At 41.0% G+C, this 60,948-nt stretch overlaps 1 protein-coding gene and 2 long non-coding RNA genes across 3 annotated transcripts; 1 reads left to right on the top strand and 2 right to left on the bottom strand.

The window, feature by feature from the left end:
• Positions 1-522: 522 nt before the first annotated feature.
• On the bottom strand, positions 523-4,217 carry LOC138440906 (uncharacterized). The gene is made up of 2 exons (XR_011257172.1): positions 3,934-4,217; positions 523-1,678 (listed from the first exon to the last, which is right to left on the bottom strand). It is a non-coding gene; the product is annotated as an uncharacterized lncRNA (long non-coding RNA).
• A 3,903-nt stretch (positions 4,218-8,120) lies between these two features.
• LOC138440905 (uncharacterized) lies at positions 8,121-36,844 on the bottom strand. Its single transcript, XR_011257171.1, has 6 exons — positions 36,306-36,844; positions 31,767-32,063; positions 27,499-27,580; positions 25,781-25,863; positions 10,836-10,946; positions 8,121-8,729 (listed from the first exon to the last, which is right to left on the bottom strand). It is a non-coding gene; the product is annotated as an uncharacterized lncRNA (long non-coding RNA).
• On the top strand, positions 36,214-53,652 carry ZNF699 (zinc finger protein 699). Its single transcript, XM_069590984.1, has 5 exons — positions 36,214-36,871; positions 42,088-42,140; positions 43,363-43,489; positions 51,424-51,604; positions 51,960-53,652. Exons 2-5 carry the CDS (start codon positions 42,093-42,095, stop codon positions 53,416-53,418), a joined length of 1,815 nt encoding a protein of 604 aa, XP_069447085.1. The 5' UTR covers positions 36,214-36,871; positions 42,088-42,092; the 3' UTR covers positions 53,419-53,652.
• The last annotated feature ends 7,296 nt before the right edge of the window (positions 53,653-60,948 follow it).

The raw sequence follows: 60,948 nt of genomic DNA, 5'->3' as shown, positions 1-60,948 counted from the left end.
CCAGTTTATTTTTCTTCAGAAAGGACATTTTTTCTCCGTGATTTTGTGGACACCAAATAATCCATGAAACCTCCAAAGATTCATCAAGGGAAGAGCATTATAGAAAGTTGGTTCCTGTAGAAATTAAAGTTTCTCTGGGGGACACCTTGTAATTTTAAGTCAAGACAAAGAAAGAAAAAATTCTCCTTGGAGGAAATAAATCCATCTCCCTCCAAGGCTACATGCAAGGACACCACACTGGCTGAAAAATTTCCATTCTTTTATCTTTGCACCGAAAAACTAGCAAGGGGACATTCTTTTTGCCCCCTTCTGATGTCTATGTCAGAAGCTTTCTCTCTATTTCTCTTATACTTTAATAAAATTCTGTTACACAAAATCTCCAAGTGGTCAAGCCTGTCTCTGGCCCCGGATCAAAATCCTCTCCTCTGGAGGTCAAGAATCCTGGCATAGCACACGGCTCACAGCAGCAACTATTCACTTCTAGTTACTGGTAAATGATTTAGAAGACAATAAAGTCCCGAGTTTCATAGAACATACATTCTATTGGCCAGAAAATAAAATAACATGTAAATACATGTTACTGGTAAATGATTTAGAAAACAACAAAGTCCTGAGTTTCATAGAACATACATTCTATTGGCAGAAAATAAAATAACATGTAAGTACATGGTAAAACTAGACTTTCAGATAAGTGCCAAGAAGAGTATATGTCTAGTTAGGAAAATTATTTTAACATAAGGTTATTATTACATAACCATCTAGAACAATTCCATGTGTGGATCTGTCTAACTTTGTGTTACTCTGACAAAATGTTTGGAGGTAAAAGGAAGAAAAAAATGTCAGTTTAACCTTATTAAGGTGTGGTTTTCTGTGTCTGTGAAATACCCCACTGAGAACTTCGATTTCAGAGTGGCATGGATTGGTCTGGTGTTCTGTTTCGTGGTAGCAGTGGTGGTAAGTAGATTACACCCGGCTGAGTCTTACACATGATGCTTCAGTTCTTGGTTTGGCTCTCACATCCATAGAAAAGTCCTTCCCAACTTCTGACACCCATGCTTCACAGGTAAGCTCTCAGGGGACACAGTCCATGTTGTTGCAAACTGCAATCCAAATAGCCTATGGTATGGACTGTAGCCAATCCTGGGCTGTCTCCCACTTCTCCCTTCAGAAGTGAAGGCTTATTTTTCCAGGTGTAGTCAAACAGCAGCCCTGAGCCTTCTCTTTAAGTGCTGTGCCCAGCTAAGGAAGTCGCCTCACACAAGATCACATCATTTGGATCTCTTGCCGTGGGACCATAACTGACCACCATCTGAATCCACCACTGTGCTTGCCCCGAGGCTGCTACTGCTCCCAGTCACTGACTGAGCACATCAGGGAACCAGTGCTCATTGCCATGGTCACACAATGACACTGATCACCAGGGTCAGTTACCCTTGTCTGGAGGATGATTCCTGTTCTTAGCATGAAGAACCTGAAATGTCATGCAGTGGCATAGACTGAAGTTCAGTGGGACATTTTTCATGTCTCTGGAAGTATTGTCATTTTAGATGTCAAGGCTTTCAAACCTACAGAGGCCAGATATGTGGAGATCTGAAGCACAAATTCCTCATATGGCTCCTGGGAGTGACCTTACAAGGGTTCACTTCTTCTGCCAACCCTTGATTCCTGGATCCATGTCCTATAAACAGGAGATACAGCATATTATGACTGTCATTGGTTTAGAGTGTATAATGCATTCTGTGAATTATGCACCCAGAAATTCCTGTTGAATTCAAATGCATGCACTAAATACCATCATTCACTTGAAATTAGATGTGACCCCATAAATTCACTAAATTGTAGCTTTAACTTTTTCATGTCAGATATATTTAATTCTCTCATCAATTTTACACTTTACAGTTTATTACTCCCATTGTTGAGATGTCTGCAACTAAAGAGATTAAATAATTTTGTCAAGGTCACACAGATAGACCAAAATTCTTCTAGAAAGCCTGGCTCAAGGTCCCATTGTCTAAACCACAACTCTATACTGTTCTTCAGGAGAGTTATGTATCAAAATTATTTTCATAAAAAGAAAAAATAATAAAGCTATCATTAAGATAGTATAAGGCGAGTACAGAGAAAAAGAGAGTGAGCCTGGTAATCAGGCAAGAAGACAAAACTTATTAGAGGGAAACGAGAGGGAGACTGGCTCTTAAGGAGAACCAGTGTCCTCCCTTTCTGATGGAGTCTTTCTTATATCTTGCCAATGAAAAATTCACTGAAGGGATGATTAAGTTTTAGCCTGTAGCTGAGACCTGTGGTCACATAGCCAGAGGTCTGGAATCTGGTGGTCTTATAGCTTTAAGAAGGTAGGGGCCAGTGGGCAAACAGAATGTCATTTGGGTAATTTGTTCAGTCTTAAGGGTCACTGTGGTTTTATTCTTTGTGAGGTCAACATAATGAGCCATTTCAACCATTAGCCCCCATGGAGGCCCTTTCATTCCAGCCTGATTTGGGATAAGGGCCAAAGGTCAATCTTCTGTGGGACAAGGCTGTCATGGGGGTAAGAGAAGAAAAGGCTGGAATGTGAGTCAAGGGGATTTGTGTGGGGTTGAAATTTTTGATAATTTGAGTGAGTTAGAAGTAATTCATGGATAGTTTGGTTGGTGAAGGCTTGTAAGTGGTCCTGAAGAAATTTTGAAAAAGATTTATTAAACATGGTCCAAAAGTTAGAATAAGGCTAAGAAGGAGAGGGCCTAGAAGTTAGGATCCAGGGTATCCAATTCCAATTGCTTAGCCAGTTTTCCCATGAATTACTGAGGTGTTGATATATTCTTGGGGCCCTGTTTATCAGATTCCTTCCTGCTTCCTTTACAACACCTGATTTATTGGCATAGTAGCAGCAAGCTTCCTCCAAAAATAGACATAGGCCTCCTTTTTCTGCCGTGAGGTCTAACCTTCTTCTGTTTTGGAGGACCACTGCTGCCAGGGAATCTGGGTGGTTTGGGACAGTGATAAGGCTAGTAGTTATTTCTTCTAGGTTCTCAGTGAGGTCTTCAGAAAGGATTTGGTAGTAATTTAAAGAGGTTGTGAGTGAAGTCAATTTTCCAGCCCTCTCCTGGGATATACCCTCGTGCATGATGTGTTGGGAATGAGGGAACAGGCCTTAGGGCTCCCTGAGGTGAGACTGAAGAGCAGATAATGCAAGAGTGAGTGAGTGAGTGGTTGTAAGAGTGAGAAGGTTAGGTGATAAGAAGTCTTAAGAGATGATAAAGAGGTTTAGTGCCTATGTGTAGGGACTGATGAATGTTTGTAAGAATCTGCATGGACTGAGATCAGGGAAGGACATAGTGGCCCTGTTTTTGTAACCAATCTCCTTGTGGTTGGGCTCCCTCTTATAATATTCACATTTTTTTTTTCCTTCAGGGAGGTAAAGTAGCTTTATGTTGGGGATTACTATGAATTGTTGAGCCAGTGATAGGAGTGAGGCTAGTCTTGCTTCCCTGTCTGCAGCATTGTTGTCCCGTGAAATGTGGTTTGAGGCCACCTGGTCACCTCGGCAATGTATGATGCCTACTTCAGTTGGCATGTTCAGTTCAGTTCCCTGGTGGCTCAGAGGTTAAAGCGTCTGCCTGCAATGCAGGAGACCTGGGTTCTATCCCTGGGTCGGGAAGATCCCCTGGAGAAGGAAATGACAACCCACTCCAGTATTCTTGCCTGGAGAATCCCATGGATGGAGGAGCCTGGTGGGCTAAAGTCCACAGGGTCGCAAAGAGTCGGACACGACTGAGTGACTTCACTTCACTTTACTTCACTTCTTCAGTTGGCACGATCAGTTCAGTTCAGTTCAGTTCAGTCTCTTAGTCGTGTCCGACTCTTTGTGACCCCAATAATCGCAGCACGCCAGGCCTTTCTGTCCATCACCAATTCCCGGAATTCATTCAAACTCACATCCGTCGAGTCGGTGATGCCATCCAGCAATCTCATCCTCTGTCGTCCCCTTTTCCTCCTGCCCCCAATCCCTCCCAGCATCACAGTCTTTTCCAATGAGTCAACTCTTCGCATGTGATGGCCGAAGTACTGGAGTTTCAGCTTCAGCATCACTCCTTCCAAAGAAATCCCAGGGCTGATCTCCTTCAGAATGAACTGGTTGGATCTCCTTGCAGTCCAAGGGACTCTCAAGAGTCTTCTCCAACACCACAGTTCATTCTTAGGTGCTTAGCTGCCTTTAAAAGCTGGAATATAAGCAGGGTGTTAGTTATAGGAGAGCCTTTAGTATATAGGAGCCCTCATTCTTTTCAGATAGCAGCATGAGTGTATGATGTGGAAAGTATATTGAGTCAGTGTTTGTTTGCTTTCTTGTTAGCTGCTAGGGTAAGTGCTCTAGTTAGTGCAGTAAGTTCTGCCTTTGGGAAGAGGTTCCTGAGGGGAGAGCTTGGAAGTCAATAATTTCAGTGTTAGAGACAATTGCATATCCAGGTACATTTTTCCTTTTGATTTTGTAGATAAGCTGCCATCAATATACCAAGTAAAGTCAGGGTTATTTAAAGGGGTTGAAGAAATGTGGGAGAAATGGGCATTTTTTTTTGCCTCTTTGCAAGTATGGATGGGGGGGGCACAGAAGAATTAGGGATAAGGGTGGCAAGGTTGAGAGTAGGACAGTGTTCAAAGGAGAAGTGGGGAGATTCGAGAAGGATAACATGAATTAATTGGACATGTGAAGCAGACAGAAGGGTCATGGATTTGTGAGAGAGTAAGTCCTTAAAGTCATGTGTTACTGGTGGTTCAAAAGAAATTTTCTTACTTTCCTGAGCAAGGAGTGCTGCTGCTGCCAAAGCACATAGGCAGGCTGGCCATCCTTGAATTGTGGTATCTAATTGCTTTGATAGATAAGCGACAGGGGTGATGGAGGGGCCCTGATTATCCCAAAACTCCTAGTGCAATTTTGTCTCTCTCAGTAGTGTAAAGGAGTGAGAAAGGTCAGGAGGTGTTAGTGCTGGGGCTGAGAATGACTTGCTTAAGGGTGTTAAAGGCTGAACGAATATTTGATTTTAGCTCTAAGGTTTCTGGAAGACCCCCTCAGGTGGCTTGATATATGAGGGCAAAATTAGAAATCCAGAGGCATAGATATCCAGCTAACCCCAAGTAGGACAAAATCTGTTTCTGATAAAGGGAATGGTAGGGTGGATATAAGGGACTTTCTATCAGTAGTTAATATATCTTTTGGTTGATGATAAAAGGACTCCGAGATAGGTGATTCTAGGAAGAGAGAACTGAACCTGGGTGGGAGATACTCAGTAGCCCTAACTGGCTAAAAATTGAGGAGTTGTATAGTAGTTGTTGAGAGTGTGTAAGTGAAGGACTACAAAGGAGATCATCCACATATTGGAGGATAGTACTCACAGAGCAAGATCAAGAGAGGTTTGGGTTGATGCTGGAGCTTGGCCAAAGAAATAAGGACTATCATGAAAGCCTTGTGGGAAGACTGTCCATGTCAGCTGTTGGGAGCAATGATTGTCTGGATTGGTCCAGATAAAGGCAAAGAGGTCTTGAGAGTCTCTGTGTAAATGGATGGTAAAGAAGGCATTCTTGAGATCTAGAACAGTGAAGTGGGTATTGGAGGAGGGAATGAAAGAGAAGAGCATAGGGATTTGGAACTACTGGGTATATGGGGACAACAGCCACAGTGATAAGTCTTGGGCCCTGGACCAGGTGATAGGAGTCATTTGGCTTTTTGACAGGTAAGATAGGGGTGTCATAGGGAGAGTGGGTTGGGCACAAGAGGCCCTGACATAGGAGTTTAGTGACAACAGGCTTAAACCCTTGTTGATATTTTTGGGAGATGGGGTATTGTGGTTGATTGGGGAAATTTAGAGGGGTCTTTGAGATGGATATGAATTGGGAGGATGGTGAGAAGTTGTATCCCAATCTATGGAGTTTATGGACAAAGAGGGCAACTGGGAAGAGGAAGAGGAGGTGGGGTTGAGGAGCAGTAGCCAGTTTAGATCAGAGGGTGGGCTTGGGATAGTAAAAGAGGCTTTGAATTTTGACAGAAGGTCTCTCCCAAGAATAGGAGTGGGGCACTTTGGGAGTATGAGAAAAGAATGGGAAAATGGGGTATCTTAAAGTGTGTAAGGTAGAGGCTCAGTTATTCATGGCATAGATACTGTCAACCCCTGTAAGAGACCTGAGGGTTGGTTTTTCCAGAGTAGGCAGGCATAGTAGAGTAAGTGGCCCCCATGTTGATGAGAAAAAGAAGTCGGCTTACCTGTCACTGTGAAAGCTACCCTGGGCTCCGCAGAGGTGATGAGAACTAAGGTGATAGCTTATTTGCCCCACAGCGTGTGAGATGCTTGTTTCTCGCCCAGGGAACAGACCTACATTCCCCACACTGCAAGGGACCTAGTGCCCCAGGTGTCACCATGGACTGGACTGTGTGTGTGTCTAAATATGTTCTGTGATCAACAACTCTGAGCTTTGCTCTAGAGATAAGACATGATAGATACAGGCAGAAGGCAATCCTTAACTATTCCCCTTACTTTTCCCATTACCTTTGAGATAAGAATGATAAAATTGATTTCCAAATTCCTGAAGCTTATGGGGTTTCTATCCAGTGTAGATACACTTGTGAAAGATAAAAGGTGAAGAATTGGCGAGTCTTATCTGAAATTTATTACACTCAAAAGGATTCTCTTTTATGTTGAGTTCAAAAATGTTTAGTATGGGACTTCCCTGGTTGTTCAGAGGTCAAGACTCTGCATTCCAATGCAGGGGGGATGGGTTTTATCCTTTGTCAGAGAACTAAGGTCTCATTTGCTGCAGATGCAGTCAAATATTAAAAATAAAATGCTAAGTATGATAGGAGGAATCAACAAGGGCTTTACCACATTTGTCACATTTCAGTGACTTCTTTTCCAATGTCATTGTATATAGCAAGTAAGCATTGAGGAGCAAAAAAGGTTTACCTACGTTCCTTACACAAATATGGTTTCTCTCCAGTGTGACTTCGCTTGTGTGCAGTAACAGGCGAAAAGTGAAAGTGAAGTCGCTCAGTCGTGTCCAACTCTTTGCGACCCCATGGACTGTAGCCTATCAGGCTCGTCCGTCCATGGGATTTTCCAGGCAAGAGTGCTGGAGTGGATTGCCATTTCCTTCTCCAGGGGATCTTCCCAACCCAGGAATCGAACCCAGGTCTCCTGCTTTGCAGGCAGATGCTTTACCGTCTGAGCCACCAGGGAAGCCCAACAGGCGAAGAAGTGGTAAATATTTTCCCACGTATATCATTCAGAAGGCTTCTCTCCAGTGTGAGTTCTAAAATGCTCAGTAAGATGTGAGGAAACAGCAAAGGCTTTCCCATATTTGTCACACTTAAAAGGCTTCTCTCCAGTGTGAATTCTAAAATGTTTAGTAAGACTTGAGGAATCAGTATAGGCCTTCCCACATTTGTCACAGTTAAAAGGCTTCTCTCCCATGTGTGTTGTCACATGTCGAGTAAGGGCTGAGCATTCAGTGAAGGCCTTTCCACATGTGTCACACTTACAAAGCTTCTCTCCAGTGTGTCTTTTCATATGTTTAGTAAGGTATGAGCATCGAGTGAAGACCTTCCCACATATGTCACACTTATAAACCTTCTCTCCAGTGTGTGTTTTCATATGTTGAGGTATGAGGTATGAGGTAGGTATGAGGTATGAGGGTAGAGTGAAGGTTTTCCCACATGTGTCATACTTAAAAGGCTTCTCTCCCATGTGTGTTTTCATATATCTAGTAAGAACTGAGACTTGAGTGAAGACTTTCCCACATCTGTCACATTTAGCAGTCTTCTGCCCAGTATGAGATTGTAAATGACTAAGAAGATTACTGGAAAACTGAAAGGCTTTCCCACATGTGTTACACTTACAAGGCTTCTCTCCAGTGTGTGTTCTCATATGTTGAGTAACTTGTGAGGCTCAAGCAAATGCTTTCCCACATCTGGCACATTTAGCAGTCTTCTGCCCTGTATGAGATCGTAAATGTCTAAGAAGATTACGAGAAGATGCAAAGACTTTCCCACATGCGTCACACTTAAAAGGCTTCTCTCCAGTGTGCGTTTTCATATGTTCAATAAGGCAAGAGGGGAAAGTAAAGGTTTTCCCACATTCTTGACATTTATAAGGTTTTATTCCAGCATGAATTCTACTGTGAACATGAAGGTATGACAATGACCCAAAAGCTTCCCCACATTCCTTATATTCATAGGGTTTCTCTCCAGTGTGAGTTTTCAGATGTCCAGTGAGGTCTGAGGATCGATGGAAGTCTTTCCCACATTCTTTACGTTTATAGGGTTGCTTTCTAGTATGAGTTTTCATATGTCCAGTGAGGTTTGAGAATACAGCAAAGTTCTTCCCACATTCCTTACATTTGTAAGGTTTTATTCCAGCATGAAATCAACAGTGAACATGAATCAATGAGAACAACCTAAAGGCTTTTTCACATGTGTCACACTTAAAAGGTTTCTCTCCAGTGTGTGTTTTCATATGTGTAATATCTGGAGTCAGCCTGACAGCTTTTCCACACTGATTAAACATGGGGGATTTTTCCCCAGTAAAGGGTTTGTTGTGTAGAGTATGGAAGCTCTTTCCATACTGATTATCTTCATAAAAATTCCTTCCATTTTCAGGGCTCCTGTGTGTCCTAAGGTAAAAGTGGTCACTGATGTCTTTCTTGCTTCGCTCACAGTCATACAGTTCCTGTCCATTGTGGCTTCGTGTCTGTGGAAAAATGAATGGATGATGATTCAAAGCTTTCTCAGACTCATTAACCGATCCTATCCATCTCCAAACAGAAACGTCATTACAATGATGATGATGATTTTTAACATTTTCATTATATTCATATAGTTCCTATTCTGTTGATTTCTTTCAAGTTAAATGATGAAATCCTTCTGACACAATGAAATGCCATATACTCTAATGGTAAAACAGTTCACTGCAATTTCATTGAACTGTTCTCAAAATTCAAAGTCTAATTACATACGTGAGAATGATTTCTTGAGGAATTCTGATGCATCTACTTTGAACCTCAGGTTAGGATATCCCCAAATTGAACATAATCAAAATTTGTTGACAGACACTGCTATCTTTGGAATAAATGCCACTCAAATATCTACCACTAGTGTTCATCTTGTAATGAAATCCCAACGTTAACTGAAAGGAAAATAAGAAATATTTCTTATGAACTTACTGATCTTACCATTTGTACCCTATTTGGTATTTTTTCCCACAAAGTATCCTGCTGAATTTTCAAGTCATTGGATTTAATTTGCATTTCCTATTCTAAAGTAAAAGAGAATAATAAATTTAAGACTGCAAAAAGAAGTGGATGTTAAAGCAGTTAAAAACAATAAGGCTCATGTGAATAAGTTTCTAAACTAAACATACCTTTTAAAAAGGCAAGACAGAAAAGAGGAGCTTGATTATGACAAAAATTAAGAATATATATATATGTAGTCAAAATTCAGTACTTGATTTAAACGATGAGTCTTATGAAAAAGTGAAAATGAGGAAAAGAGAATACTATTAGGGAAAGTTCTGGATAAAAAGTATACATCAACATGATAAAACTAAGGGACTTTCCTGGTGGTCCAGTAGTTAAGAACTCATCTACAGTGCAGAGGTCACATGTGAGATCCCTGGTCCTGAAACTAAAAATGCATGTGCTCTGGAACAGCCAAGCCTGTGTGCCACGACTAATGAGCCTGCACTGTCGAGCCCGAGTGATGCAACTAGTGAGTCTGAGGCCCTGGAGCTCATTCTCTGCAACAAGAGAAACTACCCAATGGAAGCCTGCACACCAAAAGTAGAGGAACCCCTGACCGCTGCAACTACGGAAAGCCTGCACACAGCAACTAAGAGCCTATATACAACGATGAAGACCAACATAGCCCAAAGGAAAAAAAAAGACATAACAAATAAAGAAACAGAAGGCTATTTTTTGAGATCATAGGAAACTCTGATAAAATGAAAAGTAAGTATGTATGAGATGTTGAGGAAGTTACAGAGCATTAGAAACCAATGTCCTCAGCCTTCTGAAGGAAAACATCTCACTAAGTTTCCTTCTTATAAACCCAAAACACACTGAAATTTAACTGACGTGGGAAGTTCTTTATAATCTCTCACCTTGGAGGATTCGTCTCTCCAGTCTTCAACTTTTCTTTTTTTTAACCAAGATATCAGATTGGGTTTGAATGCCTGATATCTTGTTCATAAGGAAAGATACATTAATGAAAAAGTACCTGCCAAACACGACAAAACTTCCCATGGATCAGGTCCTATATCTAATCAAGTCTCTAGAATGAATGTGGTCCTATTTTTTAAATAGATAAAAAGGCAAACAACCCCTCTTTCTGTGTCTAAAAAGAGATAGCATCTCTGGCCCATGAAAACATGTTCAGACGTATACAAACATTTACAAAGTACTGAGAATGTTATTAAAATAGGAAATGAAGTAAACGTAAAAGAGATGTTTGGTCTCATGGAGAAGCCGCTAAACTAGTGGTTGCCAAATGACAGTGTCCAAGAGAATAATGTCCATTGCTTGTTAAAACAGAAATAACTAGGCCCAAATTTCAAAGTTTCATTCACTGTGCCACAGGTGAACTCTTGAGAATGCGTATTTCAAACAAGAGTCATGATAATGTTGTTAGTTCTCAAAGCACATTGTTACAGAAAGTATACTGGAGTAAAACTCATTCCTTAGATACGAGTGTCTACTAGTTTCCATTGTGTTCAGATTGGCATCACCCATCTTGGAACACAGAAGGTATAGCACATATATGTCCGTTCCCTAAGAGTGTACTGGAATGATGGCAGCCTTACCTGTTGTGGTCAGGTTCTTGTAGTTTTCCAGCATCACATTTCTATGGGGTTCAGTAAAGTCCACCCTTCCTGGGTGAAGTACACAGCCACATCAGCGAAGATCACTGAGTCCTAAACCATCACACACAAAGTAGTTTCAGTAAAGTAAGATCTCCAACAATGTACAGTGGAGAATGAGGAAGGCAGTGTCAATTTCAACAGAGGGATTCAAGGTCTGTCATCATCTGTCAGAGGACACAATAATCTTAGGTCCTCTTCTTTCTAGCCACACTCACTCGTGATGGATATGGAACCAATAACACAATCCTAAGCAAATTACACACACTTGTGCAAGCTGATAGATAAATAAGTTCACTGAGAAATATTCACTCTCACTCCTTACCATGTCAGAACAGTCAAAATAAAAAACCATGTAGTGGCAATCAACAGACAATATCAGAAGGTAATTACTGAAATACTAAGATCATTTAGAGTAATTCCTCATCAATAGGAGAGCTTCCATATAGGGTGGAAATTTAAGAGGGACTCAGACTGGCTTTATTCCTTTAAGAAGCTTTGGACACAGGTCTGCCCAGAAGGAAATTTTCCATATGGCGCTTGCAGTAGGTCACTTTGTATAAGGATACCTTATCTTCTAACCTGAGAACAATCACTCAAACACTCAGACACCATCCAGTATGCCTCTCTCTTTTCCTCAGGATGGCATAAAGGGTCCTTAGAAAGAAGATCTAGGAGAAAAGAAAGAAGGCATGGGGATCCAGAGATGATCATAATTCCCACAATCACTGCCTGAGAGTCATTCGAAATTCCAAAACATCCCTGCATACTCATGAAATCTCACACTGAGAAGAAAGTTGGTGAAGTAGGACCCTGAGTGCACCTCCCACTCAGGAACATATCAAAAATACATCTATATGGACCCCTTCTCACTGAAAATAAACTGGAGATGGTCAGAGTGATGTTCAAAACCAAGGCTATAAAAAGATCCACAGAGTAAGGTACAAAAGGAGGGGGACTGTTCTGGTTTTTGTGTTGCTGCCAAGCAAGAGTGCACACTTGAGGGTATGCGGCAGATGTCAACCCAGCACTGCATCTGAATAAGGTGAGTTAGGCCAGTGCTGGCACTTGTGGAGGTGGTGGATCAGGAGCCGTCTATAACCTGACTGGTTTCCTGGACAGTCTCAGCGTGTGTCTGGCCCACAGAAACTCTCCTGTTCCAGTGTTGCTCCCTCTAAGTCAAAGATACCATTGTTGAGAGGAGAGTGAGAACATACATGGAGGGAACAGATCCAACTCAGACTCAACACTCAGGGCTTTTTCTTCCAGCATCTTGGAACTAGATCTGGCTCCTGCTGCCACTGACAGGGCAGCAATAGCCACAGTGCACAGGAGAAAAAGCAGCTCACACAGGGTTCTGGCTCTTGTCCCTCTATCACCAGTACATCTTCCCAACAAGGACACCCCGAGAAAAAGACATAATGGATACTGATTTCATTATAGTCTTTGTTTTAGAGATATGGATAACAGTATGGAGATTTCTTAAAAAATTAGGACTAAACCTACTATATGACCCAGCAATCACTATTAAATTACACATGTACCCTCATGTTCATTGCAGCAATATTTACAATAGCCAGGATATGGAAAAAATCTAGATATTCACTGACAGGTGAATGGATAAAGCAATCATGGTGTGTTTATACAGTGAATTTTATCTGGCCACAAATAGGGATGAATTTGAGTCAATTGTAGTAGATGAATCTAGATGGTCTTATATAGTGAAGTAAGTCAGAAAAACAAGTATCACATGTTAACGCATATATATGGAATCTAGAAAAATGGTACCAATGAACCTGGCATAGGAGAAACCTGTGGACATAGCAGGGGAAGGTGAGGGTGGGATGTACTCAGAAAGCAGCACTGACACCATCAGGTAGAAAATAGTGGGAAGTTGCTAAAAAACACAGGGAGGCCAGCCTGGTGCTCTCTGATGACCTACAGGGTGGGGCAGGGGGAGAGGAGGGAGATTCAGGAGGGAAGTGATACACACACACACATACACACACACACACACACGGAGGTATAAAGTCATGAGCCTTTCATGCAATTATATGACCAAAACCAACACAAAATTGTAAAGCAAAAGAATTCTAGGGCTTTCAAGATTGCTCAGTGGTAAAAAATCCACCTACCAATGCAGGAGACATTGGTTCAATCCCTGGATCAAGAATATCCCCTGGATAAGGAAATGGCAACACACTACATTATTTTTGCTTGGGAAATCTCATGGACAGAAGAGCCTCAAGGGTCTCAACGGTCACTGTGATTTTATTCTTTGTTTGTGAGGTAAACATAATAAGCCATTTTAACAATGAGCCCCTATGTAGGCCCTATCAGCCAGGACATGGAAACAATCAAAATGTCCACTGACAGGTGAATGGATAAAGAAACTGTGCTATTAAGACATTTATACAATGAAATATTACTCAGCCATAAACAGGAATGAATCTGAGTCAGTTGTGTAGTGAGGTAAATGAACCTAGAGCATCTTATACACAGTGGAGTAAGTCAGAAAGGGAAAGCAAGTATCGTATATGGAATCTATAAGAATGGTACTTATGAACTTTAGTAGAGAATGAACTTGTGGACACAGTAGGGGAACATGAGGGTAGGACAAATTGAGAAAGTAGCACTCACATATATACAGTATCATGCGTAAAACAGTGAAAGTCATTCAGTCATGTCTGACTCTTTGTGACCCCATGGACTATATAGTCCATGGAATTCTCTAGGCCAGAATACTGGAGTGAGTAGCATTTCCCTTCTCTAGGGGATCTTCCTAACCCAGGGATCAACCCAGGTCTCCCGCATCGTAGGCTGATTCTTTACCAGCTGAGCCACAAGGGAAGCCCAAAACAGTTAGTGGGAAGGTGCTAAATAATACAGGGAGACCTGCCTACTGTTCTGTGATGACCTAGAGGGGCAGGATGGGGGGAGGGCAGAGAGACTCAGGAGGGAAGAGATATGCATACACACACACACACAACTAGGACTGTTTGCAGTGTTGTATGGCAGCAACCAACACAAAACTGTAAAGCAATAAAACTAAAATAAATAAATAAATGGCAACCCACTCCAGTACTCTTACCTGGGAAACCCCACAGAAAAAGAAGCCTGGCAGGAGGCAGTCCATGGGGTTGAAAAAGACTTGGATATGACTTAGTGACTAAACAACTAATACTGCTAACGGAACTTGGGAAAAGAATGAAAGAACATAGTAAGAATGTAACAAGCAACATAAACATAAAAAGGAACCAGTCAAAAGTAAGAATATAGTAACTGAAGTGAAAAAAAAGACTAGAAATTATTAACAGCGCACTAGGTGACATAGGTAGAGAAGGAAATGGCAACCCACTCCAGTATTCTTGCCTGGAGAATCCCAGGGACAGAGGAGCATGGTGTGCTGCCATCTATGGGGTTGCACAGAGTTGGACACGACTGAAGCAACTTAGCAGCAGCAGCAGCAGCAGGTGACATAGGAGAAAGCACAACTGATCTGGAAGATAGAATAAAAGAAATTACTCAATCGGAAAGAGAGAAAGAAAAAACAAATAAAAAAATAAGGACAGTTTAAGAATCATTGCTTTCACTGCTGTGGTCCTGGGTTGGCTTTCTTGTTGAGGAACAAAGATCCTGCAGGTTATGCTATTTGGCGGAAAGAACAATAACAGCAACAGTTTAAGGAACCTCTGGGATAATAAGAAGCATCTAACATTCTCATTATAGGGTTACCAGAAGGAGAAGAGAGAAAGGGATCAAAAAATGTATTTGATGAAAATATGGAGTTGACTGTGGCTCAGATTATGAGCTCTTTTTTTTTTTTTTAAAATTTCAGGGTTACATTGAAAAAAGTAGGAAAAACCACTAGGCCATTCAGGTATGAAAAAGTGGAAACAGTGGCAGATTTTATTTTGGGGGGCTCTAAAATCACGGCAGACGGTGACTGGAAGCCACAAAACAAGACATTTGCTCATCAGAAGAAAAGCTTCCAAACCTAGACAGCGTATTAAAAATCAGAGACATCACTTTGCCAACAAAGGTTCATATAGTCAAAAATGTGGTTTTTCCAGTAGTCATGTGCGGATATAAGACTTGGAGCATAAAGAAGGCTGCTGCTGCTGCTAAGTCCCTTCAGTCGTGTCCGACTCTGTGCAACACCATAGATGGCAGCTCACCAGGCTCCCCCATACCTGGGATTCTCCAGGCAAGAACACTGGAGTGGGTTGCCATTTCCTTCTCCAGTGCATGAAAGTGAAAAGTGAAAGTGAAGTCGCTCAGTCGTGTCTGACTTTTAGCGACCCCATGGACTGTAGCCCACCAGCCTCCTCCGTCCATGGGATTTTCCAGTCAAGAGTACTGGAGTGGGGTACCATTGCCTTCTCTGAAAGAAGGCTGAGTGTGGAAGAATTGATGCCTTTGACCTGTGGCATTGGAGAAGACTTTTGAGAGTCCCTTGGACAGCAAGGAGACTGAGCCAGTCAAGCCTAAAGGAAATCAACCCTGAATATGCACTGGAAGGACTTATGCTGAAGCTGAAGCTCAGATACTCTGGCCAGCTGATGCAAAGAGCTAACTCACTAGAAAAGACCCTGATGCTGGAAAAGATTGAGTGCAAGAGGAGAAGGGGGTGATAGAGGATGAGATTGTTGGATGGCACCTTTGACTCAATGGACATAAGTTTGAGCAAACTCTGGGAGATAGTGAAGGACAGGGAAACCTGGCATTCTACGGTCCAGGGGGTCACAAAGAGTCAGCTACAACTAAGCAACAAATAGCAACAACAAATAGCAAAATAAACTATCGACAAAATCTAAAGACAATCTACTGAATGAGGGAAAATATCTGCAAATGATATGACCAATAATAGGTTCAGTTCAGTTCAGTTCAGTTCACTCAGTCGTGTCTGTCTCTGTGACCCTATGAACTGCAGCATGCCAGGCCTCCCTGTTCATCACCAACTCCCAGAGTTTACCCAAACTCATGCCCACTGAGTTGGTGATGCTATCCAACCATCTTATCCTCTGTTGCCCCCTTCTCCTCCTGCCCTCAATCTTTCCCAGCATCAGGGTCTTTTAAAATGAGTAAGCTCTTAAAAAAAAAAAAAAAAAAAAGAGTAAGCTCTTTGCATCAGGTGGCCAAAGTATTGGAGTTTCAGCTTCAACATCAGTCCTTCCAATGAACACCCAGGACCGATCTCCTTTAGGATGGACTGGTTGGATCTCCTTGCAGTCCAAGGGACTCTCAAGAGTCTTCTCCAACACCACAGTTGTAAAGCATCAATTCTTCGGCACTCAGCTTTCTTCACAGTCCAATTCTCACATCCATACATGACCACTGAAAAACCATAGCCTTGACTAGATGGACCTTTGTTGGCAAAGTAATGTCTCTGCTTTTTAATATGCTATCTAAGTTGGTCTTTATTTAACTTATATGCAGAGTACATCATGAGGAACGCTGGGCTGGAAGAAGCACAAGCTGGAATCAAGATTGCCAGGAGAAATACCAGTAACCTCAGACAGGCAGATGATACCACCCTTATGGCAGAAAGTAAAGAGGAACTAAAAAACCTCTTGATGAAAGTGAAAGAGGAGAGTGAAAAAGTTGGCTTAAAGCTCAACATTCAGAAAACGAAGATCATGGCATCTGGTCCCATCACTTTATAGCAAATAGATAGGGAAACAGTGGAAGCAGTGTCAAACTTTATTTTTTGGGGCTCCCAAATCACTGCAGATGGTGACTGCAGTCATGAAATTAAAAAATGCTTACTCCTTGGAAGGAAAGTTATGACCAAGTGAGCCACCAGGGAAGCTCTCGATTGTTTTTTTATAGATTAGAGAAATATGTTGACATTTTTTTAATGTTAAGGCTTTGTAATGGCATTTACAAAGTTCCTAGTTTCAGCTGGCACCGTAAAGATACATTCCTTTTAAGTTATATGATTTTAGGTTCTCAATTAACAAAGGTCAACAGACATGGACAAAGTCTAGAAAATGCTCAACATTGACAAATTAGTTCAAAAACTAGAGAATTTGTCTTCAAAAATAGCTATTTCTACCAAAATGGGAAGAAAGGTATTGTTGTTGGATTAAACTACAATTTTAAATATCATCATCCCTTGGAAAATATCACTATAGCTTGAAAAAGCACATTGACTTACAACTCACACTTTTGATCCTTGGAACGACATTTTTAATTCCAATACACAGTACACAGTGTGCTTTTTTTCCCCCCAAAGTGATTTATTATAAAAACGCTTGCTCCCTCTCAATGCTGACTTAGTTCAGCAATGCAGCTCCATTCTTTTAAGCATTCTAGTCAAGTGTTAGTCACTCAGTCGTGTCTAACTCTTTGCGGCCCCATGGACTGTAACCCACCAGGCTCCTCTGTCCATGGAATTCTCCAGGCAAGAATACTGGAGTGGGCTGCAATTCCCTTCTCCATGCAGTGTGCTTCTGAGTCAGTAGTTTTATACTGGATGCCCTTTAAAGCAACCTTCCTGAATGTTAAAATAATCTATGATTTTTTCATTAAACTTCTGAGCAAATTTGCTAATATGTTTATCAAGAGTAATGTTTCCCTTTCTTTCTTTAAAAAATATTTATTTATTTATTTATTGCCTGCACCAGGTCTTTGTTGGGGCACGTGAGATCTAGTTCCCTGACCAGGGATTGAACCTGGATCCCCTGCATTGGAAGCTGGGAGTCTTAGCTATGGGACTACCAGGGAAGTCCCTTCCTTTCCTTTTTAAAAGTAATTTAAAAGTTTATTTTTATTGAGGTAATAATGATTTACAAAATTATGTAACCTTCATGTGTACAAAACCAAATGCCTTAATAAGTCTTTTCTGCTGCTGCTAAGCTGCTTCAGTTGTGTCTGACTCTGTGCAACCCCATAAACGGCAGCCCACCAGGCTCCCCTGTCCCTGGGATTCTCCAGGCAAGAACACTATGAAAATGAAAAGTGAAAGTGAAGTCGCTTAGTCGTGTAGGACTCTTTGTGACCCCTAGACTGCAGCCCACCAGGCTCCTCTGTCCATGGGATTTTCCAGGCAAGAGTACTGGAGTGGGGTGCCATCGCCTTCTCCGAAGTCTTTTCTAACACTCTTTTATTAAGACATCCCACAGTTCACTATAGTGTGCATTCTGCCTTGCTGCAGTAAGTAATAAATCCAACTTGCTTAACTCTGTGTGTTCCTGGTAACCTTTGGCTAAAGACCACTGATAATATCAAGAAAAACTTAACTTGGGGGTGTGTGGTAATGGTGCTGTGATAATGCTAAAAACTTCTGTTAAAAGTTTGTTTAAAAATTTTTAACTGAAGCATATTAATATATATGTCATGTTAGTTTCAGGTGTACAGCAAAGTGATTTACTTATATCTATTGTATACATATATGTATGTATACATGTGCATATATATATATACACAGACACACACATTTATAACTATATATTATACATATACATACATGGGCTTCCCTGGTGGCTCCATGGTAAAGAATCCACATGCCAGCGCAGGAGACGAAGGTTCGATCCCTAGGCTGGGAAGATCCTCTGGAGAAGGAAATGGTGGCCCACTCCAGTATTTTGGCCTGCAAAATTCCATGAACAGAGGAGCCTGGCAGGCTATCGTCCGTAGGGTCACAAAGAGTTGGACATGACTGAGTGACTGAACACAGCCCAATAGATCAAAGTAGAAAATAGTATGATCAACTCAATAACACACTAAAAATGTCTGACAGTACCCAACACTGCCTAATGATTTAAAAATACTTTTAGCCAACCCTATTAAAAAAAACCCCTCAACTTTTAAAATGGGCAAAATATGTTTTTCTAAAGAAAAATACAATGGCCATTAAGCATATGAAAATATGCTTATTATTAATCACCAGGGACATGCAAATTAAAACCACAAGATACTACTTGACACTCATTTTGATAATTATTATCAAAAAGACTAACAACTGGTGAGGATGTGGAGAAATCAGAACTCTTATTTGCTGATGGGAAAGAATAATGGTGCAGCTGCTTTAGAAATATTTGCATTTTATCAAAAGGTTACATATACGATTATCATAAGAATCAGCATTCCACTCCTAGGTATAAACCCAAGAGAGATAAAAAGAAGTCCACACAAAAACTTTAGCAGGAGAGCTCACAGCAGCATTATTTACAATAGCCAAAATGTGGAAAATAACCCAAATGCCCATTAAATTGTGAGTGGATAAATGTGATATATCCATACAAAAGAATATTACTTGGCCATTAACAGGAATTAAGTACTGATACTTCCTACAATGTGGATGAACCTTGAAAACATTATACTAAGTGAAAGAAGCCATTCACAAAAGACAAAATATTATATGATTACATGTATACGAAATGTCCAGGAACAAGACAAGAAACAGATTAGTGGTAGCATGGGCCTGGTGGGTAGTGAGGCATGGGGAGTGAGTGCTAATGTGTACGGGATTTCTTTCTGGGAGGATGAAAAACTTCTAAAATTAGACTGCGGTGAGGGTGGCACATCTCTGGGAATACAGTAAATTACACTGGATGATACACTTTAGTTCAGTTCAGTCGCTCAGTCATGTCCGACTCTTTGTGACCCCATGAATCGCAGCATGCCAGGCGTCCCTGTCCATCACCAACTCTTGGAGTTCACTCAGACTCACATCCATCGAGTCAGTGATGCCATCCAGCCATCTCATCCTCGGTTGCCCCCTTCTCCTCCTGCCCCCAACCCCTCCCAGCATCAGAGTCTCTTCCAATGAGTCAAATCCTCGCATGAGGTGGCCAAAGTATTGGAGTTTCAGCTTTAGCACCATTCCTTCCAAAGAAATCCCAGGGCTGATCTCCTTCAGAATGGACTGGTTGGATCTCCTTGCAGTCCAAGGGACTCTCAAGAGTCTTCTATAACACCACATTTCAAAAGCATCAATTCTTTGGCACTCAGCCTTCTTCACAGTCCAACTCTCACATCCATACATGACCACAGGAAAAACCATAGCCTTGACTAGATGGACCTTAGTCGGCAAAGTAATGTCTCTGCTTTTGAATATACTATCTAGGTTGGTCATAACTTTTCTTCCAAGGAGTAAACGTCTTTTAATTTCATGGCTGCAGTCACCATCTGCAGTGATTTTGGAGCCCAAGAAAATAAAGTCTGACACTGTTTCCACTGTTTCCCCATGAAGTGATGGGACCGGATGCCATGATCTTCGTTTTCTGAATGCTGAGCTTTAAGCCAACTTTTTCACTCTCCTCTTTCACTTTCATCAAGAGGCTTTTTAGTTCCTCATCACTTTCTGCCATAAGGGTGGTGTCATCTGCATATCTGAGGTTATTGATATTTCTCCTGGCAATCTTGATTCCAGCTTGTGTTTCTTCCAGCCCAGAGTTTCTTATGATGTACTCTGCATAGAAGTTAAATAAGCAGGGTGACAATATAAAGCCTTGACGTACTCCTTTTCCTATTTGGAACCAGTCTGTTGTTCCATGTCCAGTTCTAACTGTTGCTTCCTGACCTGCATATAGGTTTCTTAAGAGGCAGGTCAGGTGGTCTGGTATTCCCATCTCTTTCAGAATTTTCCACAGTTTATTGTGATCCACACAGTCAAAGGCTTTGGCAGAGTCATATAAAGCAGAAATGGATGTTTTTCTGGAACTCTCTTGCTTTTTCCATGATCCAGCAGATGCTGGCAATTTGATCTCTGGTTCCTCTGCCTTTTCTAAAACCAGCTTTAAATTAACATCAGGAAGTTCACGGTTCACGTATTGCTGAAGGCTGGCTTGGAGAATTTTGAGCATGACTTTACTAGCATGTGAGATGAGTGCAATTGTGTGGTACTTTGAGCATTGTTTGGCATTGCCTTTCTTTGGGATTGGAATGAAAACTGACCTTTTCCAGTCCTGTGGCCACTGCTGAGTTTTCCAAATTTGCTGGCATATTGAGTGCAGCACTTTCACAGCATCATCTTTCAGGATTTGAAATAGCTCAACTGGAATGCCATTACCTCCACCAGCTTTGTTCGTAGTGATGCTTTCTAAGGCCCGCTTGACTTCACATTCCAGGATGTCTGGCTCTAGGTGAGTGATCACACCATTGTGATTATCTGGTCGTGAAGATCATTTTTGTTGGTAAAGACTGAAGGCAAAAGGAGAAGAGGGCAGTAGAGGATGAAATGGTTAGATAGCATCACTGACTCAATGGACATGAATCTGAGCAAACTCTGGGAGGTAATGGAGGACAGAGAAGGCTGGAGAGCTATAGTTCATGGGGTCACAAAGAGTCAGGCATGACTTAGCAACTGAACAATAACAACAATAAAAACTATTACAAAAAATAATGTTAATAAACAACAAAAAAAAGCAGCATAAAAGGAAATGTCTTTAAACCTGAAAACATGTCAAAAATATACAGCAAGTGTTTCAATTTACTAGGTAAAAGCTGAAGGCCTTTGAAACACAGAAAAACAGTGGCTCCTTCTACGAAGCATGTCACAGACAGCACAGTAAACTGGGGAGAGTGGACAAGGATGGGGAGACATGATAGGCTAGAAGATAATAAAGGAAGAATATCATCCTGCCATTCCTGGATGATATGACAGTGTGTAAACATCCAAAAGCATCCACAGGTTAAGATTAATTGAAAACTAAGAGATATGCAGCTTGCTGGATACAGAATATAGCTCTGAGGACTCAAAACAGAACAAGGGGGCAGTTTGCAGTCTATAGGAACAGCACCTATGACCCCAAAACTCAAGTTCTAAAAATCGACCTTAAAATTTAAAATACTAAGTCCATAAATATGAAGAAACATGGACAAACCCATTCAGATGGGAACAACTCAATCGTCCACCAACAGGATGATTCCACACAACAGAGCTGTAGAAGGTTTTTTTTTTTTTTAAAAAGGCAGATCTCCGTGAACTAATGAGAACTTCAAGACACGTCATTAACGTAAGAAAATGAGAGACAAGAATGGACATCTTACGGAAATGCAGTCTGACTTCGGCGAGGCTTTTTAAAGAGGGTGGATAGGAAATGGAGAAAAGACCCCGCACACGTACCCTGTCCGCATCTCCTCCTCGGTACAGACCGATCGACTGAGCAGTCTTTCTGGAGATGGGAAAAGCGCGGGCCCCAACAGGTGGGGATGGAGTCGGTCGCTGCTGGGAGTAAAAGCGGCGGCTCTTGCAGCCCCATGCACGCAGCTAAGGCTAGCAGTCGTGCGAGAAGCTTGGCAATAGACGCTGCAGTCCACGACAGCTCGCACCTTCTATCATACCCATGATCCTTCCCCGTTCTCCAAAGGCCACCCCAGACTCGAGTCAGAACCTGGGCTTGGGTCTGGCCGGATCGGATGCCAACGGATCACGCCGTTCCCGTTCCCGGAGGCGCACTTCTGCTTCTGGTCTCGACCTTAACTCCGAAGAGTGGGCAGGGCTGCTGCTGCTGTCGTGTCACTTCAGTCGTGTCCGACTCTCTGCGACCCCACAGACAGCAGCCCACCAAGCTCCCCCGTCCCTGGGATTCTCCAGGCAAGAACACTGGAGTGGGTTGCCGTTTCCTTCTCCAATGCATGAAAGTGAAAAGTGAAAGTGAAGTGGCTCCGTCGTTTCCGACTGTTCGCGATCCCATGGACTGCAGCCCACCAGGCTCCTCTGTCCATGGGATTTTCGAGGCAATAGTACTGGAGAGGGGTGCCATTGCCTTCTCCGGTGGGCGGGGCTAGGATGCGGCAAAGCAGAGAGTGGCTAAGGCCCAGTGAGGGTGCTGGGCCACAAGCTGAGGACAAGCCCAGTAAAGTTTGGGGGCTTGCCAGGTGTGTCGTGTTAAAGAATCCACCTGGCAATGCAGGAGATGGCAGGTTTTATCCCTAGATCGAGAAGATCCCCTGGAGTAGGAAATGGCAACCCACTCTAGTATTCTTGCCTGGAAAATGCCATGGGCAGAGCAGCCTGGCGGCCTGAAGTCCATGGGGTCACAGAAGTTGGACAGCCCGAGAACCCATGCAGGACATTTTATTTCAAGCAAAAGAGGCTTATCAAGTAAAGTAACTTACTCTTGATGTCACATTAAAATATAAAATGATCCCCAGGTACATGAGCCCAGGTCTTTGACTCCATCTGCTCTCCCCAAGGGAAAACGTAGAGGTCCCCAAGAGTTTGAAAAGGAGACAGAGCAGTCAAAAGGAGTCCAAACTTCACTTCCTCAGCCATTATGGATTCTCTTGTGTAGTCAATGCCTCTCCCTTCTTCCTAACCAAAATAAGCCCCCCAGAAGTCAGAGACCTTTCTGTCCCAATTCTGATTTAAACAATGATCATCCTGGTATTAAAAACAAATAACCAGAGAGTCTAGATCAGACTTTAAGCTACCTGCTGAGACAGACAGACAGAGACAGGCAGGCCACTACAAATCTGAGAATGGCCAAAATCTGATACTAATAATGACAAACACTGGTAAAGATATAGAACAGGAAAGCTCATTCAGTGCTGGTGGAAATACAAAATTGTACAGCCACTTTGGGATACAATTTGGTGGTTGCTTACAAAACTAAACATAATCCTACCAAGTAATACAGTAGTCACACTCTTTGATATTTACTCAAGTAATCTGAAAACGTATGTCCACACAAAAACCAGCACATGCATGCTCTGGGTTTTTTTGGCCGGGGAGGGGGGGGCGGGGGGGGGTTGTTTCTTTGCACATGAACGTTTATAGCAGTTTTACTCATAACTGCCAAAACTTAGAAGCGGTCAAGATGTCCTTCAGAAGGTGAACAGGTAAGAAACAACAGATTACCAGAGCTAAATTGAATGAACTATCAGGCCATGAAAAGAACTTAAATGCATATATATTAAGTGAAAGAAGCCATTCTGGAAAGATTAAATACTGTATGATTCCAACTGTAAGACACTCTGGAAAAGACAAAATTGGAGATCAGTGATTGCCAGCGATTAGTGAAAGTGATTGGTAGAATACATAAGCAGGGCACAGAGGATTTTTAGGGCAGTGAAAATACCCTGTATGATACTATAATGAATATATACCATTACAGTTGACCCTTGAACAACAAGGGTTGATCTGAACAGGTCCACTTATATGTAGATTTTTTTTTTTTCAATGAGTACATACTAGAGTACTACACAGTTCATGGATGGTTGTATTCACAGGTGCAGAACCCAGAAGGCTGACTGGTGAGTTGTACTGGGGTTTTTGACTTTGAAGAGGGTCAGGGTCCTTAGACCCCATGTGTTCAGCATTCAACTGCAGTTCTCAAATGAGATTCATTCAATTGAGAAATTCACATCTGGTTCAATAGTTTTATGCCAGCTTCACCATTCCTGGCCTCAGGTTCTGCTTGGCACCTGGAAGCCATCTATGTGGGTACCCTCAGGACTTACTATTACATCAAATTAGTGTCCCCCACCCCTGTCCTAAATATTTTTATCCATCAGAAGTAGGAGCAGTGTTTGGTGGTCCTGAAGCGGAAGAACCTTGAGGTCAGGGCCAAAGATTTTTAATGATTATAGCAGGGAGCAGAGCAAAGTTTGGTGAGAAGAGACATGCCACTTGTCTGAATTTCTGGGCTGTCTGACCCCTTCTGGAACTTCCTTCTACCTCCTCCCTCCCAAATTAAAACAATGGAATAGACCTCTTCAGTGAATTCTCCTTTCTAGGCTGTATCCCAATGAATAAGCAGCCTGCCCTCCGTGTTTCTGTTGGGTGCAGCCTTGTCATTTCCTCTAGGAACAAGAAGCTCTGGGTTTCTAGTGAGGTACATGGTATGGATGGCCAGGGCAGAGTTACTGGCAAAAGGTGTGTGTGCTTGTATTTACAGTAGAGCTCAGGAAGGCCCTCTCTCTTTTTTCTGGTGATATATGGTGTGGACCATCTTTTCACACGCTTATTTGCTATTTGTATGTCTTCTTTGCTGCTGTGTCTATTAAGGACTCAGTCCATTTTAAACCAGCTATTTGTTTTCTTATTGTTGAGTCTTAAGAGTCTTTTATCAGTTGTCTTTTGCAAATATTTTCTCTAAATCTGTGTTTGCCTTCTTACTCTCTGGACAATACCTTCAGCAGAGCAGAAATTTTTAATTTTAACAATGTCTGTTTATCAATTATTTCTTTTATGGATCATGTCTTCCATGTTATATTTAAAAAAGTATTGCCATTCCCCAAGGGCTTCTAAGTTTTCACCTGTTATCTTCAAGGAGTTTTACAGTTTTGTATTTAATACCTAGGGCTGCAATGCATTTTGAATTAACTTTTGTTCAGAGTGTTAAGATCAGTGTCTAGATTTATTCTTTTGCATGTGGATGTCTGGCTGTTCCAGCATCATCTGTTGAAAAGAATTATATTTCTACATTCCATTTCCTTCACTCCTTTGTCAAAGATCAGCTGACCATATTTATGCTTAACATTAGTCTTTAAAAATGAGAGTATATACAAGAAACAAATTGGTATGATTGAACTTTTTTTTTTCCTTTCATTTTCACTGCAGTGCATGGTTCCGGGCCTCACTGCTTTCAAGCAAAATGAAGTGATCATTCTGCAACAAAGCTCTGTTGTATTCTTTACTTTCATAAGGATTCTTATAGAGTTGAGCTGATAGTTGACCAAAATGAAATAGTTTATCCAAAACTTCATCAGAATGACATATATGGGAATATTTAGCCAAGTGAATTCTATGTAAAGAAATATATTATGAGGGGTATTTCAAGTATCTGCCAAATTCACAATGCTCAGAGACTGAAAAACAGGTGAATGACACAAGCCTCAGATATCTGTCAAGGTTATCGTGCTGCTTTTCTATTTTATGGAACTGTTAAACTTCCACTAGTGGAAGGGAAGGAATTATACCTTGTGAATCTTACCATGTCTACCACGTTGGATTTTTTCCCATTCAAAATATTCCACTGAGGTGCTGACCTTCTGGTATTGAGACAAATCTCCCAATCTGAAATAAGATTACAGATTATGTTATTACAGATTATGTTATGTCCAAAAATTATGTTATTGGAAAATAAATGGAAGGAAGGTGTTAAAAATGAAGGCCAATGTGTATTTACTTTCAAACACTGACTTAAACACAAAATTAAAATTCAAAAATGGGACAGATTCTACTGTCAGGCCGAAAGAAAGTTTCCAAAGGTGAGGGAAAAGTTAAAGAGAAGAAAAGTTTGGACTTCCCTGGTGGTATAGTAGATAAGAATCCACCTGCCAATGCAGGGGATGTGGGTTCGGTCCCTGGTCCGAGAAGATCCCACTTGCTGTGGAAAAACTTAGCCCATGTGCCACAACTGCTGAGCCCGAAAGTCTAGAGCCTGTGCTCCACAACAAGAGAGGCTACCAAAATGAGAAGCCTGTGCACCACAACAAGGAGCAGTCCCCACTTGTCACAACTAGAGAAAGCTGCGAACAGCAATGAAGACCCAGCACAGCCAAATAAATAAATAATTAGCCTTTTCCCCCCTCTTGGAAAACTTTCCATTTTCTTCAGCTTTCCTCTTAGTTCTACCTGAAAGATCAGACGAGGTCTGCATAACTGGTGCCCTGCTCTGAGAGGAAAATGCCTGATATAAGACTAACATGTAAGGGATGACAAATACTTCCATAAATAAGGGGCCAAGAGTCTGCTCTTCAGGGATACCAAATACTCTCAGGTATAACTTGAGAAACAACAAAATGTTCATGTCAACTTTATCAAACCAGTAAACTTTAAAATAAAACTAAAACGCACACATATTCACATTCTCTCTCTCTCTCATTTTTCACAAAATAGACTCCCTATCTTTTGCCTAAAACCCAAGCTCAAGCTTATATACACAATTAAGTCCTAAGCCTTTTATCCTAGAAAAAATAAAGTCAGTACAACGGACAGATCTTCATTTTTTAAGAGGAAGCCATTGTACTGTAAAGTCTGTGACCTCAAAGGTCACGAGATCCTACACCATCACAAACATCCTGGCATCAGGCAGTTGCCATCTCCATCAGTTGTGCACTTGAAAAAGAGGAAGGGAGACCCAAAGCCTAGACAGGGTTCGTGTTCTCCCACCATCAACCCTGGGGCTTGATGGTCCTCAAGCCCCTTCTCCCCTCTACCTGGACATATTCATAGTGATCTCATCCAATTGTGTAGCTTAAGAGTACCTCTCTCTCTCCTAACGATGTATCTCACCACAACTAGATTGTGACCTCTTCTGGTCTTAATTTTCTCTAGTGATAGGATTAGCAATAGTTAATAGGATTAGCAATAGTTCTGAGCACATTATAGACAATAAATGCTGGAAATGCATCACTCCTCCAGTGACAGCACAAATTCTCAGAATCACATGTCAGCTCTCTGTCTATTATAGCAAAATGAGGGCACAGAATCAGCATGGATGATCGGATTTAATTAGTAAATACTGGGATGATGGTATCATTCTCTTATGTAAATGAAAGGCCCTAAGATCTGAGGAAATTTAACTTGGACTCAGTCCCTAAGCAGGTTCTGTTGGAATAAAAAACTCTGTTTCACTAGAAGGAAACACATCTACCTGGAAGGAAGAAACGTGCTTTTCTAAACGAACAGAATAAATTTCCTACTCACTTGAAAATATGTCAGACATCCAGTCAGAGTCCTTTCCCCTTCTGACTTCTCTTCATAAAGACAGAAAAATTCCCGAGAAAGCCTTAAGGAGAAGAAACAAAACCTGAGGATTCAGGCTGCCCACAGTTTCCATACTCACAAGCCTGGAAACACCCCACACTAATTCTAAGTAAACACATACACACTGCTGCCATAAAATGCCCTACAATCTGCCTCACCTGAAATTAGAAATGGATTTTGATAAAAAGGAAAAAAAGTTTAATAATCTAATTTCATTTTACAGATAAAGTCTAGACAGGTAAAATTGTTTTTTTTTTTTTGGCTAACAGTGATAATTCATCATGTAATTAAGCAGAACTTCTCTCACAAAAATGGGCAGACTTACCCTTCTCTCCCCAAGTCCCAGGATTTACACAACAGGGTATTGTTATATACTTAAGCACCCTCCTAGACAGCCCAGAAGCAGGACTATGCAGACCCAGACCACAAAGACATTCTGTAAAGAACTGTCTCTGAAAGGAGCATCAGCAAGTACTTGCCACAAGGGAAAAAAAAATCAAGGGCTGGCATCTGTGAATCTGACAGTGAAATCTGTTATTTCATGTTATTCCCGAAGTCTCTTCAAGACAGTTCAATTCCGATTAAGTAGTAGTGGGAGTCTTGCCTCATGCCATCAATCTTTAAGCAGTAGGCATTACTGATTTGTCATCAAGCATCATTTATTAGTCACCGCTCTGTAGAAGACGGCCATTATATATTATGTGAAAGTCATTAGAAACTGTAGACGACATGAATATAAATAATTGTCATTTACTGAGGACCCATTATGTACTGGAAACACTGAAAGCTCATATGATTATCAAGTTATTCTTACTGTCATTCAATAGTTGAGGCAATTCATGTGCAAACAGCAGTAGTAATTGGTCCAAGATCACCACTTAGGAAGTGGTGAGCCAGAGCCTGATTCGAGGTTACTCTGTCTCAAAAGCCTGAACTCCTAAGATTATTGTTAATTCTCCAATATGGCTGGACAGTGATCACGAAATAGTGTGCAGGAAATGATTAACTTCGCAGGTCTGGGTTGCCCAAAATTTTTACTAGAAATATGAGTATGAACCTATGATGTAAGAAAAGATATATTTTAATTGGGTTTTTGAAGAATAATAATATAAGAGTATGTTCACAATATAATTTATATGGAAAGGAGGATATAAAGTTATAAATATTTTTTTTTCTTTTCTTCTTCTTTCTTTTTCTCTTGGACTGCCTATTTATTTATTTAAAAACAATTTTTATTTTTACTTTATTTTACTTTACAATACTGTATTGGTTTTGCCATACATTGACACGAATCCAATGTAAATAAGTAAGTTTTTAAAATATTTAAAAAAAAACTTACTTATTTACATTTTTGGCCACTTTGTGTGGCATGTAGGATCTTAGCTCCCCAACCAGGGATCGAACTTGTGCCCCCTGCAGTGGCAGCATGGAGTCTTAAGCACTGGACCACCAGAAAAGTCCTGAAAATATCGATTTTAGATATCCACTGAAAGGCCTAGACACAATTAAACCCCGGGAACACTGAATCCATGTATCATACAGACCTTGGTGTCTACAAGGAAACAGGCTTCTTGGAGAAATCACTGATTATGGTCTGTTAACAGTCAAGTTTGGGGCTTCTCTGGTGCCTCAGCATTAAAGAATCTGCCTGCAATGCAGCCAGGAGACCTGGGTTTGATCCCTGGGTTGGGAAGATACCCTGGAGGAGGGCATGGCAACCCACTCCAGTACTCTTGCCTGCAGAATTCCATGGACAGAGGAGCCTGGCAGGCTACAGTCCATAGGGTCACACAGAGTTGGATATGACTCAAGTGACTAAGCAGCAACAGTCAAGTTCAAAGTGACCTGGGAATTGACGCTCAAAGACTTATAGGGATGTGTTGAAAGGACACATGAATCAAATTAAAAGGACTACTCTTGGCCAAGTTTGGGAGAGCCTGAGCATCAAATAACAGCATCTGTTTATAATATGATAAATGAAAGAGAAACAGGGGAATATGTTGTGAAACCGTGAAAGGGAAAAAACAAATAGAGAACGCAGGGTACGTGGGGAGAGAAAGCTCTTGTTTACAAAAGACTGACAGCAAGAGAATGGAAAAATTTGGAAAAAAAGAAAGAGAATTAGAAACAACAACAACAAAAAGCACTTTTCAAGACCCCAGTGTAAAAATAGGTAGAAGTAAAGATCAACAAGTGATGCTAAAACCACTGGGTGAAAGGGCTGGGCAACAGATTATTCCCCTGTTGCCAAGTTATCACCCTCAGATTGTTGTTGTTTAGTTGCTGAGTCATGTCCAACTCTTTTGTGACCCCACAGATTAGCCCATCAGGCTCTTCTGTTCATGGGATTTCCCAGACAAGAATCCTGGAGTGGGTTGTCATTTTCTTCTCCAGGGGATCTTCCTGACAAAGGGATCAAACCAGCATTCCTGCACTGTGGACAGATTCTTTACCACCGAGCCACCTGGGAAGCTTATCACCTACAGATTACCACCAAGAAAGATGTGACTGTGCGAGACAGAGATGGGTACCTTAACTAAACGCGTTGCACTCCTAATACACAGTGGACGACTTGCATTTATATGCCTCCTGAGGTGATAGAACATGAAGTACACATCACCTGGGAAATTTTCAAGTCTTTAAACCTGCAGTCTAATGCAGTAGTCATTGTCTTGCTCTATGTGGCTATTGTGAGTATGAAATGTGGCTAGTGAGACTGAGGGGCTGAATTTGTCATTTTACTCACTTTTAATTAAATTTTAGAAATAAAACTGTTCAGTTACTAAAAAAATCTTTCAGTATGTTTGGAGCAATCTGGGTTTCCCCAAATATTTTTTTTCAACAGTCAATTTTCTGAAAGCTAAATACAGATCAGGAATTTCTAATAAAAATTTAGCATCCATACTGAGGTGAGCTTAGGTGTAAAATACATATCAGAGTCCAACAACTTGGTACAAAAGAAATGTAAAATTTCTCACTAATAACTTTCTATAAGCTACATTGGTCATTAATTTCACCAACAGTTATATATTAATAACTGGGTAAATTGGGTTAGCTATGACATACTATTAAAAATAACTTCACATGTATATTTTCTCCTAATTTGACTACTAAAATTTTTTAAATCACATTACATTTGTATTAGATACTACTGGCTGTACCAGGTGACTCAGTGGTAAAGAACCTGCCTGCAAAGGCAGGTGACCTGGGTTTGACCCCTGGGTCAAGAGGATCCCCTGGAGGAGGGAATGGCAACCCACTCCAGTAGTCTTGCCTGGAAAATCCTATGGACAGAGGAGCCTGGTGGGCTACAGTCCATGAGGACGCAAAAGACACAGACACGACAGCACACACACCCTAGACTCAATGTCCACTTTATGAGATACACAATTACATGAAATTAAAGGAAAACATCACCATATGGGAATGCCAACATTTTTCCATATAAATCTCCTGGACTGCAGGAACCAAAAATACTGGCAAATGTTTTCGGTAAAACAGATGTAAAACCTAAATGCAAGGTGCAAACCTTATTTGAATCCAGCTCCCTCCAAAACCAGACAACTATAAAATATACTTTTGGAAAACTGGAGAAATTTTGATTTTCTTGGATGTACAACGGAGTTTTGTTCTTAGTAGGAAACTGTCCTCATTCTTAGAAGTCAATGTCTGCAATTTACCATTAAATGGTTCATCATTTTATATATATATAAAATGACAGACAAAATCTTAAATTAGTGAACTTAGATTCATGGATATTCCTTTTATTGACCACAAATTTTCTTAAGATAAAAATTTCAAGATGAGGGAATTTCTTGGTGGTCCAGTGGTTAGGACTCCGCACTGTCAATCCCGTGGGCCAGGGTTCACCTCCTGGTGGGGGAACTAAGATCCCTCCAGCCGTGCAGCACGGGAGAAAAAAAAAAAGAAAGAGAAATTCTATATGAATACCTAGAATAAAAATCTACCCGTCAAAACTCATCTTACGTAAATTCAATTCCAACGGCAGCTACTAACGGAAAACAGCCTCGATTGGCTTCCTTCCCAGAGGCTTCTATATTTTGAAGGTTTGGGGCTTTACGGGGCTCTCATATGGTAAATTTATTATTTATATGAATGCCTTCACTCCTACTCTTATTAAGATCAAACACACGTGCTCCCTAATAACCTACAAAGGTTTCTTCTCTTTCCAACGGAATATGACTTACCAAACTTCAATGATCGACAACCACGGCCGGAGTAAAGCCACCGAGAGCCCACCGGGACCCGGGGAGTCGAGAAGGACAGAGATGCTATTTCTTTTCCCTGCGGAGGAAGGACCCAAAGGCTGCTCTGGAGGCTTGTGAAATCGGGACTGCCGCCGGGACTCCTGCGGGCCGAGTGGGTCCGAGCTCTCGGAGGAGGGGCCGCCGCCCCGCAGCACCGGCGGGAAGCCAGGGCGGCCAGGTCAGCCCTCGAGGCCACTGTCCTTGGACTTCAAGCCTCCTCTTGGGTCTGTTCCCCTCCTGCTTGACCACACAGAGACGAGACGAGAGAAACGAAAATTTCACCTCACACCGGAGCCGGGGCACACAAATAACAGACCTTCCGCGTTGCCCACGCGCAAATACAAACGCGCAGGCGCACTTCCAGTGCCCGCGTGCAGCCTAAGGGCTGGGGCCTCGGAGGTTGGGCGGGCCCTAGAGGCCACTGCTTCTAAAGTCCCGGATCCGGGAGTTATACCCTTTTCCTTCCGCTGAGAGGCACTGAGGCGCAGGATCCGGACCCGCATGGCGGGGCTGTGGCCCAAGATTGGCTCGGAGGTTTGCTTTCCTCAGTAGTTCATGCATCTTACATAAATGACAATTGCTTTCAAATTTGGGTGCATAATTGAATAGTCATATCATGGAGGCAGATAATTAAGGCGACAGTGCACAGTTCACAGTAAGCTTTAGGAATCCTAAATACTTGTACCGTGAACTTCCAGATGTTCAAGCTGGATTTAGAAAAGGCAGAGAAACCAGAGATCAAATTGCCAACATCCGCTGGATCATGGAAAAAGCAAGAGAGTTCCAGAAAAACATCTATTTCTGCTTTATCGACTATGCCAAAGCCTTTGACTATGTGGATCACAATAAACTGTGGAAAATTCTGAAAGAGATGGGGATACCAGACCACGTGATCTACCTCTTGAGAAACCTGTAGGCAGGTCAGGAAGCAACAGTTAGAACTGGACGTGGAACAACAGACTGGTTCCAAACAGGAAAAGGAGTACATCAAGGATGTATATTGTCACCCTGCTTATTTAACTTATATGCAGAGTACATCATGAGAAACTCTGGGCTGGAAGAAACACAAGCTGGAATCAAGATTACTGGGAGAAATATCAATAACCTCAGATATGCAGATGACACCACCCTTATGGCAGAAAGTGAAGAAGAACTAAAAAGCCTCTTGATGAAAGTAAAAGGGGAGAGTGAAAAAGTTGGCTTAAAGCTCAACATTCAGAAAACGAAGATCATGGCATCCGGTCCCATCACTTCATGGGGAAATAGATGGGGAAACAGTGGCTGACTTTATTTTTTTGGGCTCCAAAATCAGTGCAGATGGTGACTGCAGCCATGAAATTAAAAGACGCTTACTCTTTGGAAGGAAAGTTATGACCAATCTAGACAGCATATTAAAAAGCAGAGACATTACTTTGCCAACAAAAGTCTGTCTAGTCAAGGCTATGGCTTTTTCTGTGGTCATGTATGGATGCGACAGTGAGACTATAAAGAAAGCTGAGCGCCGAACAATTGATGCTTTTAAACTGTGGTGTTGGAGAAGACTCTTGAGAGCCCCTTGAACTGCAAGGAGATCCAACCAGTCCATCCTAAAGGACATCAGTCCTGGGTGTTCATTGGAAGGACTGATGTTGAAGCTGAAACTCCAATATTTTGGCCACCTGATGCAAAGAGCTGACTCATTGCAAAAGACCCTGATGCTGGGAAAGATTGAGGTCAGGAGGAGAAGGGGACGACAGAGGATGAGATGGTTGGATGGCATCACTGACTCGATGGACATGGGTTTGGGTGGACTTCGGGAGTTGTTGGTGATGGACAGGGTGGCCTGGCATGCTGCAATTCATGGGGTCGAAAAGAGTTGGACACAACTGAGCAAATGAACTGAACTGAACTAAGCTGTCTTTCAGCAAAAGGAAACGGAATTTTTAAAAATTTATTTTACTTTATATTGATGTATTTACTTTGCTGCATTGGATCTTAGTATTGGCGCACAGGCTTAGCTGCCCTGCAGCATGTGTGATCTTAGTTCCCTCACCAGGGATGAGCCAGCATCCCCTGCATTGGAAGGGAGATTCTTAACCACTGGACCACTGGGGAAGTCCCCAGGAAAGGGAATTTTTAATAGCTGTTATTCAGTTTGGTGTGAGGACTTGTTTCTCAGTGTTACATCATGAACTATACAATTAACCTACTAAATCTGATTTAATTATAATTTATCCTCAGAAACTTTGTGTCTTATTTCTTTATTTTTGGCTGGGAGGCTTGCAAGATCTTAGTTCCATGACCAGGGATTGAATCCAGGCCCCCTGCAATGAAAGCACTTATCCCTAACCACTGGATCACCAGGGAATTCCCAGAAACTGTGTATCTTTAGATAACAAAGTTTTCCAGAGATAAAAATATTTCTCTTGAGGGGAGGTTACATCAGGTGAATATAAAAGTTCAGCAGAGGATGAGATGGTTGGATGGCATTACCAACTCAATGGGCATGAGTTTGACCAAGCTCTGGGAGCTGGTGAAGGACAGGGAAGCCTGGCATGCTGCAGTTCATGGGGTTGGACAGGACTGAGCAACTGGACAACAACACCACCACCTAGACTCAAAGTAGAAGAATAGGGAGGTTGAAAGGCTTGGAGATTATGGTTGAGAAACTGGAAGAAGTAGGAGGGGATGTTAGTGAAGCCTTGTGACATCATACTTCCAGGTGTATTGTTTTGTCATACTAAAGTGAAAAGGTATTTGGAGTCAGGATGTAGAGGAATACTAGAGAAAGCTGAACAGAGACCTACTACTGTAAAGTATGCTGATTTCAGAAGAAAAGAAGCCAGAATGGCAGTTGGGTTGGGGGGCCACAGGAAATGTGGGCACGATAGAATTTATAACCCTTTTTTTTCCCCACAAAATAATTCCCCTTATATTTTTTTAAGAGGATAGGAGTGTTTCAGAGATTAGTACAAGGAATGAGTAAGCTCTTGACTATGAAATCTCCAACAATAGGTCATAGTGCCTCTAGTTCTTTGAGATTGTTGTTGTTTAGTTGATAAGTCACGTCTGACTCTTTTGCGATCCCATGGTATATAGCCCACCAGGCCCTTCTGACCATGCGATTTCCCAGGCAAGAATTCTGGAGTGGGTTGCCAGAACTGTGCAATTGCAGAGGCATTGTGGGGTTTATATTGATTCATATGGGTCTATAATCTTTCTTTCCCCCACATCTGTAGATGAGAAGTCAGTTATTGAGAAAAGTAAATCAGAAAACTGAACTAATTAGTGAGTCGGAGAAACATGAGTGGAGGGTCTTTAAGGGAAGCCAACATAAATTAGTATATTAGGACATCAGAGCCTGAGAGATTAAAAAAGGGAAAAAAAATCTTTCAGGTGTGAACCTAATAGTGGCTCTTCATTGAGTCAAAAGTTCCCATCTAAATAGGTTAGTGGGGATGAAGAACTGAGAAAGATGTGTTGAGTATTAACGGTCCCAGAGAGACAGGCCGGAGAAGGCAATGGCACCCCACTCCAGTTCTCTTGCCTGGAAAATCCCATGGACGGGGGAGCCTGGTGGGCTGCAGTCCATCGGGTCACAAATAGTCGGACACGACTGAGCGACTTCTCTTTCACTTTTCACTTTCATGCATTGGAGAAGGAAATGGCAACCCAGTCCAGTGTTCTTGCTTGGAGAATCCCAGGGACGGGGGAGCCTGGTGGGCTGCCATCTCTGGGGTCGCACAGAGTCGGACACGACTGAAGTGACTTAGCAGCAGCAGCAGCAGAGAGACAGGCAAGGTTGGGAGAAAAAGACGGAGTGGGAGAGAAGGTGGAAACATATGGTTGGTAAATCCCACCATTGAGAACTTTTTATTGCTTCAAGAAAGGTCCATGGAAGACTGAGAGAAATTAATGGTGGAGAATATGTCTCAAGTGTCTTAAAAAACTGGATGTTTGATGGCAACTCACAAGCAGAATTATTTTACCTTGCTGACCCAAGGGCCATTTGTAATGTAAGTTTTAAACATATTCACACCCTCTTGGTGTATGTGTGTGGCATAATATCTTGACATGCAAATAAAGTTTGGGGTGGGGGTTCCATTCTGTATCTGCAGAGTGACTATGACAATAGAATAACTGGTTCTGTGGATACCAGTAAGCCTCCTTTTCCAGCTGCTCGTCTCCCCAGTGGGCTCCGGAACAAAGTAGCCACGGTGGCAGGGATGAAAGTTATACACGGGCTCAGCAAAAACCTACCACCTCGGGACTTCTCTGGTGGTCCAGTGGTTAAGCATGTGGTTAATTTCTGTCTTGCAATGCAGGCAATAGAGGTTCAATACCCGATTGGGAAACTAAGATCCCACATGGGAATATTCAACTAAGCCACGCCCCTAGGCCTGGTCGCGTCCCAGCTCCGCCCCATAGGCCTAGTCAACCAAGCCCCGCCACAGGCCTGGTCCTGCTCCAGCGTCATCCAACGCCAAGTCCTCGGCTTACCCGGCTCCAAGACCCAGACGCGTCTCTCCCTGGAGGAAACTAGCACTTCTCCGCTTGCTGCTGGAAGCTGCAACCGCCATCCCAAATTTCCCAGCTCCCGAGACCCCGCCCCTTACGCTGTACGTGGCTAGAAAACCGGAAGCAGCAGCACGCTTCTGCGCGTGCGCTAGCGGGCGGCCTTGTCTTCTTGCATCTCTGTCTAAATCTGATAGAAATTTTCCCATCCAGTTCGACCCAGGCGGCCCAAAGTCTGGTGCTCGGGAGGTGGGGAACACGGCCTTGGGATCTGTGGTCAGAAGGCTGCCGCTTGGGCTCCCCGCCCCTCCCGGGGTCTGTAGCAGCCGCGGCTGGTCCCAAACTCACTGAATCAGGAACTCTGTGAGGGTCCAGCAGTCGGGGTGAATCGGCTGCAGGCAAGAGTTGAAGGGCCATTCTCGTGCTTAATCGGCCTCCAAAAGCATCCTCTGCTCTCCTTCCGGAAAGGACAAGCATCCTTGCCATTCGGGTCACGAGGACGTGAGCCTCCACCTCGTTTCTGCGCCTGTCTGTGGATTTCGGTTTGTTCGGTGAGTGCGGGGTGACGTTTGCTTAACTCCGTCTGCATCTCCTTTCCAGGTGCAAGAGATAGATTTTAACCTGTTTTTTCTTTTTCTTTGATTGTGGGAGTTAGTTTGCTACATTATATTCAGGTACATACTAGTGAACTGATTACTTAGTATCTTTTTAACCCCTGTTTGCCAGTTGCTGCTCTGAATGTTGATCAATTATCCATAGATTTTTAAAAATTTTCACACCGGAAGTGTGATCATATGCCAGTTTTAGCGTTTTCTTTTTTATTCCTTGTGTCTTACACTTTTGTTTATTTAGTGCATTTCCCAGGACTTTCAGTTCAATGTAGAAAAGCATATAAATTGCATCCTTGCCTTGTTCCTGATCCCAGAGGGAATTCTGTCATTTCATTATTAAATAGGATGTTTGCTATAGGTGTTTGTAGATAATATATATATATTTTCTAATTAAAGCCTATTTCCTTCTAGTCCTAGTGGGTTAAATTATTATCATCAATGGGTATTGATAGACATAAGTCACTATTTTCTATTGAAGGGGATAAGTCATATGATCTTTTTCTATTGATGTGCATTATATTTATCACATGTAATATTTAGTCTTTTTTTATATAGTATATTCTTTTTCATTATAGTCTATCCCAGGATATTGAATATAATTCCCGTTGCTATGCAATAGGACTTTGTTGTTTATCCATTCTGTAGTTTGCATCTACTGATTCCAGACTCCTAGTCCATCCCTGTCCTGTCTCCTCTCCCCTTTGGTAACCACAAATCTGCTCTCTATATCCGTTGAGTCTTTTTCCATTTTGTAGATTGGCTTGTTTGCACCACATTTTAGATTCCATATATAAGTGATATCATATGGTACTTGTCTTTCACTTTCTGGCTTACTTCACTTAGTGTGATAATTTCTGGATGTACCCGTTTTGCTGCAAATAGCATTATTCCTTTCTTTTTTTAAATGGCTGAGTAGTGTTCCATTTTATATATGTATCACATCTTTATTCATTCCTCCACTGATGGATATTTAGGTTGTTTACCTGACTTCACTGTTGTGCTGTGGTGAATAGTGCTGCTTTGAACATAGGGATGCGTGTATCTTTTTGAATTGCTTTTCTCCAGATATATGCCCGGGAGTGGGATTTTTGCATCATACGGTAGTTCTGTGTTTAGTTTTTTAAGGAACCTTACATACTGTTCTCCACAGTGGTTGTACCAGTTTACATTCCTACCAACAGGTAGTAGGATTCCCTTTTTCCCATGGGAGAGAGTGTGTTCTAATTTCTTTGATTTACATGCAGCTGTCCAGCTTTCCCAGCACCCACTTGCTGAAGAGATTATCTTTTACCCATTGTATATTCTTGCCTCCTTTGTTGACGATTAATTGACCACAGGAGAATGGGTTTGTTTCTGGGCTCTCTATTCTGTTCCATTGATCTGTGTGCCTGTTTTTTTTTTGTTTTTTTGTTTTTTTTGTGTGTGTGTGTGTGTGCAAATACCACACTGTTTTGATTACTGTAGTTCTGTAGTAGTCTGAAGCCTGGGATGGTTATGCCTTTTGCTTCATTCTTTTTCCTCAGGATTGCTTTGGCAATTCTGGGTCTTTTATGATTTCATATAAATTTTAGTATTATTCTAGTTCTGTGAAAAATGTCATGGGTAATTTGATAGGGATGGCAATAAATCTGTAGGTTGCTTTGGGTAGTATTGCCATTTTAGTTTTTCTAAGTTTTTAAAAATATCATGGGTGGTGGTTTAGTCACTAAGTAGTGTCTGACTCTTGCGACCCTGTGGACTGTAGCCTGCCAGGCTCCTCTGTCCATGGGATTCTCCAGGCAAGAGTACTGGAGTGGGTTTCCATTTCCTTCTCCAAAAAATATCATTAATTTTGTCATATATATATATATATATATTTACACCTTTATGTGGTTCTTTTTCTGCCATTATACATCAATGGTTAACCTATAATTACTAATATTTCTTCTATAGGAACTGATGATATTTATAAATACAATTAACCCTTGAACAACATAGGTTTGAAATGCATGTATCCACTTATATGCAGATTTTTTTTTTTCACTATTAAATACAGGATGGGCCATTGGTTGAATCCTTGGATACTAAGGGCTGACTATGAGTTAAACTCAGATTTTCCATTGCTGGAGGCTTGGTACCCCAACCCCTGCAATTGTTTGAGGGTCAGTTGTGCATAAATGTATGTGCCACACCAGCCATTGATTTTTTGTGTTATTTGAAACAGTTGTTCTATTTATTTATTCTTAAAAAGTTATTTTTGGCTGCACTGGGTCTCCATGGCCAAGCATGGGTTTTCTTTAGTTGTAGCGAGTGGGGGCTACTCTTTGCAGTGCGTGGGCTTCTCGTGGTGTTGGCTTCTTATTGCAGAGCACACAGTCTAGGTGTGTGGACTTCAGTGGTTGCAGCATGTGAGCTTAGTAGTTGCGGTATGAGGGCCCTAGAGTGCTGGCTCAGTAGTTGTGGTGCACAGCTTAGTTGCCCTGTGGCATGTAAAATCTTTCTGGACTAGGGATCAAACCCCTGTCCCCTGCAGATTCTTAACCACTGGACCACCAGGGAAATCCTAAAACAGTTGTTTTAATTTCCTGCTTCTACCCTGTCACATAAGTGGTTCTGACTTGCTAAAGATAAATGTGCGTGTATCTCCTTATCTCTATAACGTGATATATTTTTATATAGCATATACCATCACCTGATAATATTTTGGTAATTTACTGGTCCTCCTTAAAACAATTATAAGACTCAAGTACTTTAGGGTTTTTCTGTTTTGTTTAGTGCTGTGTCTCCTATGACTGCACATAGTTGGACAGGGCAAATATTACCTAAATAAATATGAGATGAAGGAGCAGGAGGTAGGGACCTTCAGGGGAGCATCGTTGTTGAAGACATAGGGCTTAGTCAAGAGAAGGAGCTCAAGGGCAGGAATAGAGATGCAGATGTAGAGAATGGACTTGTGGATACAGTGGAGGAAGGAGACGGTGGGATGAATTGCGAGAGTAGCATTGACATATATATGCTACCATGTGTACAACGGATAGTAGAAAGCTGCTGTATAGCACAGGGAGCTCAGCTTGCTGCTGTGTTACAACCTAGAGGGTGGGATGGACGTGGGTGAGAGGGAGACTCAAGAGGGAGGGAATATATGTAATTCGTAGCTGATTCACATTGATATATAGAATAAACCAACATAACATTGTAAAGCATTTGTTGTTCAGTCACTAGTGAAAGTGAAAGTCGCTCAGTCGTGTCCAACTCTTTGCGACCCCATGGACTATACAGTCCATGGAATCCTCCAGGCCAGAATACTGGAGTGGGTAGCCATTTCCTTCTCCAGCGCATCTTCCCATCCCAGGGATCGAACCCAAGTCTCCCCTGCATTGCAGGCAGATCTTTACCAGCTGAGCTACCAGGGAAGCATTCAGCTGCTAAGTTGTGTCCAACTGCAGCATGCCAGGCTTCCCTGACCCTCACTGTCTCCCGGAGTTTGCTCAAACTCATGTCCATTGAGTCAATGATGCCATCCAGCTGACATCCATCTTCTCTCATCCCCTTCTCCTCTTGCTCTGAATCTTTCTCAGCCTCAGAGTCTTTTCCAATGAGTTGGTTCTTTGCATCAGATGGCCAAAGTATCGAAGGTTCAGCCTCAATCCTTCCAATGAGTATTCAGGGTTGATTTCCTTTAGGATTGACTGGTTTGATCTCCTTCCTGTCCAAGGGACTCTGAAAAGTCTTCCCTCCAATTAAAAATAAGTTAATAAAAAAAGAGAAGGAGCTCAAAGATAAAACAGTCGAAGGGAATACTTTATTTGTTTACTCTCCATAGTGTGCCCGACAGCATTCTAGGCTAGACCCCAGTAATGTTAGGGCATAGGGGCCTCACTGACAACTATATTATAAGGTATATGTTCAGAAACACACTCTTTGGGTATTTAGCTTTGAAGGTAAATACACACCCTCCCTTAGCTTTCTAATTGGATAACACTGAGCACATGTCTAAGTGACTGAAGTTTCTATTGGCTCTACAATACATATATGGTCCATTGAAGTGAGAGAGACTGCTGTGTTTTCACTATTTGAAATTCATGCATTAGTGCTGTGGATGCTACTGTCAGAGATGACACATATGCCAACTTCACTTCAGGTGTTCTTGTTATGCTGTGACTATATCTCCTGTACAGGCAAAATTTAACATGAGATGTCTTCTCTGCCACCTGCATGTAAAATTCAGTCAGTTGTGCTGTTTCTCAAAAACCAGGTTTTGGAGACCTTGCAGCCCTCGGAGGGGGAAGATCTCATAGTTAGAGATTGAGTAGTAATGCATGTTGGCCGGCCAGGCAGTGCAGAAATAAATATTGGGTCTGGAACCCCTGGAGATCTGGTGTACAAGTCACACTTTCCTTTGAGATGGAATGTATATTCTTACTACTGAAGGCATGCTCTTATATCTTTAATGTTTTCATTATCATGGGCAGATTGACAGCCAAATTTTTTAGACTCCGGCTGACTCACTTACAAAATGGACTCTTAAACCTTTTTTTTTTTTCCTTAATGATCTACAAGAGTGAGAGGACTGTTTCTAGCTCTGGAGGAGATAAAATTGCTCCAACTTTAAAGAAAAAAAACTTTTTATTTTGTATTGGGATGTAGCTAATTAACAGTGTTGTGATAGTTTCAGGTGAGCAACTAAGACACTCAGCCATACATATACATGTATCCATTCTTCCCTAAACTCTCCTCCCATCCAGGCCTCCACATAACATTGAACAGAGTTCCATGTGCTACACAGTAGGCCCTTGTTGATTATCCACTTTAAATATAGGAGTGTGTACATGTCCATTCTAAACTCCCTAATTATCCCTTTCCCCTGTCCTTCCCCCTGGCAACCATAATGTCCTTCTCTATGTCTGTGAGTCTCTGTTTTGTAAGTAAGTTACTATTATTATTATTTTTTTCTTGCTCCATTTTCTCACAAGATCAATGTGTATTTGCTTGGGTATGCAGGGGCTTTGTGTGTGTGTGTGTGTGTGTGTGTGTTTTGAGGAGAATGATCACTCATAACAGATGTGCTGCTGAATCCACAGTCTTGATTGTGGAGACTGTGGGGACACCCAGATTCTCATGTCTTCTTTCTCCTGTCTCAGCTGTAACATCTCAATACTCTGTCTTTCTTCATGAAGGGAACATGGAGGAAGAGAGAATAGCTGCTGAGTTACAGAAAAATGTGATACAGGTAAGTAAGAGCTAATAATTCTCCAAAAGAATATTTAAATTCCATCAGGTTATTTATATCCTAAATTTAGAGCAGAGATCAACAACCTATTCCTACATTGGGTCACATAGTAAGCATTTTAGGCCATAGTTTCTATTTTACTCAGTTCTGGCATTTTATTGTTTTTTGTTTGTTTGTTTCGGGCAGCTTGTGGGATCTTATTTCCCTGACCAGGAATTGAACCTGTGCCCTCAGCAGTGAAAACGTGGAGTCCTAACCACTGGACTGACAGGGATTTCCCATCAGTTCTGCCATTTTAGTGTGAAAGCAGCCATATACAGTGTATAAATAAACGTTTTATTGTGTTCCAGTAAAACTTTACTTAATATAAACAGGTGATAGGCTGATTTTAGTTCATGTTCTATAATTTACAGCTCCTGGGCCTAGAGTGTAAGAAAATATGACTGACTGTGGGCCTGGGTTGAATATTGTGCTTCTCGCTGACTTCTGGGCTCCAGGTGTATGGAGGGAAAAAAGAAAAAGAAAAGGTCCTTGTCTCTTGGGGATTTAAACCTCATCCAAATTTTATATTAGTGTTTTGTGTTGTGCTGATTGCTATGGTGGGGAATAAGGAAGCAGGTGAACTTGTTTCTGTAACAAGGATTTTTTTTTTAAATAGTTTTTTTTTGTTACAATAGTTTTTCTATTTTACAGTATAATGTTTTGTTACAGTTGTTTTTTCTGTTTTCTGTTTTGGTTTTTTGGCCCCAAGGCATGTGGGATTTTAGGCCCTCAACCAAGGATTGAACCCACATCCCCTGCGTTGGAAAGCACAGTCTTAAGCCCTGAACCTCCAGGGAAGTCCCTCTAACAAGGGATTTTTGCTTCTTTCAATGTGGAAATTATTTCATTTTTAGAGCATTTCTCTCGTTTCTGCAATATGTTCTGGATGTTTTTGATTATTGTAAGAGTGGAACTGGTCACCATCAAACAGTGGAAAGATAAATTTAGTGTTTAAAAATTGTTGTTAAATCTATGAGACAGAATTTGATCAGTCAGGATGCTTAGATAGAATGAGAAAGATCTGATGACTGAATCCTAGGGTAGATATTTGGGAGAAAAGAATCTTTTGAACTTCCTGTGAGTTGATTCTCAGTTCCCCAGTACTGTCAGCCTCATTCACCCTCCTGCACATGCTGGGGGAGTTGGTACCTTTCTGAAAAAAGTATGTGGAATGTTTTAGGACACAGTGGTCTTTGAGGATGTGGCTGTGGACTTTACCCAAGAGGAGTGGGCTCTGCTGAATCTCTCTCAGAGAAACCTCTACAGAGATGTGATGCTGGAAAACTTTCGGAACCTGGCCTCATTAGGTAAGGATGGTAACATTCCTCCAATGTTATGTTATTTAGAAAACAGGTTTATCTTATAAATTGCCCGTGTTCTAGGATTTGGGTTGAGAAACTGGAATAAATTGTTAAATAAGACAGACATGGTCACTGATCCCAAGGAGCTAGTGGAATCTAGTGGCTTCACCATGAAAATAAACATGTGTATTGTTAAAGTATTTCACCAATATAAAACAAGCAAAAGAATTAGTGAAAGTTTCCTTACCCATTTTGCCACTGGCACTAAATGCAGAGTTTTCATTTTCTCAGGGTTGTAAAGTATTCACTTTCTCTCAGGGTACTGAAAGCATTATTTTTCTTTATTCAGTCATTCTTTCATTGTTTAAGCATTTTTTTTTTGAGGATGAATTTGTATCAAACCCTTTTGAATATATACTATAGACAATAAGATGTCATTGTATTCAAAACGCTTCAGTAATGGAGAAGATAAATATGAAATTAACATGAGGAAAAGAAAGAAAATAAACATATATATTGAACCTGCTTTTCCTTTTTTTTTTTGTGGTCAGAATCCTCAAGGAGGCTTATTAAGTGTGTATGGTGTGGGCACAGGCTTCAGGGGTCACTTTGGGGGACAGGGAGAAAATTGGTGGTTTGAGACCTTTTGAGAATTTTACTGCTCTTAATTCCCTGTACCCAAAGACCACCAGTTTAACAAGTTGGGTTTATTCCTTGGGGCAGTGAGGGAGAAACACATGTCATGGGGAACAATGCAGTGTGTTAGAAAGTAAATATTATAGGATTTATATACTTAGGTTGAATGATTTAGGGGTAGGTCCATGACAACAGGCTGTTCTATTTTCCTAGGCCTTTCATAACAAAGTGCCACAAACTGGGTAGCTAGGAACAACAGAAACTTATTCTTTTACTTTAAAAAAAAAACTTCCTCTACCTCTACTCCTCAGTTTTATTCTGTAGCTAGACAACTATTTTATTTATTTAGGCTGTGCTAGGTCTTTGCTGCACTTGGGCTTTCTCTAGTTGCAGTGAGTGGGGCTACTCTTTGTTGGGGTGCATGGGCTTCTCACAGTGGTGGGTTCTGTTGTTGGGGAGCCCACGCTTTAGGTGCGAGGGCTTTGGTAGTTGTAGGGTGCGAGGGCTTCAGTAGCTGTGGTGCATGGGCTTAATTGCTCCATGGCATGTGGAATCTTCCTGCACCAGGGATCGAACCTGTGTCTCCTGCCTTGGCAGGCGTCTTCTGTACCACCTGTACTGCCAAGGAAGTGTGAAATTTACTCTTCTAAATTTCAAGAGATAGAAAGTCTGAAATCAAGGTGTCATGATCCTTCTGAAGGCTCAGGAGAAAACCCCTCCTTGCCTCTTCCTAGCTTTTGGTTGTTGCTGGCAGTCCTTGGTTGGTAGCCATATCACTCTAATCTCTGCCTCCATCTTCATAGGGCCTTTGTCCTTTGTCTCTACATCTTTCTGTCCTTGTAAGGACATGAGCCATTGCATTTAGGGCTTACCCAAATCGAGTATAACTTCATGTTAACTTGATTACTTCTGCAAATATCTATTTCCAAATAAAGTAATGTTCTGAATTCTCAGTAGACATGGATTTTTTTTTCCAGTACACTCTATTTTTTTTTAGAGCAGTTTGTATGCTCACAGCAAAATTAACTGGCAAGTACAAAGATTTCCCATAAATGCACTGCCCTCTGCCAGAGTAGTATATTCATTACAGTTGATGAACCTATATTGACACATCATTATTAAGGTAAATCTCAAGTTTATATTCAGTTCAGTTCAGTTCAGTTCAGTCGCTCAGTCATGTCTGACTCTTTGTGACCCCATGAATCGCAGCACGCCAGGCATCCCTGTCCATCACCAACTCCTGGAGTTCACTCAGACTCAAGTCCATCGAGTCCGTGATGCCATCCAGCCATCTCATCCTCGGTCGTCCCCTTCTTCTCTTGCCCCCAATCCCTCCCAGCATCACAGTCTTTTCCAATGAGTCAACTCTTCGCATGAGGTGGCCAAAGTACTGGAGCTTCAGCTTTAGCATCATTCCTTCCAAAGAAATCCCAGGGCTGATCTCCTTCAGAATGGACTGGTTGGATCTCCTTGCAGTCCAAGGGACTCTCAAGAGTCTTCTCCAACACCACAGTTCAAAAGCATCAATTCTTCGGTGCTCAGCCTTCTTCACAGTCCAACTCTCACATCCATACATGACCACTGGAAAAACCATAGCCTTGACTAGATGGAGCTTAGTCGGCAAAGTAATATCTCTGCTTTTGAATATACTGTCTAGGATGGTCATAACTTTTCTTCCAAAGAGTAAGCGTCTTTTAATTTCATGGCTGCAGTCACCATTTGCAGTGATTTTGGAGCCCCCAAAAGTAAAGTCTGACACTGTTTCCGCTGTTTCCCCATCTATTTCCCATAAAATGATGGGACCGGATGCCATGATCTTCGTTTTCTGAATGTTGAGCTTTAAGCCAACTTGTTCATTCTCCACTTTCACTTTCATCAAGAGGCTTTTTAGTTCCTCTTCACTTTCTGCCATAAGGGTGGTGTCATCTGCATATCTGAGGTTATTGAGATTTCTCCCGGCAATCTTGATTCCAGCTTGTGCTTCTTCCAGTCTAGCGTTTCTCATGATGTACTCTGCATAGAAGTTAAATAAGCAGGGTGACAATATACAGCCTTGACGTACTCCTTTTCCTATTTGGAACCAGTCTGTTGTTCCATGTCCAGTTCTAACTGTTGCTTCCTGGCCTGCATACAGATTTCTCAAGAGGCTGGTCAGGTGGTCTTGTTCCCATCTCTCTCAGAATTTTCCACAGTTTATTGTGATCCACACAGTCAAAGGCTTTGGCATAGTCAATAAAGCAGAAATAGATGTGTTTCTGGAACTCTCTTGCTTTTTCCATGATCCAGCGGATGTTGGCAATTTGATCTCTGGTTCCTCTGCCTTTTCTAAAACCAGCTTGAACGTCAGGGAGTTCACGGTTCATGTACTGCTGAACCCTGGCTTGGAGAATTTTGAGCATGACTTTACTAGCATGTGAGATGAGTGCAATTGTGCAGTAGTTTGAACATTCTTTTGCATTGCCTTTCTTTGGAATTGGCATGAAAACTGACCTTTTCCAGTCCTGAAAATAGAGGAGAGAAAGAGGTTGATATTCCTTGGTTTACGCAGAAAGCCAATAAAGCCCCAGCACGGGACTTGCTCTGTTCACATAAGCCACAGGCGGCCTCTCAAGTAGCTGAAGGTGCCCCACCTTGGGCACCTTCTCGAGTGGGTCTTAGAAGCCCAGGCAAGAAAGTGAACTCAGAGGGCCCCTGCGCTCCAGGGGATCAACCTGAAAAGGAAAGGGAAAGAGAGAGAAAGAATGACACGGGGAGACCAAGCTTTGGTGAGCAAGGCCCGTCACTTTGTTTTCAGAGGGAACTTTTATACCCTGAGTTATACATTGAGCAAAGTGAAAAATGCAGAGTCAGCTCAACATTCCATCAGTTTTAACTTTTATCGATACCAGGTTTCTTCCTGCATACCATTTCATAAACAAGGGTCTTATTTTTTGTACATTATCTTCTTGCCCGGAGGCCTGTTGACATTTTATGACCCCTTTTTGATAAAGGTTGGTCGGCTAAAACAGTTACTTTCCCTTGAAATGTTTTTCGTTAAATTCCTTAGCCTGCGTCACCCTTAAAGTACAGAGTTACATTTTTATGGAGCAAAGATTCAATAGGTTACAGCAAAGAAAGAACTTATTAACTCAAAGTCTAATGTTGCTAATGCTAAGGCTACTACTTGTTTTTTCTCCATCTTAACTGTATGCACTCCCAGGAACACAATGGATAAGGGATGTGGGAATTTGGCAGCAAGCATTGGCTCAACATTATTGCAAGAGTCTGGATAAACCTGCCAAGTAAGCTAGAATGCTAACAGGGGGTTTAAATTGAAATACTCCTTTTATGCCCAGGAGATTTATCAACTAGAGCCCAAAGTTGACTTTTTCCAGAAAAAGGTGGTCAGGGATAACCCCCTGTTAATGTCAAAAGAGTTGGTGAAAGGCATTAAATAGTAAGACAGATTTTGGTTTTGGGGTAGATGCTCTAGCAGGTCCAGGGGGTCCCTCGAGTCCTGAAGCCTTGCTTGTCAGGTCTCCTTCGCATGACCTTGTCATGGATGGGATCTCCCATGCTGGCTTCTGGCCAAGTATAGTTTTGTGTATGATGTGAGGGTGTGTTGTTGTTTCCTTGATACACATGAAACTGTCTAGTGTTCCCAACACCACTTGCTGAAGAGACTTTTTCTCCATTGTATATTCTTACTTTGGCCTATTTAAAAAAAATCAAGTTATTTTCTTATTGTTGAGTTTTAAGACTTCTGTATATATTTTGGATAATAGTTCTTTATCACACATGTCTTTTGCAAATATTTTCTCCAAGTATGTGGCATGTCTTTTCATTTTCTTGACAGTGTTTTACTCAGAGCAAAAATTTTTAATATTAATGAAGACCAACTTATCAGTTCTTTCTTTCATGAATTGTGCTTTTCAGGTTACTTATTGGCTTTAAAAATAAAAAGTAATTTTACCAACAAAAAAATAGTTTACTTGGGAATAGCAAGGGAATTGCAATTTGAGATAAGAAAGCTATAACAAAAGCCATAGGCAAGTCCACAGAACAATGGAGAAGAATGTAATTTTGTAGAGAAAAAGGAGGAAATTGGGAGAGGTTGTTTTGGATGAAAGTCCACTGGATAAAGGTGAGAGTTCATGGTGATGGTGGCTGAGTTGCTGGAGTAGTGATTTCTGATAGGAGATGTGATGTACATCTTTTCCTGTTAGGATTATAATTCGTGATTCTTGTTGAGGTCTCTGATGGACAATTCTCCCTGTAATTAATGTTGTAAAGAATTAGATGAAAACTTCCTCTTCTGGCCTCTCAACTCCATTTAGTGAAGTTTTCCTTGATTATTTTTCACATATCTAACAAATCACTAGATCTTAGGGCATCTACTTTTTTTCCCTGTTGTCTCTTAGGAATTCCATAGTTTTACGTTTTACATTTAGATTTGTGATCCATTTTGAGCTAATTTTTTACTCTCTATTGATGGACCCCAGTTATCCCAAAGCTCTGTATGCCTCCCTGTGAATTTTGAGTTAATTTTTTGCAAGTCTATGTCAAGATTTTTTTTTTAAATGTACCTTAATGTCTAGTAGTTGTTTTAGCACCATTTGTTGGAAAGACTTATTTTTTTCTCTACTGTATTTCTGAATTGCTGTATTTCTGTATTGCCTTTGAACCTTTGTCAAAGGTAAGTTGACTATATTTATGTGGGTCTATTTCTAGACTCTCTATTCTGTTCCATTGGTCTATTTAGATAGGAATCTTTGAGGGCCACTGTCACCCTAGTTCACAGGTGTTCATTTTAGATTGGATGCTGACAGAAAGCAGGGGAAATTCTAATAATACTTTGCCCCTAGGCTAAATCATGAAGTAGCCTTATTTTGTTTCATTTTAACATGGTATTAGAGTAACCTTGCCTAAGATTGGTATTCGGAGATTATTTATCTTCAACAGGAGAACAACATATCCTGCCTGTGAGTACTGGACCAGCTTCTAATAATATCGAGGTCTATGTGTGAATATCAGATCAGTTCTATTCATCAGACTGCCCCATCCCCTTAAAAGATAAATTAGATATTTTGTTGCAGTTAAACTCACACCGGTGAAAAAGTTCACTTCAGATTGGGACTTGAACCCGTGTGCCAGAGTTTGAGCTCATGTGCCAGGACTCGAACTTGGCCAAAATCCAGTCTGGGACTTGAACTCATGAAGCTGCAACTTCAGCCTGGCCAAAACCCATGGTCTTCCAACTGAGATCACATACCTGGTTTCTGGACTTAATGATGGTCAGAGTCTTTGTATCTCAGTGTGAAAGGAACAGCAAGAAGCAAACTGATAGGCAAAAGGTAGATTTATTAGTATAAGATGCTTGCAAGAGATGTAAGTGGATAGATGAGGGAGCCCTGCACTGAGGATTAAGTGGGCTATAATTTTATTGTCAAAGGAAAGTGTGTGGGGGGGAAAGGACTGCCTTCTTTGAGTTGATTTCAGGCTTACATCACTAGTTCCTCCTTTGTATCAGGCACAAGAATGTCTGACCCTGTGTGGTCAAACCTGTATGATACCACCTGTATGGCAGAAAGTGAAGAGGAACTAAAAAGCCTCTTGATGAAAGTGAAAGAGGAGAGTGAAAAGGTTGGCTTAAAGCTCAACATTCAGAAAACGAAGATCATGGCATCTGCTCCCATCACTTTATGGGAAATAGATGGGGAAACAGTGGAAACAGTGTCAGACTTTATTTTTTTTTGGCTCCAAAATCACTGCAGATGGTGATTGCAGCCATGAAATTAAAAGACGCTTACTCCTTGGAAGGAAATTATGACCAACCTAGATAGTATATTGAAAAGCAGAGATATTAGTTTGTCAACAAAGGTCCATCTAGTCAAGGCTATGATTTTTCCAGTGGTCATGTATGGACGTGAGAGTTGGGCTATAAAGAAAGCTGAGTGAAAGAAAGAATTGATGCTTTTGAACTGTGGTGTTGGAGAAGACTCTTGAGAGTCCCTTGGACTGCAAGGAGATCCAACCAGTCCATTCTGAAGGAGATCAGCCCTGGGATTTCTTTGGAAGGAATGATGCTAAAGCTGAAGCTCCAGTATTTTGGCCACCTCATGCGAAGAGTTGACTACATTGGAAAAGACTGTGATGCTGGGAGGGATTGGGGGCAGGAGGAGAAGGGGACGACAGAGGATGAGATGGCTGGATGGCATCACCAACTTGATGGACATGAGTTTGAGTGAACTCCAGGAGTTGGTGATGGACAGGGAGGCCTGGCATGTTGTGATTCAGAGGTTGCAAAGAGTCGGACACAGCTGAGCGACTGAACTGAACTGAACTGAACTTCCACTGGTCTCTCAAAGTTCTCTAGGTTTCCCTCGTTATCTCTAATCCACTACTGGGACTTCTGCATAACTATCCTATCCTGTATAACTATCCTATTCTATCCCTATCACTTGCTTTAGAGTATCAGAAGAGCAGTTTTTGCTCTGTTTCATAGAAATATATGTGGTAACTCACTGTTTTCCCTCACGATATACCTTTCTATGTGAACAGGGTATCCACTACACAAACCGTATCTGATCTTACAGTGGAAACAAGAGGAGGACCTAGAGACAGTGGAGAGAAGACTGTCTCTCCAGGGGGAGCATCAGTAAAGCAAGAATACCTGATGTGGTTGGGGGATATTACATTTGGGAAAAATAACATAAAATCAAAATGAAGCTTTGTTTTGTCTGAGGAAGCTGAGCTTCCACAGATATCTTAGATTACTATTTTATTTATTTAAAAAAATTTTATTTTTTACTGTGCTGGATCTTCATTGCTTTGCATGGGCTTTTCTCTAGTTGCAGAGAGTGAGGACTGCCCTCTAGTTGCAGTGCTTGGGCTTAGTATTTGCAGCTTGTGGGCTTAGTAGTTACTGCACACTGGCTTAGTTGCTCTGTGGCATGTGGAATCTTCCTGGACCAGGGATTGAACCAGTGTCCCCTACATTGGCAAGTGGATTCTTATCCACTGTGCCACCAGGGAAGTCCTTGATTACTATTTTGACTTTTCTTCAGTCCTCTCACCTGTTCCTTGTTCTTGGGAAAGACCACATTTTGTCTTCGTAATGTAGTATTTGGTCATGAGTGTTTCATTCCATTTCTTTTTGTTTTAGTCTCCTAGTAATATCTTATCTATGCTACCATCAGTTTCCATCTTCATGGGATTATTCCTAATCACTTCACTATTTCGGCCGTGTGCTTATTACCAAAGTCCTGAACCAGCTGTACTGCCAAAGTCCTTTGCTCATGGGTGCCTTTGCTACTTTGTTTCAGGTTTCGAGATTCAACTTAAAATTAATGAATCAGTTGCTCCACAAGATACTTATGGAAAAATATCCAATGAACAGGATGTAGTAGGATTCAAAAGGAGTGATTCCTCACTGTCCATTTTACATAAAATCTGGGAATACCATGATATTGATTATCAGAACAAAAACCACAAGAAACGTTTGAGGTAAGTGCCATTCATATAAGAGAAAAGTAGTGTCTCAGGAAAGAATCTTAAAATATCACAGAATTAAACAAAAGAAAAATCTAAAACTTAGTCAAAAATTGTAATTTCCTAAAGACTTTTCATAAGATATTTTTTTCACAAGTGAGACTTGAGCCCTTCCATGTTTAACACATAAATCATTGAGCAACCATCAGAAAAATCTCATAACTCAAAAACTCAGTCATAATATTGTCTGTCTTAGAGCACAATGTGAGTACTTTCATCTTATCATTGGACAGGCCAGAAAAATACACATAGGCACTGAAAATGGTAAAAATTTACTTGCCACTAATAATGTGCTTTTTATTTTTGAAAGAATTCATGGGGTTGAGAACATCTACGAACATAATGAAGAAAATCAGTGTGGCCTAACCTTCAGCCAAATTTCACACCTTAATATACTCAAGAGTACTACCGGAGTAAGAGCCTATGAGTGCCGTGTGTGTAAAAAGGCCTTCATAGATCATTTATCCCTGAAGAATCACATTAGGTCTCACACTGGTAGCAAACCCTATCAGTGTAACGAATGTGGGAAAGGTTTCCATTTTTTTGCTTGTTTTAAGAAGCATATGAAAACTCCCACTGAAGAGAAACCCTATGAATGTAAGGAATGTACCAAAGCCTTCAGTTGTTCTTCCTTCTTTCGGGCACATATGAAGATTCATGCAGGAAAGACAAGTTGCGAATGCAGGGAATGTGGGAAAACCTTTAGCTGTTCTTCATCCCTCACAGAACACAAAAGAATTCACAGTGGAGATAAGCCTTATGAATGTAAGGAGTGTGGGAAAGCCTTTAGCTGTTCCTCCTCACTCTCCAAACACAAAAGAATTCACAGTGGAGATAAGCCATATGAGTGTAAGGAGTGTGGGAAGGCCTTCAGTTCCTCCTCTCATCTTATCATACATATAAGAATCCATACTGGAGAAAAGCCTTATGAATGTCAAGAGTGTGGGAAAGCCTTCAGTGAGTCCTCGAAGCTCACTGTACACGTTAGAACACATACAGGCGAGAAACCCTATAAATGTAAGGAATGTGGGAAAGCCTACAATTGTCCATCCTCCTTGAGCATCCACATGAGAAAACACACAGGGGAAAAACCCTATGAATGCCTAGAATGTGGGAAAGCCTTCTATCTTCCCACTTCCCTGAATACACATGTGAAAAATCAGAGTAGAGAGAAACCGTATGAATGTAAAGAATGTGGAAAAGCCTTCAGTTGCCCTTCATCCTTTCGAGCACACGTGAAAGATCACATTGGAAAGGCACAGTATGAATGTAAGGAATGTGGGAAAGCCTTCAGTCGTTCCTCATCCCTCACTGAACACTTAAGAACTCACAGTGGAGAAAAGCCTTATGAATGTAAGGAATGTGGGAAAGCCTTCATCAGCTCATCCCACCTGACGGTACATATAAGAACTCACACTGGAGAGAAACCTTATGAATGTAAGAAATGTGGAAAAGCCTTCATTTACCCCTCAGCCCTTAGGATCCACATGAGAACACACACTGGGGAGAAACCCTATGAATGTAAGGAATGTGGGAAAGCCTTTCGCCATTCTTCATACCTGACTGTCCATACAAGGATGCACACTGGAGAGAAACCCTTTGAATGTCTGGAATGTGGGAAAGCTTTCAGTTGTCCTTCATCCTTTCGAAGACATGTAAGAAGCCACACTGGTGAGAAGCCCTATGAATGTAAGGAATGTGGGAAAGCCTTTGTTTGTCCTGCTTACTTTCGAAGACATGTGAAAACTCATACCAGAGAAAATATATAAAGTAAGGAATGAGGGAATGTCTTTAATGCTTTTTCAAATCTTAGGGAGCATGTGAGATCTCACACTGTGAAGACACCCTATGAATGTAAGAAATTGTCACTCATCTTTTGGAAAAACCCATAACTGAGAGAAACTCTGTGTATGTAAATCATGTGATAATACCTCCATGACCATCATTTATTGTGTTCTAAGAAAATTCATACTCAAAGCAAAGATTAGTGCCTCATCCTTAAAGTGGGCTACTGCTTGATCATTGATTTCCAGTTTAATTTTCTGATATGAATGTTTAAGGTGATAAATTTCCTCTAATACCTTTCAGCTCTAGCCACTTATGTTTTATTATGGGGTGCTTTTATTAGGGTTCAGATGTAAATGTTGTTTCTATTACAGAGTTTTCTGGACCCATCAGGCATTTAAAGTATTTTTTTAATATATAGGCATGAGTGATCTTTTATTATTATTACTAGCTACCAGTTAATTCTCTTTGTTCTCTAAGTGTGCAGTCATTGTGGTATTGACATTCAAGTATTTGTAGTTTCTTTGGTAAATGGTAATTTCATTTTGATCTAGTATGGTGGAAACTGGAAATTGCCTACCCACTATTCCCCGCCCCCCGCCTCTCTCTCTTTTTTTTTTTTTCACACAAAAACATTATTAGTTTTTACCATTAAAAGCTTTCCCTGTCTAATAAGTAATCCAGTGGAAATCAATAAGTGCAAAAGCCTTGATAGAAGAGTCTCATCTGTTATGTTATTTTTGTATTTTGTTCTTTATCCTTGCTTATGACTGGGAATTGGACCCAGTATTTTGAACTTTTATAAAAGAGACCTTGCAACAGGAAAGCTACAAGTAAAGTTGGTTGGGCTGTCTTATGTTGTAGTACTTTGGACGTGGCTGGGACTGCATTTCCCAGAGTCAGTTCTTTATCTAGTTCCAGGTTTGAGTTGTCTAAAGTAAGAGTTTGTGTGAGAATTGGAAGGCAGAGGGAAGAAACCATTATTCTGAGTTTGGGGGCAATGAGACAGGGAAACAGATGCATGGGGGCCTGCCAAGCTTCAGTTTCCAGCTTTTTGCCTAATTATTGGACTCACTGATCAATACTGGCTCAAAGCAGAACACAAAGTGCTTGACTTTCATTATCTCAGAGGCAGCCACTCCATAGACCCCTCCATAAATTTCTCCATCATGACCATACACAGCTTCTTGGATTTTTCTGGCAAGTTCTTGCATTGTAATTTTGCTGATATTACAGGTCCTTTGGCACATCTGTTGACTGCATAGAGTTGGCTCCAGTTTGGATCAGGGTTGTTGTCATCTACATGGTCCAAAGTGCGCTAATCTTAAGTGTACAGCTTGATGAAATTTTACACTAAATACTGTGACAAACAGAACTTTTCCAGGATTTCAGAAAGTTCATTTATCTGCTTTCTCAATAATTGCTCTGGGGACTTTCCTGGTGGTCCAGTAGCTAATAATCTGCCTGCCAGTGCAGGGAGCTGGGGTTTGATCCCTGGTCAGGGAACTAGATCTCACATGCCACAACTAAAGATCCTGCATACTGCAACTAAGACTTAGTGCAGCAAAAAAAAAAAAAAAAAAAAAAATGTTGCTCCACAATTTTGGCTTTGATTATAATTTATTAAGTTTGCTTGTTTTTGATCTTCATGTAAATGTTAAGATACAATATGTACAGTTACATATTTGGCTTCTTTTTTCAATGTCTAATTTGCCTCTTAATTGCTGTTTTGGCAGACTATGAACTTATGTCTCTTGTTACATACTTTGAATATAAGAATGAAATTACTGAATCATAGGATAGACTTTATGTCTAGGTAGGTATTCCAGTTTTTCAAAAGCAATTCCACTTATAATGCTAAAAGCAATGAATGAAGGTCCTAACTGTTCCACATGCCTGATTAGCACTTTCTAATTTTAGCTGTTCAACACAGAATGTACTATTATCTTGTTTCTGGTTTTAATTTGCATTTACCTGATATGTAACAATGGTGAATACTTCTTTTATATGCTTATTGATTATTTGGATATCTGTTTTTTTTTTTTTTGTTTGTTTTTGGGCTGTGTGACTTGCAGGTTTTTAGTTCCCTGACCAGAGATTGAACCTGGGCCATGATAGTGAAAGCCTGGAATCCTAACTGCTGGGGTCCAGCCCCCGCAGGATCCAGGGAAACCCAAAGGAGAAACAGCGTCGGCGATTGATTTAGAGAGAGATAAGGAAAGAATGTTGTAGATAAGAAAATAGAGGAGAGAAAGAGGCTGATATTCCTTGGTTTACAGAGAGAACCAATAAAACTTCAAGACAAGAAGTTTGCCCTGTTCACAGAGGCCACAGGTGCCCTCCCAGTCTCCCGAGGGAGTGAAGACGCAGAACGTCTTCCCGTTCAGGTCTTAGAAACCTGGGCAGATAAGTGAACGCAGGGAGCCCCCATGCTCCAAGGGATCAGCCTGAAAAAGAGAGGGAGAGGGAGAGAGAGAGAGAGAGAGAGAGAGAAAGATAAAGAGAAGAAAAAACACGGGGTGACCAAGCTTCTGCGAGGCCCCAAAAGTTTTATTTTTCAAAAGGTACTTTTATACCTTGCCTTTACATAGAGGGAAATGAAAGAGGCAAGGTCATACAGAGTCAGCCCAAACATTCCAGCAGTTTTGCCCTTATCAAAACCAGGATTTTTCTGTATACCTTTTCCACAAAAGATGTTGTATACAGTATCTTCTGGCCTTGGAGGCCTGTGAACATTTTATGACCCTCTTTTGATAAAGGCTGCTCAACCAGAAAACTTATTTTCCCTCAAAGTGTTTTTTCTTTATATTTTAAATCTATGTCAGCCTCAGAAAATGCCAAACAGAGTTACATTTTTCATAGAGCAAAGGTGCAGTGAGTTACAAGAAAGAACCAATTAGCTCAAAAGTCCGATATGGTTAAATTCAAGGCTACACTTGTTTTTCTTGCATTCTCACTATGTTAACTAATGCATTCCCAGGTGCACAGTGGATAAGAGATATGGGAACTTAGCAACAAGCATTGGCCCAAAAATGAAATCCTACATCAGCACTAGCATTACTCTAATAACTTTTAACTCTTTTAAAGGCTCTATGTTTTAGGCTTTCTGTGCCTCTCACAGTTGGGAGGCTGTATATAATCACATGCGTAGCTATAAGAGTCTGGATATACCTGCCAAGCAAGCTAGAATGCTAACAGAGGGAGTTTGATTTGAAATATTCCTCTCATGTCCAGGAAACTTATTAGCTATAACCCTAAGTTGATTTTTTCCAGAGAAAGGTGGTCAGGGTTAGCCCCCTGTTAATGTCAGAGGAGTTGGTGAAAGTCATGAAACAGTAAAACAGACAGATTCTGGTTTTGGGGTAGATGCTCGAGAAAGCCTAGGGAGCCCCTTAAGTTCTGAAGCCTTGCTTAACAGTTCTCTTCCACATGACCCTGTCATGGGTGGGACCTCCCGTGGCGGCTCCCAGCACCTAAACTCCCTGGATGTCTTCTTTCTGGGGGATACCTGTTGAAGCATTTCACCCATTTTTGGTTCCTTTTCTGTTTGAAAGGTTTCCTATGGTTGTGTGTGTGTGTGTGTGTGTGTGTGTGTGTGCTCAGTTGATCAGTCACGTCCAGTTCTTTGCAATGCCAGGGACTGTAACCTCTAGTCCCCTCTGTCCATGGAGTTCTCCAGGCAAGAATACTGGAGTGAGTTAGCTGTTCCCTTCTCCAGGGGATCTTACTGACCAGAGATAAACCCCAGGTCTCCTACAATGTAGGTGGATTCTTTGCTGTCTGAGCTACCAGGGAAGTCAGGTAAGCCCTGACTATAGTTAGATCTCGAGAATTTATTCATCTTTTATCTGGCAGTTTGCATCCTTTGATCACTATCTCCCCATTTTCCCCACCCCTAGTCCCTGGAGAAACTGGTTGCGTGAAATCAAGATTAAATTGTGTAGCGTCCACAGAGATAAGAAAAGAGTTCTGTACCTGTGGCAGTGAATGTAGGAGCATGTGAGAATGCATAGCTGAGATCTAAAAATGTTATAGAAAATTGTAATTTTTATTGGCCCCATTTTGAAACTGATATTTCAATAGGCTGGGTAACAAAGTTTTTAGAAACAGGTATTAATAGTTTCAGCTACAATTCATACTTAGAATTATAAGTTGATTCAAAAGAGGAAATATGAACTTCACTTTCATGAGAGGACTATAAAAGAATTTGGGAGCCATGTCTTAAAACTGCCACTTTTGTGCATGATCAGTCACTCAGTCATGTCCAACTCTTTATGATCCCATGGACTGTAATCCACCAGGCTCCTCTGTCCATGGGATTTCCCAGGCAAGAATACTGAAGTGGGTTGCCATTTCCTTCTCCAGGGGATCTTCTGAGCCAGGGATTGAACCCATGTCTCCTGTGTCTCCTGCATTGGCAGGAGGATTCTTTTGCACTATACCACCTGGGAAGCCCTTCCTCTGGTTACTTATCCTTTTTAAATGTATGTATATGTCTCTATCTAGTTACATACATATACATAAAACATCTGTTGTATATTATATATATGTAAATTATGTATACTATATATACCTGTATTGCAGGTATATACTATATATAAACTGTATTGCAGATAATTTTTCCCAGTCTCTGGCTTGTCTTCATTCTTTGCATTTTTGTAAACTATAAAGAGAATTAAATAGTTTGATTACAGAAAAATCCTTGGTTATAACTAATCGCAGGGATGGCTGGATCCTGGAGCTAAAAAGATGTTATCTGGATGAATTCTGTCTCCATTCCTTGACTGTACATCTTTCTGCACTAACTATTCTTCCTGGTGGGCTCTTTCTCTCCACAGTGGCCCTCAGAAGATCCTAGCTGCTTTCTTTCCAGGTTGATGTGTCAGGGAGAAGAGAGTGATTATCATTCTGACCAATTCCAATATACCTGTTACAGTTCAATCTGATTGGCTTACTTGCCAACTGTTACCAATTCATTGTGGCCAGAGAAATACAATTCTTTGGTTGGTTTAGGACTGGCTTCTCACTGAATCTTGTTATTCCGTTGCTAAGTCATGTCAGAATCTTTGTGACCCAATGGACTGAAGCACACCAGCCTTCCCTGTCCTTCACTATCTCCTGGAGTTTGCTCAAACTCATGTCCATTGAGTTGGTGATGCCATCCAACCATCTCATTCTCTGTCACCCCCGTCTCCTTCTGCTCTCAATCTTTCCCATCATCAGGGTGTTTTCCAATGAATTGGCCCTCTGCATCAGGTGGTCAAAGTATTGGAACTTCAGTTTCAGTAATGGTCCTTCCAATGAATATTCAGGGTTGATTTCATGATGTATATGGTGAAGGGAGAAGGCAGCAGGGGCAGATAGGGTATAGTAATAGATGTAATAATAACATTAGCCAACACAATATGCTTACTCTGATCTTAGCAGTGGGAGGGAACTATGAAGTCTGGGAATTCCCAGCCAGCCATAGTTCAAGAAATCTTTCAGAAAGGTTTGATTATGTTACCATCTCTTTTGATTGCTGAAGATGATTTCTCAGTCTTTACATAATTTTGCAATATTTTTAGATACTTGGTAGCAAGAGCCTTCCAACCTTTTTATTCATCAAGATTGTCATGCCTTCTCTATTTCCCACTTGATTCTATATTAATTTTAGGATCTCCTTAGCAATTTTCACAAATCTTTTGGGGCTCTGCTTGGAATTGCATTAACTTTATAGAATAACATGAATAAAATTAACGTTTTTACAACACTATGATGAGCCCAATATAATTGTTAATTTATCTAGGTCAGCTTTAATTCCTCTTAACAGTTTTTTTTGTAGTTTCTATTGTAGAGGTCTTGAATAACTTTATTTCTAGGCTTGTGGTATGTCTTCCTTTGTAAATATTTTAATTTAATTTTTGATTTTGGAGGCTAGCACATAGAATTGCAGTTTCCTTTTGTACATTGATCTTTTATCCATGACATTTATAAATTCAATTATTTATTTAAATGGTTTATGAGTTATTTTGGATTTTCATTGTATACAATCTTATCAAGACCAATAAAAGAAAGTCTTGATTTCTAAATTTTACCCTTTCTTTTTCTTCTTTATAGTAATAAATAGAAATGATGAAAGTGAACATCTTTACATTCTTCCTGATCTTAGGGGAAAATGTTCCATATTTTGCCATTAAGTATAATAATAGTTATAAGTTTTTCATAGATAACTTTTAAAAAGGAAAGGAATTCTGTTCTACTATCTATTCCTCAATTGTGAAGATGTTTTTTAAAAAATACCTTGTAACTTAAAAAAATCTTTATTGGAGGATAATTGCGTTATAACGTTGTGTTGGTTTCTGCTGTACAATAACATAAATCATCCATAATCAATCATAAGGAGATATATATATATATATATATATATATATATATATATATATATATATATGGGAAGAGTTTTAAAAATCATTAATGGATAATGGATTTTATCTAGTGCCTTTTCTGTCTATGTCAAGGTCTTTAAAAATAATTCCTTGGTCTCTTAACGTGGAGAATTACTACATTCCTTGGTTTTCAAGTGGTAAGACAACATGTAGTCCTGGAATAGACCATACTTGGGAATGTTATAGATTAGCTTATTAACCTATTCATTTTGCTAGATTCAAAATGCTATTTGAAAAAATATTTCTGTGTCTGTGTTAATGAGGTTTGTCTTGTAATTTCTTTTATGTCAGTATGCTTTGTATCAGGTTCATGCTGCCTCATAAAAGTTGGAAACTGTTCTGAAGACTTTATATGAAATCTGAACTATCTATATCTATTACTTATATGTTTGGAAAAGTTCACCAGGGAATCTATATTTGGGTTTTCTTGACAGGAAGCTTTTGTAAAATAGTTTTACTGGTAAATTTGTGTGTGTGTGTGTAATGCTCAGTTTTGTCCAACTCTTTGCAACCCCATGGACTGTAGCCTGCCAGGTGGCACTGTTCATGGAGTTTTCCAGGCAAGGATTCTGGAGTGGGTTGCCATTTCCTACTCCAGTGGTGATTTATATTGAATGTATAAATAGACAAAGATTATATAAAATTTGTGTTTGTTTTGCTATATTGTATCTGTCCATTCCATAACTTTCCAAATTTGTCAGTCTAAAGTTATTAATAAAGTCCTATAATTTATTTTTAATGTCTAAAAGCTGTAATGATAATAATATCTCCTTTTTCATTCCTGATCTTGGTAATTTATGTAGTCCCCCTTTTCTTCATCTTGGTAGGGATTTAGATATTTTAATTGTTTTTGAAGAACAAACTCTCAGTTTTATTCTACTTATAATTCTTTAATTTTTGGTCTTATTCCTTCTACTGAATTTGGGTTTAATTTTCTCATATTTTCCTAGCTAGTTGTGATAGATGCTTATGTCACTGCTTGTCTTATGTTTTGTGTAGTTTGCTTATAGAACCATCCCATCAGAATATTCTACTATTATCAGTTGCGATGCATTTGAGATGTATGCAGAGAAACACCTTTATGTT

Source organism: Ovis canadensis, chromosome 5, assembly GCF_042477335.2.
Source record: "Ovis canadensis isolate MfBH-ARS-UI-01 breed Bighorn chromosome 5, ARS-UI_OviCan_v2, whole genome shotgun sequence".
Taxonomy (NCBI): Eukaryota; Metazoa; Chordata; class Mammalia; order Artiodactyla; family Bovidae; genus Ovis; species Ovis canadensis.
Note: the sequence above shows the minus strand (reverse complement) of the source record. Positions and strands in the feature narration are given on the sequence as shown.

Coding starts and splice junctions, on each gene's coding strand:
- ZNF699 (XM_069590984.1), top strand. CDS start 42,093: ATGGAGGAAGAGAGAATAGCTGCTGAGTTACAGAAAAATGTGATACAG. Junction 42,141..43,362: donor TACAGAAAAATGTGATACAG/GTAAGTAAGAGC, acceptor GGAATGTTTTAG/GACACAGTGGTCTTTGAGGA. Junction 43,490..51,423: donor TCGGAACCTGGCCTCATTAG/GTAAGGATGGTA, acceptor ACTTTGTTTCAG/GTTTCGAGATTCAACTTAAA.